At 37.8% G+C, this 72089-nt stretch overlaps 1 long non-coding RNA gene across 3 annotated transcripts; it reads left to right on the forward strand.

The window, feature by feature from the left end:
* Positions 1-2316: 2316 nt before the first annotated feature.
* Positions 2317-56952, forward strand: LOC135406991 (uncharacterized). 3 transcript variants are annotated; one of them, XR_010426619.1, is made up of 7 exons: positions 2317-2877; positions 8842-10386; positions 12971-13038; positions 51133-51301; positions 54642-54719; positions 54995-55201; positions 56363-56952. It is a non-coding gene; the product is annotated as an uncharacterized LOC135406991 (long non-coding RNA). The 3 variants fall into 3 exon arrangements; XR_010426618.1 differs by having other exon boundaries at positions 2317-2460; positions 2817-2877; positions 54995-56952; XR_010426617.1 differs by having other exon boundaries at positions 54995-56952.
* The last annotated feature ends 15137 nt before the right edge of the window (positions 56953-72089 follow it).

Below are 72089 nucleotides of genomic sequence, written 5' to 3' on the forward strand. Positions count from 1 at the left end.
CCCATGGCTGCCAAACCTGAATCATTACCCTCATTTTTCATGATATAATCAGTATGAAAGTGGTGACTACCTGGATATTTTCCTGGACATGAGGTGTTCAAACTAAGTACAGCTAGATCACCATTATTGCATCATTGACTGATTATCGTTCTGACTAATGTCTCTTCTTTATTTTCGTTCCCTGTACTGAAACAATACATATGTCATTGAGTAATTATGTCTAGTGCCTGGTTCTGAACTCTATACTTGACACAGGTACTTTTGTCACTGCTACTCTAGCTTCACCCTGTTCATTGAACCTTTTCCCCTCAGAAACAAATAAATTGACACTTGGTTATATTTAACCAAACTCAGAGTCAAAAATTGAGAATATTCCCCTTATTCTGTTATGTGCAGTTCCCTTACCATTAGTGCTTTCCATGACCATTGCATTCTTCTCTCAAAGAATATGCCCAGGAGGCTTGTGTATTGTGTTCTGTTTGGGTATATTCAAAATCTGCTTCTTTCAGCTTGAATGATAGGAGCACTGATGTGAAAGTTTGCTACATACTTTTAGGCTGACTAAATAGGCAATTCATATGGTCAACCTCTCTGCTCATGAGTTTGCCACCATTTTGAAGGTCTGAGGACAGCTTTTCCCATAGCAGCAAGTTCCACATCTAAATGAATAGCCATAAATGGCGCAAAGGATCCGATTTTCATTTGAATCTAAATCTAAACCATTCCTGCAAATTTTAATATTATAGAGCATCCAAACCCGTTATTAAGAAGTCACATCTGCAGTTTAATGAAGCAAACGTTTTAATAGCACAGTGCTAGACCCCTACAGCATCTATCCTCCCATTGTGTCATTTGCCAATATCTCCACTGATTATGCCAGCATACATCTGTTGTCAGTCTGACCAACTAATCTCTCATAAATCACCAGAGTAGGGGAAATTAGCAAATTCTTTTGCTAGGAAGTATAAAATACATAAATACTGCTCCCATTACATAATACCTTACTGAAAAACATCCAGGCTGGCAGAGTGACTCAGGAGACCATGAAGTTCTCCACTGTCATTCCACCCTAATCATGACAATTTTGTTTTGATCCAAAATCATGCAATTTCTACTCACTATATTGAAAAGATGACATTTCGCTGTTCAGTTAAATAACTCCAACAAAATTTGATCTACAGTTCAAATATTTCCATTTCAGAAATGTTGGTCATAAATGTGATCTTCTTGGCAAAATAGCAAAAAGCTATTATGAGTTTTATCTGTTAGATGCTAAATTTCATTTACCATTTATAATCAGAGACATCCTTCCCTCTGGTTTTGTTTTAAAGGGAAGATCAGTGTTGCAATAAACAACTCATGGGCATAGTCCATTGCTGGAAGTTGCTTAAAAAGGTGGAGTAACCCAAAGGTACAGTCCTGGGTATCACTGTACACCTGCTTCAATAACTTAATTAAAAGAGACTGACAAGATGAAGCAAGTGGCCTGGCAGAGTCAAGTTAAAACCTCTTCTGAAATGAATGCCACCTGAAGCTAACTCATGGAGAAATTATAAGTAACAGGCAAGGCAATGGGTGATTATTTAGCAAAGTATTAAACAAGGAGATCCACTTTTTGTATTTTGCAAGCTCTTTTGTACGAAGGGAAAAACAAGGAGTTCCAAAAGAGGGGTAAGAAAACAGCAACAAGAAAAAAGGATAAGAGAGAGAGAGAGTCAGAGAAAATAAGTATTGCCCTGAGATCGTGTCCTATTTTTAATTAAAAAAAAAAAAGTTAAAATTCTGAAGTGATAAATATTCTTCACTGGAAAAAGACCTTCATAAAGATCAAGTCAATTCCAGGGGTTTACTGGAAGTGATTATCTCTTGCTAAAGCTAAAATACAGTGCTTTTGTCTTTAATATGCTCTCCTGGATGTTACCATAGAGAAGCTAATGGAGGTCCTGTCTGGGCCATCTAGGGATGGAAAGATTTCTGATAAATGCATCGTGCTTTCTTCGAATTATGTACAGGCAGTAATAGTGGCTCCTAGGTGACATTTTGCTGATAAACCTGTGATTTCTCCCTGTATTGGGTTTGCATGGTAAGATTTTGGTAGCAAGGGAACTTCAGGAGTGTTTTTTCTGAGAAGCTGCTGGAAACTTCCCCTATATCTAAAGGAGCCAATTCCAGCTGGCTCCAGGATGGACCCACCACTGATCAAGGCTGAGCCCCACATCTCTGCAATAAGGTATATAAGAAGGGGAAAAATAACCAGAAACTGCCCAACAGCAGCCAGCTGAGCGATGAGACTGTGTGAGATCACCAGCCCTGCAGACACCCAGGTCAGTGCAGAAGGAGGGGCAGGAGGAGCTCCAGGTGCTGGAGCTGAGATTCCCCTGCAGCCCGAGGTGGGGCAGCTGTGCCCCTGCAGCCCATGGAAATCTTTGGCAGCCTGTGGAGGAGCCCAGGCTGGAGCAGGTCATTGTCCAAAGGGGGCTGTGACTCTGTGGGAAGACTGTGCTGGAGCAGGCTCTGGGCAGGACCTTGGCCCTGTGGACAGAGGAGCAGGTTTGCGACCTGTGACCCTCTCTGTGACCCAGCCCGGTGCAGCCCCTTCCTGAAGGCCTCCAGCCCTGTCGGAGAGACCCACTCTGGAGCAGTCTGTGAAGAACCCACACTGAAGCAGTTCATGGGGGACTGTCTCTCCTGGGAGGGACCCCATACTGGGGCAGGGGAAGGGTGTGAGGAGTCCAACACCTTTGGAGGAAGGAGCAGCAGAGACAATGTGTGATGAACTGACCACAGCCCCATTCCCCTTCCCTCTGTGTCACTAGACGAGAAGAGGTCAGGAAAATCAAGAGTGAAATCAGGCCCAGGGAAAGGGAGAGGGTGGAGGTAAGATTTTTTTTTTTCTAGATGGTTTTGTTTCTTATTATCTTACTCTGATTTGATTGGCAATAAATTAAGCTAACTTCCCCAAATCAAGTCAGTTTGGCCTGTGACAGTAAATGGTGGGTGATCGCTCCCTCTCCTTACCTTGACCTACAAGTTTTTGTTATATTTTCTTTTCCCCATCCAGCTGAGGAAGGAAGTGACAGAGCAGCTTTGGAGGGCACCTGGCATCCAGCCAGGGTCAACCCACCACACCCCCTTTGTCCCTGGGTCAATTAGACCAACCTCAAGTGATTTAATGGGATCCTGTAGTGTTAGCAACCTCTTCCACAGCTTGGTGCCTCAGCCTGTTATGTCCGGGTAGAGTTAAAAAGCCAGCATGACCCACAAGCAGAGCTAAAGGAGCAGACTTTGCTGTGGCAGTGAGCTTTGCTCTCCGTAAGGATATTGCCTCGTCTCCCATAAAAGAAGACATGCATTGCAAATGCATGCCCTAAGAAATATTGAAACCAATACTGAATGCACTTCTGGAAACTTGATATTTTCATCACATGCCATCTAAGCTAATACACTGCACTGTTTACAGTCCTCCACTACAATATATTTTGAAATGATTACCTTGCTCTGAGTCATTTGTGTCATAATGCTCTCCATAGGTACCCATAAAATGAAAATGTAAGCCTCTTTTATTGGTGGCACTGCATCTTAATTGAAAATATTAAAGGCTATTGCTCTCCTACTGGCTTTTTTTCCTTTCTTTTTTTTTTTTTTTTCCCTTCTCTCTCTCTGTTTAATTGGCTAATCATATGATTTTTTTAATGAAATAATCATGAAAGAAAATATGAAGCTAATTTAAATTCAAACTGGATTTGGCGATATTTAAGTGATTATCCCAAAGTAGCAGAGGGTGTAAGAGGCAATAAACATCTGCTACGTTCATGACCATTGGCCTCACTGTTTATGAGCTTGGGAGATATTTATTTTCAAGAGACATGCTTCTCTTTGGGTTAGATTGTATTTTTTCCCCTTGCTTTGTAGTTATTTTACCCCTTATAAAGTTTGAAAGCAGGGGGTTTTTTGGAGCTTTTTTGATCCTTCCCTTCCCTCTGCCCCCATCTCCTTTCAAATTAACAGCAGAGTGAATTTCAGGCAAATGAAAAACTTTTTCCAAGAAATCTTTCAGCCAACAGGGCTGAATTTTAGGTGTTTCTACTCTTATGAAATGTGTAGACTACTCCAGATTTATGGGCTGAAGAAGTTAATAGGAATTCTGTATTGTAGTTGGTCCATTGTCCAGCTGCCATTCAATTGTATGTGTTGTATGTAATTGCCAAGTAAGGCTGTAACCTTTTCCTTTTCTCTTTCCCTCACATGCAATAAGGACTAAGGGCAAAGTTGAGGAACAAGTTGTAATTGAAAGTTACAGGCAGCTTTCTGGTTTTGTCTTTTTAGAGAAGGTAATAGAAGAAAAAAATAAAGCAGGCTGTGTTTTGAGATGTTTAGAAGAGAATTTAGCTATTTAGCTAAGGAGACAACAAGACAGCTGCAAGTAGAAATAACCTTCAGCAGCTGAAGCAAAACAGTGCTTGTAGGAATAGGTAGTATATAGTATTTGATCACCATGTTTACTACATGTTACTATGAATATATGAATACTTCTTCAACTCTCAAACATTATAAGACATTTTACATGTCAATGTCCTTAGAAATGATAAAATTTACTTCAGGTGCTTCTTAGGTATTCTCCATTTGAATTAAATCTATATTACTTTTAATCAGTTTTCTATAATGGTACTGAGATGCCAATGTGGCAGCAAGCTGCCAGTTAGCATACAGTGACACAGGGTGTGCTAGGATTGCAATAATTTCCAGTAATCACCTACTGGAAGTAAATATCAACAGTTTTATAATTTTAAGTGCAAGGGGTCCAAATAAACAACAGATTCAGTCTTCTACTTTCTACATATAAACACTATGGAGGATGCTGTGGTTCCTTTCTGTCAAACTCTGAAATGGTATCAGCCTGGTATCCTTTAGTTAGCTCTGCATAGAATCTCAGTCAATAATCAGTAATGATTCCATGCTTTAACTCTTTTTACATTTTGTATGAAAGTTATAGTCAGGGGTACACACTGTATTAAATATACAAAATTCAGATTTCTTAATATTTTATCCCTGAGAAGGCATTGTAACTACCTGTGCTGCAGCATAAATTTATCATGCAAAGAAAGAATCTGGAAGTGTCCAAGAAGAAGTCAATTTTCCTTTTTCTGTAGGTATGAAAATGGATGCAAAAAAGCTCTATTATGGCTTATAGTAAATTTAGCTGGGTCAATATGGATCCTATAGTAAATATTACAAACTTCTAGTCACTTGGAACAAATTTGGTGAACATTTCTGGGTCAAGACCCAGGATTTCAGGTTTCCATGATTCATGAGTTCTGTAACTTGTTGGTAACTAAAGAGGAGTTGGATACCAAGATCATAGCAGTCGAAATTTCGGTCACTGTAGAGAGCTGCATGAAGCAAGAATTTCTGAAGCAACGTGAAGTCTTTGAGATTCAGGTTTATGGTTTCAGATAACTTTAAAAAAATATTCTTTTTAAATTTTTATGTTTAACTTTTTCTGTTTGCTTTTATTTTCTTTAGAAATGAGCATAAGCATAGGGAAAAAGCTAAAAAATATTCTTAAGGTGACTGCCATACTTTCTATGAAAATTTTACTGTTTCTACACTCAAATTCTATTGAGTCTGAAAAACTGAAAAGCTGCTTGGTGCTGTAAATGGGAAAACCTAGAAATGAGAGTTTCATTCATTGACAGTATTGAGGATGGACCAAGCAAAAAGGAAGGAGAATTGTCACAATGTGTTTCGTGTTTTGCATGGAAATTTTATGGTCAAATTCCTATGTGAAAAAAAAAATATTGAAATGCATATAATTGCTCCAGGTGAAGGAAGTGTTATTATTTGTAATTTACAGACTGGGAGAATAAAGGTAGATATCTCATTCTTTGAAGTGACAAGAGGCACTGTGGGATCCCTGCTTAAGTGTCCTGAACACAGTACAAAGTGATTTGAACTGTTCACTGAAGATTTTACTGCAGGAATGAATTCTTCTATTTATCCTCTCCAAAAATAATGTTGGAGCATGTATTGGTGTAATTTCATTTTTCAAAGAAAGAGAAATCTAAATTGCAAAATTCACCTCCAGATTAGGTTTGTGAAGTTTTCTAGCACGTCGAGAATTTAGGAAGTCAGAGTGCTAATATTCTTCCCCTCTTTTGCTGACTTTCTTCCACTTTCTGTCTGTAACACTTATTCAAAAGAATGTCAGTGCAAAGAAAATGGCATTAGATAATAACACGATAGGTTTAATAAACATCCTCACATTACAGAACACTGAGTGACAGGCTGACATTGTGAGCTGCATTTCTTAGGGAATCTGCTTATTTTCGTTGTTCTTGAACTGGTTTTTTTCTTTGTTTATTTGTATGTTATTATATTTTTGTGGTACAAACTTCTCAGGGCAGAATATCTTTGCATATAAGCTGAAGAGCAATTACTTTGCCCCACAAATTTCCAACAGATTGAAATAGAATGTACATGTGCAAAAGGAAAAAGAAAGATAGGAAAAAAAAAAAAAAGACACATTTTACTTCCACTTACATGTAGCTCATGCAAACCTGAACTGCAGCTCCAGGGCACAACTCGAGATTTGATATTAAAGTGTTTCATTTGCAACCAATTATGCTCGGGATTAGATTCCACTGCTGCCTCGCTTAGCAGTACAGTACCTTGATTTCAAACAACCAGATACAGGTTTGTTGGTTTTTTTTTCCTCTCTCCTCTCTCTTTTTCTCCCCTTTTCCTGCCCCTCAGAACCATCTCCGCCTTCATCAAAACAATTCCATTTGTACTTATGAAAGCATTACAGCCGGTAAGCAGAGAGTACAGAATAAGCTTAACCATTGTAGCCTTTTTCCCATCTGAATATCACGAATCTTGTATCTCACCATGGTGTAAGGTCTCTGATTACATCAACCTCTCCAAATTATGCTGAAATGGAGGCCATTCAATTTGCTACAATCAGTAACTTTCGAAAGAGCCCTGCATAATTGATTTCACAGTAATATAGGCATAGGTGAATGAGTTCCTCAGCCTCGTTTATACAATGTTTTCTTTCATTCCAAAGTGCACTATTCAATAGAAATCACATTTTTTTCCCAACAGTTGGCAGGTAAAGCTTTTGGCTTATACAAAGTTGTGAGAGAGAAAGAGAGAGCAGGGGGGAAAAATAGTATAGAAACATGAAAATTGAAATTAATGCCTCGGGTGAAATACCAAATGCAGACAAGCCTTGGGTGAAATGACTACTCTTTTCTGTGTATCTGACCAAGGTGGGAAATGAAGGACTCATACAGGATACAAAAACCTTTGGAAATTTAAATGCGGTCCAGAAGTATAGTTTGTCAGGGGTGGTGGAGAGTGGGGTGTGTACAGGACTTCAAAGATGAAGATTTATTCAAGGTGGAAAACATCCGGGTTTATGAGCTAAAGAGACTACTGATGCCTTGTTGGTGTTGGAGTTAGGGAAACAATGTTGGAAGCTGGGCAAATACTGTAGCCATGAACAATTAAAAGGGGCAATTGCCTTATCACCAGCACATGGCACCATCTCTGCCCTTCTCTCCCCTTGCATGGAGCCAGTCACACTGGCTATTTCTCACTGGACCAAATTCCTCAGCTCCAAAGATCCTGCTTTATAGACCTACAGTGGAAACTTCATGAATGATGCGCCACAGTGCTTGTGGGCTTTCTTGAGTGCTTCCCACTGGGAACGAAATCAGGACAACAGCAAAGAACAAACAAATAAATAAATAAACAAACACATCAATAAATGGCTGGATGGATGGATAAAGAAGTAGGTAAACCCAGGTAGCAAATGTGAGGCATTAAAGTATTGCAACATGGCCAAGAATTTAAGCTATTGAAAGGAAAAAAAAAAAAGTACTCTTGAACATTTGCAATATAGAGAAAAGGTAGAAAAATTAGATAGGAGTATGAAAATTAAGAAAAAAAAAAAGAGGTCATTTAAGTTGAGAGGAAAAAAGGAGATATCTCTAAAACCAATCAATCCTATCTACCACAATGCTCATTTCAGATGGACCAAATCACTGTTTTGAGGTGTTTGCCATTCTACACTGTCTCCAGAAGAAACCTAACTAACCGTGTCAGACATGAGTTTCATATATCTAAATTTAAGCAAGTTTTCATGAGGTTTCATCAGTTTGATGTGTATTATACAGAAGGAAATGTGGAAGTGGTAATGTCAAAGACAAACCAATGGATTAGATTACCTTTCACCTGCATCTGTTTTATTCTTATTCTCCCAGAGTTCAGAAATCAGCTGCAGGATTTATTGTTCTCATTAAAAGGATCTATGTAACTGGATATAGCTTTGTGTGTGTGTGTATGTGCATATGTACAAATTCCCTGCAAAACTATAGAGCTGATCGTGAGAAGTCCCTGTTTAGAAAGAATGCAGCTGCCCCTGTATATGAGTACTCCCTTTTCTGAAGAGTTAGAGGGTTTATGTGGTTTGTGCTACATTTTGATTATAAAACACTGTAGAAACATGTTCATTCTATTCAAATCTAAGAAGCACTAAAGTTTATGCTGCTTAAATCACTTCTAAATCTGAACTATTTGGATCTCTGAATTTTATGATAATATTAACAGAGCTTCTGGTGAAGCCCATTAATTTTTTTTTGTATTGTTTAATTTTACATGAGTAAATATAATTACTCCTTTTGTCAGAAGTTCTAATACCAATTTATAATTCATGGAGTTAATTATGTTAACGAGGAGGTAATCATTTCTCAACTCTCTCCCCTGTAATTTTAAAGGATTTTGATTTTTTCCCTCTCTCTCTCATTCTCACCTCTTCTTTTACAATTTCTCTTCCAGCCATGAAGTGGGAGCATACACAATTCATCTGTGATATAATTATTTACCATGGCAACAGTTTGTGAATGGGATTGTGAAGTTGCGAATAACTAAAAAGAGGCTTAAGTAGAACAGACTGAAAAAATTATCCTTTTCTAAACAAGTGAAGAGTCCTTTGAGGTCGGGAAAGCTTTTGTCACTCCAATATGTTAAAACAGGAGGAGTTGAAAAGGATAGTTTTGGGGCTTATTTTTCCTCCTTTGCTAAAACCCTTGCTAAAATCTGATGAGCAAATGAAGATAAATACTTTGAATGTGTTTGTGTATGTGCAAATTTGTTTTGGTGTGTGTATGTGTGACTGACAATGAAGAACATTTGAATAGACTTGAAATCACAAGCACTAAATCTGACATTGCCCAGCAAGAACGAGAAAAGCTTTGGAAGATCAAATATTGAAAAATGATGAAAAAAAATAGTCATACTTGTGGTGGTTGGTTTTTTTCTTGTTATAGTCCTGAGATAAGCAGATGGTTCAAATTGACACTGGTATGCAAGACCTCTAAATTTTAGAGTCAGAGGTAGATAGAAAAAAAATCTATTGAAAACTAGTAGTATAATCTTTGTATTTTGCTGAAGGCTGCTACTGGCAAATCTCTCCCTACAACGTATCCTATTCAATCATGTATTGAGTATTTTAGCACTGCTGCTCTAAAATCAAAGAAATCTATTGATGTTCTTCAAAGGCACACTGAGCTGCATATGAAAAGAATAACGACAACAACAAAAACTCATCCAGATGCACCATGTTTTACAGTTTACCCACCTGGGAGTTAAATTAGGTGCCATATTTACCCTAACTCACACACATAATGATTTAAGAATCAGAATATTTCAGAGGAATAGATAAAAAGCCATCAATACATTTCATTGAATGTTAATTAGTCCAGGAACACTTTGAAAAGTCTCCTGCCTGGTTGGTGGCATAAAGGGGGATTTTTTAATATGTTTCTCCAGCTTCTTTTAAAAGTCAGTCTTGATATGCCTCCACCCTGCAGAAATGTCCCACTTTAAGTGGCAGCTAAGGTGAGCCCCAAACAATAGAGGTCTTTTCACTGACACCAGTGGAATCAGGATCACAGCCAGTGAATGAACATGGAAAGCAGCTGCATAGAAAAACATTTATTTCCCCTGGCAATCATGAACGATGATTTTATTTTTTTTTTTAATGCTGAGTAAGTATGTTATCTTAAATGATACTACTTAAAAGGATCCTTACAGAACCTTCTTGAGTTACAGAACCTTCTTGAGTTACAGAATAGAAGAAAAGGAAAAAGCGCATTGATTCCAACTGTCCTGTCTGCTCTGAAAACATCTGGAAACAATCCTGAACAACCTGAAGCAGACGAAAAGCATATCTTCCCCTGGTGATGGAGCATGTGATGCTTGGTTTCCTGCAGTTTTGTGGCATGCTGTTGGGCTTTCTGACAAGAGATGAGTTCTGACTGAAGATTTTTCTGAATGTGGGACATTAATAAAATTTGAATTGATTTTCTCATGTCTCAAGAGGTGAGTTTGCATGGCTGCTTCTCCATCAGAGGGGTAAAAAAATGCATTCTCACTTCCTTTATTATCCAACTATTTTATAAAAGTTGAATATTTTCTCCTAACTACATCAGGTAGTTCAAAAGACGTTATAAAGAGGCGGATGAGTAGACAGATATGCATTTAAAAAATATTATCACTTAACCTTGCTGAAATTTTTGTTGTTGTATGGGGTTTTTTTGTTTTGTTTGTTGGATTTTTTCCTACCAACAGAATTCCTTATTTTCTCTTAAAGTGTCCCCCAAGTCTGAAATACAGTTCAGGATTTGTTTAATCTATGTAAGTGACAAATTCAGGGACCTGTGTTTCCTCCTTCATGGATTGGAATTAAAGTAATTATAAAATGGAAGAGGCAGTTTTCCAACTTTCTCAAAGTAGGGCTTGATGGTCAGATTTACAACTGCATTTAGGTTCCAAAGGTGCAGGGAGGCACCTAATAGGATTTGCAAAAATACATAACCACTTTCGGAGAGAAAATGGAATTAGAAACCTAACTCTTCTAACTGCATTTCTAGATCAACTTCAGATGGTTATTTTCATGTTTTGATACATTTTTAAAAGCTACCATCTATTTCTGTCAGTGAAATATTCTCACTTTTCAGGCAATAATTCTGAGCAGGATGGACTACATTTTTTCTCTGTGTGTGTAAGAAGCACCTTTTTCATGAAACCAAAAGGTGTGTGTGTACTGTTGGGCATATAAACTTATAAGCAAGTCCTGATATTCACTTATACTCATAGAACAGACATTAAAGACACAAAAAATCAGTTACCACTTAAGAGTTTTCATGTTAAAAAAAACAAAAAACAAAAAACAAACCTGTTGAGGCTGAAGAAAATGTCCCACTAACTTATTGCTTTATGCCTCAGATTATGTTGATTTTGGTAACTCACTGTTCTGTGAGTGGGAAAACTAGCTTCATTACAAAAGAAAAATGTGCACGTGTGTTCATGTTCATGAGTCCTGCACACTCAGCATCAAAAAAAAGATTAGAAATTTTACAAAGCTTTCAGCAGTTTGCTGCAAAACTATCCATGGGAAGAACTGACAGCACAGTTCCAGCTGAGGAAAAGAGATACACCATTCAAATGTCATTATCAATACTGGTTTAATTGCTGTATGTATATGAGAAAAAAAAAAAATCCTCTAACAGCAATGAAAACCTTTCTTTGAAAGGCCACCTCACTGGCATTTTCAAAAACAAAAATGGAAAAACATTTGTCCATGTCTTGAGATTTCTTTCCAGTAACCAGAATATCAGACATGTTTCTTTCAAGTACCTGAAGAGTGTTTTTTCATTTCAGTTCCTAAACACATAGATTTATATTGCAAAGCAGTGAAGATTTTAGGATGGGAAGAAAAGGGGAGGTTGGTTCTTTATTTTGAAGTCAAAAAGAAAAGTAATAAGAAAGCAAATTACTGCAAGGGCACAAGACACAAGGGAATGTCTTGAGAACTATTTATGTGACGTGTGTTTCTTGCTCAGTTATGACAACTGAAATTCTGAGCTTCATCTTTTGTTCATGGACCTCAGGAAAAGAAGGAGATTTTGGTACTCATGGTGTTTAAGAAATAGTTACAGCCTTAATGGGCCTTTACAGCAATTTGAGTTTCTTTATTTTTCTTTCTTTGGATTCTTAGAAATATTGAGGCTAAGAGAAAAGTTTTCCAATATCCCTTCTTCTTAATTATTTGGAAATTCTATATATTGGGGTTAATTCTTTTATAAGCTCCTTGTGTGTATTTTATACTAAAGTAGATTTCTTTGCATGGCGGCTTCTTTATGGAGTAATTTCTCCTCTCTTTATTTCTCATTTAACTCACTTGAGTGTTATAAAGGGATCAAACCTACCTCTATGGATGTCTCTGGGACTTCAGGCTGTTCTTTTAAGACCAGAATTTCCTGCTCTTCAGTGTATATTGCCCATCATTGCAAGCTTCAAAAGATACTCCACTGGAGTGCTGCCTTTACCAGCGCATTTGGAAAGCTCTAGTCAAGAAACAACGTTCATTATTTAACGCTTAAACAGGCATGGATTTCATTTTCATAGGTGTTCTGTCCAGATACTAATACTAAGTCAAATACAGTATGAGAATCAACACCAAAATGCATTAGTTTCTATCATCCTTTCCAACTCAGTTTAAGATTCAGATACTCAGGTCCCTAATCATTTGAACAACCTTGTGTTGTGATGCAGAAAATCTAAAGGATATCTCCTAAACTGTCCCAGTAATTATTAGAAGTGGCTTGGGCCAAAGGTCTTCCTTTTTGAAACCATGCAAAGATGCATAACATGTGGCACCTAAGGAGTTAATCAGACATGTCTTCCTTGTGAAAAATTTTATTTTATATCATATAAGTTTAGTACATATATATAGAGAAAAAGAGAGATGCAGAACCCATCACCAAGTGGTAATGACATGAAATTAATTACCAGGTCTTAAAGTAAAGTTTAAATCCATTTCTTTGCCTTGGTTGTTTGTTGTAAGTGAATTTGACCTTCCCTTCTGTTGTCTAAAATCTTCCTGTTACTTGTGTTGTTATAGATTGTGGCATCTGTATAGCATTTTCCTCTTCCTTATATCATGGCAACAAGCAAGTTAACAATTGATTGGTAAGTCAAAAATGTCTTTTCTTCAGTCACAGTGGATTTTGAAAAGTCTGTTGACACAAGATTTCTTCCTTCTCATCTTTAGAGATTACTTTTGGTAAAAACGAAACAAAAAGAAAGCAGAGATTTATTTGACTCTGTTACATTAATCATTAAAGATAAAAAAAAAAGTTTACCCTCCTTTAATTTGCAATCAGTGATGAACAATAAATCCAAGTAACCTTTCTCTTCAATAGGAAAAAAAAAATAATTCAGAACTGTAGCCTGTAAATAATTATCAGGAGTTTGGCTGTATCTGGCAGGGTGCAATGTACAAGATTCAATTTTAACTAGAGATTACAGCCCAGCAACCTTGTAGCCCTGAATGGTCAAACAGTCATGTCACCTTCTCCTGTCAGGAAGTGTGTCAGGACTCACATAGGCAGGGTGAACTTTCACCAGAGGTAATGTGTCTTATACTCAAAAGAGTTGGGAAAAAAAATGTCAGATGTTCGCTGGCCCACTCCTCCTCCCCCTCCTCTTTCAAATTGAAAACAGGCAAAGCCACTTCCCAACAGGAAGTGTTGCAACCCTTCTCCTCCAGGCCACCATAGCCACAGGTAGCACTATGACAAGTGGGACTCACTCTGCACTTCATACCAGGATGTGATGAACTAAACATTCTAGGTGATATTTTGTGGTGCCTGAATCTCATGGGTCATCTCTCCTTGTTCTCGAGTAAAATGCAAAAGCAGAGGAGAGGTGAGGGGAAGAAAAAAGACCTAAAAATTAAGAAAAAAAGGAAGGGGAAGGGGAAGGGGAAGGGGAAGGGGAAGGAGAAGGGGAAGGGAAGGGGAAGGGGAAGGGCAAGGGGAAGGGGAAGGGGAAGGTTTGGGAAGGTTTGGGAAGGTTTGGGAAGGGAAGGTTTGGGAAGGTTTGGGAAGGGAAGGTTTGGGAAGGTTTGGGAAGGTTTGGGAAGGTTTGGGAAGGTTTGGGAAGGTTTGGGAAGGGAAGGTTTGGGAAGGTTTGGGAAGGTTTGGGAAGGTTTGGGAAGGGAAGGAAGGTTTGGGAAGGGAAGGGAAGGGAAGGTTTGGGAAGGGAAGGGAAGGTTTGGAAGGGAAGGAGGGAAGGGAAGGGAAGGTTTGGGAAGGGAAGGGAAGGTTTGGGAAGGTTTGGGAAGGGAAGGGAAGGTTTGGAAGGTTTGGGAAGGTTTGGGAAGGTTTGGGAAGTTTGGGAAGGTTTGGGAAGGTTTGGGGAAGGTTTGGGAAGGTTTGGGAAGGTTTGGAGGAAGGGAAGGGAAGGGAAGGGGGAAGGGAAGGGAAGGGAAGGGAAGGGAAGGGAAGGGAAGGGAAGGGAAGGGAAGGGAAGAAGGAAGGGAAGGGAAGGGAAGGGAAGGAAGGAAGGGAAGGGAAGAGGGAAGGGAAGGAAGGGAAGGGAAGGGAAGAAGGAAGGGAAGGGAAGGGGAAGGAAGGGAAGGGAAGGGAAGGGAAGGGAAGGGAAGGGAGGGAAGGGAAGGGAAGGGAAGGGAAGGGAAGGGAAGGAAGGGAAGGAAGGGAAGGGAAGGGAGGGAAGGGAAGGGAAGGGGAGGAAGGGAAGGGAAGGGAAGGAAGGAAAGTGGAAAGGAAAGGAAAGGAAAGGGAATGAAGGAAAGGAAAGGAAAGGAAAGGAAAGGAAAGGAAAGGAAAGGAAAGGAAAGGAAAGGAAAGGAAAGGAAAGGAAAAGGAAAAGGAAAGAAGGAAAGGAAAGGAAAGGAAAGGAAAGGAAAGGAAAGGAAAGGAAGGAAAGGAAAGGAAAGGAAAGGAAAAGGAAAGGAAAGGAAAGGAAAGGAAAAGGAAAGGAAAGGAAAGGAAAGGAAAGGAAAGGAAAGGAGAAAAGAAGAAAAGACAGAAAGGAAAAGAAAGAAAGAAAAGAAAAAGTGAAGGCTTCTATGAAAGGATTGAAGTTTGCTTTGGCTTTTTTTTTATTTTTATTTTATTTTATTTTATTCATTCTTAATTCTTAGCATGATTAGAAGTAGCTAATTGTTTTACATCTTAAGATATTGCTCTTCCAAGAGCTAGTTCACCGTATGCAACTGTTTAAAAACATTTGAATATGCTTTCTGTGTGCACGGTTTTCTGCTTCAGTGTCCTCCCTTGGCTGTCTTTTCCTAGCCTCATTCTTTAATGCAAAGGACATTTGCAATGAAAATGGGATCTCTGCTTCTTAACAGTTCATCTGCTCCTGCTGCTCATTTCCCCACCTGAAGTCACAATCCTCCACTTGTGACCTCACCGCAGGTTTCTGTGGTGAGAGGATTATGTTGTTGCAAATAGAGGTTTATAACTTCAGGAAGAGAATGAGCAGCCCGAGCAGATGGACTCCTTTGAAATGAAGATCCTGTCTTCATGCAAATGCTGTGAATGATAAGAGGACGAGAGGGAGAAGTGGCAGAAGCAGGATTGTTTCTAAATACAGAGCACAATTACTCGTTGTCCCATTCCATGTCTGGAACAGGGTTAATAGGAGAGACCCTGTAAGTCCTGGAGTGTTTCAGAGAAGTGATCAGCATTAGCACAAATTTTAAAGTAACCTTCAGACAGCTCTGATACGTCCCTTAGTACTGCTGGTGTCTGCCTGCTATTTTGGGTGATACCAGATTTAAATCAGGATGGTCTATTGAAAGGAAAAATAGCACAAGTCTTTATTGCTTGAAATAAGAGCCAATTACCACAATCAGGAACTGTAACTAACTCACATACTTTGTGGTTCAGGCTCACAGAGGGACGCTTAGCAGTGAGTCGCGCTGGCAGTGAGGGCCATTCCAGGAGAACTGTAGGGCAAGTTTCTCATAACTGGGTAGATTTTCTGGTGAAGCAGCTTTTTAAGCCATGTTTCTATCATGCCATGGGTATTTTGCTGTAAAAGTATGCAGCCTCATTCAGCTTGATGCAAGTGCCTGATGCAGTGCAACTCCTGCCTGTGTAGTGGTGTCCAGAAGTTGCGTTAGCACAACCCTGAACCCGATTTATAAACTCCATCTCTTCAGTAGCTGAAGCAGCAAAGATTGCTTTCAGTTGCAGTCAACTCTGGTGCCTATATTTGCATCCCCTGTGCCATGTTCATTGTGTGAATATGCCTAGAGACATACCTTTAACCTCATTATGTATTTGAGAATGAAATGACCTTTATCTGTATAACAAACCATTAGACCCAGAATATCCTGCCTTGCTGGGGGCAGTGATCATCAAACTCAGGAGTTGCTTATTACTACAGACCTGCAACCATCAATTCTTCTGAACTATCTAAGGAACACAAAAACACTGTTATTGACACTAGGAACAAAAATCTTAGCTTTCTTGTCTCCCAGCATGTGAGACCCAACAGGTTATCAGTGAAGAGGCATGAAATTATTCTGCAGCTGGAGATTGAGCATACCACAGGTTTCTCCTCTTGGACACAGATCCACAGGCTTTCCCTGTGATCCGTGGCTCCACAGAAACCAGAGCTCAGTGGCAGGTTGCCTGGCTGTGGACAGGCACATGGGAACATGGAGCACACACTGCAGACCTCATTGCTGTGACATGTGAGACATGAGCCAGACATAGTCTTTTTGACATGTTTGTCTGAGCATATCTCATTTTTCATCTGGTTAAAGCTCACAAGAGGGAGCTGCTAGTAAGTTTTGGAGATGATGAGATAGTTATGAGCTCTACAGCCACCTAAGAAATCAGTTGAGCATAAGTCACGTAACAGAACTCCAGTTTTAGTCGATCACTGCTTCACTATCCCTTTTACTTCTCTTTTATTGCTTTTACATCTGATTTTCTGCAGAAAGTTGTTCAAAAAATATGAAACACTCATTGATAAAACAAAAATAATAGTGAAATGAGATCCCTAGTTGCAGAAGCTCCCAATGCAGCAGTAATTTGACAAAGAGATAACTGTCACGTATACATCATCCATACTGAATAATTTTATATGTGTGTGCATTCTGATTCCTAGGAGAACATTTTTTTTTTAAAATTCTTGATTTCACCTCTTTGACTGAGGTATTTACATAACTTGTATTACCTGCATGATTTTGCAGATCCTCAGAAGGATCTTGGGAAAGGAAACACACATCTTAGATTTATAGAGAGACTGTACACTAAGTCCATTGTTTATAACAGGCACTGGCTGTTCAACACCTTTAAATTTAGTCTCTAAACATCTATTCTTCCTCATCTTGTAAGTCAGTTTCTTGGACAGGGATAGGCTTCTGGGAGGAAGCCAGGCTATGAGTGAGCCACAGGAGAACCTTTCTCATCTGTCCATATCAAGTTAATATATAAATAAATAAATCTATACTGAATGCAACCCTGTTGGGAAAAATTGAAAGAAAAATTCTGGAAGTGGCACTGAAAGGGAGAATGTCAAAAAGCTTTGGACAAAACTTTCAGACAGAGGTAGCTTCCACTGCTGAGTGGTACGATGTGTCAGTATGCATGACACTATCATTGGATACATCAAAGAGTGTGTTAGAAACATTTCCGCTACAAAAGGGAACACTGGTTGTGCATCCCTGAAAAGCAATGGCATTGACACAAAAGAGCTTGTCAGAGATAGCAAAGGGAAATGCCAGCAACAGTTTTGCAAATATAATGATTCCATCAGTACATTGGCGAGACGGGCAATAAAAATGATCAGGGTAGTGCTGGTCACATCATTTTATGTAGATAACATTTGCTATGAATTTAGGCTCTTCTATTCCTTAAAAATCCCTTACAAACTGGTGCTGATTGATAGGAAGCAATCATTATTCATTGAGCTGATGACTCAGAAGGTCCATGAGGTCAACCAACCTGACCTCAAAAGAGTAATGGATTATTATAACAGCATCTAGTTGCATTATCCAAGTTCAGAGTCTTGTTGGAGTTTCTATGTACGGATGAACAGTTGTTGGGCCAATGAATTTATAATCAAACTGGATAAAATGTAGGAGATGGAACAGAATCATGGTGTCAGAGTAGATCAGCAATAGCTGATCAGTCTAACCAAGAAGTCAAGTTTTCTGGCTTGAAGACTAATGTATAAGTCTCTGGAGTCTTTTATCCTTTTGAAGATATCCATCAGTGAGTACTGCATAATGTTTCTGCTGCTTATTCAAGAGATCTTTGACAGATGTTTGGGTTTGGTTTGGAGGGGGGTTTTTGTTGCTGTTTTTTGTGGGTTTAGACAATTATTTTTTGTGTTCTCCTAGAAGACTGAAATAAGATTTTAAAAGGGGGGTGTGTGTTCTAGCAGATGCTTAGGAACAAAGAAGTAGGATTCTTTCCACAAATATATTTCTGCTTCTTAAAGCATAGCTTTTAAATCTATGCTGTTCAAATAAAAACGGAAAAGGAATAGAAGGTTGTATTTGTGCAAAATGACTCAGTGAAAAGTAAGGATTTCTTCCCAACACATTGCCTCAAACAATTCTTCCTTCTCAGGATCTGTTTATAGATGAAATGACAATTTTAAAGATTTTGGATTAAACCCAAAAAAACTGCTGGGTAATTTAGACCAACTTAATACAGCTGTGTGCATAATTAATTAATAGTTATGCATTTTTTAGCAATAGAAGATAAATATTTTGCAAAATATTCTCTCAGGGAATTTGTGAAAGCCCCCTAATTTGAGGCTCTTGGTGAGAATATAAACTATGATTTAAAGCAGTATCCCATAATATACTGTGCCGTCTATTAAACAGATGGAAACACCTCTTAAAAAAGGAAATTGTGAGGTTTCATGGGATGTATAGCCTACACAAAACCCAAAAATATGCAAGAAATATGAAAATGAAGTAAATAAATTAAGGGATCCATAAAGTTAAAAAGTGTTCTTAGTTAATTTAAAAAATATATATTTTACAAGGGCAACTGTATAACTAATTTTTGGATTCTAACAAGTTTAATCCCTTTCTTCTTCAATTTATGTAAGATGAAACTTTTTCCAAGATCAAGATGACTTTTTACTTGTAAACATAGTGTCCCAATAGCTTAAAACGTGCTAGTTTACCCTTCTGTGCAGAGAAATTGGGGTGATGTTTATGCCTATTGCTGTAAGTGTACCAAAGACCCATGAAATAATCAAAGTAGCTTGTTGGTACACCTAAATTTATTGCATCTCTCTGTCAAAACTTCGTCACAGTACCATAGGACAAAATGCTTGATGAGCAGCGAAGTGTTACTCATCACAAGTAGCAAGATGATACATTTCAGTTGCCCAAGACTCCTAAATTTGCTCTTGAAACAGCATCAAATTTTATTTCAGAAATTACCCCTGCTAAAAAGATTACAGGAATAACCCATCCTGGGCTGAATCCAAGGCAGTATGGCCAGCAGATTAAGGGAGGTGATTGTGTCCCCCTACTCTACTCTAATGACACCTCACCTGCAGTGCTGGGGTCCCCAGAACAGGAAGGACATCAACCTGAGTACAGAGGAGGCCACCATGACTATTAGGAATGACTGAGAGAAATGAGATTGTTAAGCCTGGAAAAGAGAAGTTTTCGGGATGACCCAATTGCAGCCTTCCAGTGCCTGAAGGGTGTCTACAGGAAAGATGGAGAGGGACTTTTTATAAGGGCATGTAGTGACAGGACAAGGGGGAATGGCTTCAAGATGAAAAACAACAGGTCTTTAGATTAGATTACATATTAGGAAAAAATTCTTTACTCTGAGGGTGGCACTGAAACAGGTTAACAGAGAAGTTGTGATTTCCTTGTCCCTGGAAGTGTTCAAAACCGGGCTGGACAGAGCTCAGAGCAACCTGGTCTAGTGAAAGGTGTCCCTGCCCATGGCAGGGGATTTGAATGAGATGATCTTTAAGGTTCCCTCCAACCCAAACCATTCTATGATTCTAGGATTCTATGAACAACAGGTTAGTTGATCTTCCATTTTTACAAAGGGGAAGCTGTCAGTCTGTAAAAAATTTTAACCTTGAAAATAAAATAGAAACTTCTTTAGGAGATAAAAGTTACATTTGTTTGCACCATTTTAGTTCAAAATTTCTTCACATTATTTTATTTTGATTAGTACAATATGAAGCATTTACTTCCACATGTGGTAGGTACTTGAAAATGATGCAGAAAGGAGACGGAGTGAAAATGGCTACTTACCCATGCAATCTACATTCACTTTAAATCAGATCTGTTGAGTTGTGCCTGGAATGATGCAGACATGTGCAAGAAAAAGCTGAAAAACACATATAGCAAAATAATTGCAAAGATTTGGGATATACTGCTACCTCTAACAGGTACTGCGGTATTTTTCAAGTAATACAGCATTTCTTTTGACATCTGACTGACCGTCTTTCGTGTTTGGTTTGGTTGGGGTTTTTGTAGTGTCTTTTGTTTGTTTTTTTTTTACACTAATAGTATCATGGTTGGGCTTCGCGGACGAAGATTTGGGAAAGTTCTCTACCCACGTTTGACACAAGTGCGCTGGCGGCTAGAAAGGTCAATACGAGACAGGCATGTCTGGTTGCAAAAGGCACAGCAGAAAGACTCCTTAGGTGGTATATTCCGCTAGGCACGGTTCTTTCTGCGTTGTCTTTTCTCCTCAAGGATGATCTTGCGTGCGTTCTCAAAAGAAGCAGCAGTGTTATAGATGGTGTGTCTCCAGGTCTCCTGGTTGGAGGCCAGAGTAGACCAGTTATGATGATCAATATGGCCAAGGCTGAGATGCTGTTTCAGGGAGTCCTTGTATCTCCTCTTTGGGGCTCCTCTCTTGCGGCAGCCGGCGGCAAGTTCACCATAAAGCAGGATCTTAGGTAGGCGGTGGTCCTTCATCCTGGAGACGTGCCCTGCCCATCACAGCTGTGTTCTCAGTAACTTGGCCTCAATACTTGTGACTGCTGCTTGTTCAAGAACAGATGTATTGGTCACATAATCTGACCAGTGGATGTTTAGGATTGTACGGAGACAGCGTTGCAGAAAGGAGCGAGAGAGGGGGAGCTTCGCTGGTGCAGACTGTGCCATCGTGGGAGACAAATCGTATATTATATTACTTACCCACTCAGCCTACTGAGACTTCCCAAGGTGTCTTTTCAAGACCAGATTCCACAAAGATATTTAAGCATTACACCTATATCTTGATCCTGTCAAATTCAATGACATTGAAACTGATGTATCAATAGGCATTGGTTTCTTCAGTGGATCAAGAAGGATAGCACTCAATTTCTGCTAATGTTTTGGTATTTTTTATCAAACCTTTAAATCCTCTTCTGTGCTCAGCTAGGAGTCCTTGTCCCATAAGTATCTCCTTCCTAAGTATCCATCAGGCGAGGATATCCAGCAATGCACTGATGCCATATTAGCACAAAATTTGACTCCTTTATTTTTCAAGTTTTATTTTTTAAAGGAAACTTCCAGACATAGTATTTCTCTCTATTATAAGTTAGATTTTTCTTATTGGAGTAATGAAAGTTCAGTATTGAGAACTTCTATCTGTAATAGAATTTGGGAGAGTCAGAGGATTATTTAAAAAGGATCTCTTACTTAGTTGACAGGAAAAACAAGTTCCTTGTTATGAAGTTTGATTTCTTGACACTTGGAGCTATAGCCCTCCTGGAAAAGAAAAAATTAAAAGCTAGCAAATAGAACAGATTGTTGGAAGCTGGTGTTTGGGTACCAGCCATAATGACTGAAGTGAGCTTCAGATTGTACTGATGCAGAGCCGAGGGGAAGTTATGGTGCTTGAACTGAAGAACTTCATTTCCCATCTATAAAATACCGAATAAAGCCCCATTCTCATCTTCTTTCTCATCCCCTAAACCTGAGACACACTCCAATATTGAAAAGCATCATCACAGAGGAAAAAAAATCCCACCTCATCTTCTGTTGGAGCTGATACTTCAGACCATTTCTGCCTAACCTCAATTCCATTTTTTATCACAGTAGAAAATGGAGCCAGATGGGAATGATAAAACTGCCTCTACATTCACTTCATTCAAAGCTGCAAGTTGCACTGAAAAAGATGCATATTTCTCTGTGCTCTGAGACATAACGTAGGTAGGAAAAAGCTCAGAAAACAATATGTGGCAATGTAATATTGTCCAGGTACTGCACAAGACTGAGAAATCTAATATATGTGAGCATGAGTGTTTGTATTGTGTGGGAGGGAGAGCATAAGGATAGACAAATTAAGTATTTTCTTCATCACTTCTATGATAGGAGTTTTGTCTGGAAGAAATGTCATAAAATGTGAGTGAAAATAAAGGAAACAAAACCCAGCAGGTTAGATTATTTTTTCCCTTCTTTATTGACTCTATTTCCTTGATTTCAAACCTGGCTGAACTTTACCTTAGCACTGGCACATGATTTGAGAAGCTCATTTTTTTGCCCTTCTAGAGTTGTTTTCTGTCCTGTCCTCTGAGGGTGCTGGGACAAACTGGCTTCAGGGGACCTACCTCCAGCCACCCGGCCAGAGATAAGACAGGGAAGGGGCTGCTCATTTAGCATTTAAAAAACCAAAGGCTATACTTACTTCTTCAGCAAAAAATTGATCACCAATAGTGAGAAAACATTGTTTAGCCACAGCACACAGACCTTGAGGGATTTATGAGCAGCTACAAGCTCACCTCTTGACTTCAGCTGGAGACTGGGCTGCGTGTCTGAGTGCCAGACTCTGACCAGTAATGTCCTGTGCAAATGAATTTAGAGATTTTCTCAGCTTGTATTCGTATTCTACAAAAGGTAAATATCCCCCAATTGCACCTACTTGGAGCTGAATTATCGACTTCAGCTTTGAAGTGCAAATGAGCTGAATGAAAACATAGACTGCAACATAGGAGCTATTCCTACTTGCTGATTTATAGTGCATTAACAGTCTAGCAAGGAAAGCCTTCTATTGCTATGGATTTGTAATCCTTCTGTCCAATTATCCTGAAGATGAAGGCAAAATGCCATCCACTGTATGAGGCAATCAATAGTGGTCATTTCTTAAAATTCTTTACTTCCCTTTCTTTCCAGCAATCCAGGTTACAGGATCTTCCATAAATTGCTCTTTCATGGTTTATCAGCCCTGCTGTTTCTAAGAGCCAGACTTAGGGACTACAGTTATGAAATAAACTGCTATAAACAACCTTTCAGTAGGTTAAAACTATCAGTATTTATGGTGAAGGAAAGCTCTTTTAGAAATTTCTAATCACCATAGTCTGTCCATCTAAAACTGACTAAATAAATATGTCAGGAAGTGGGGGGTGGGTGGGAAAGTCTACCTAATCATTAAAGGCCCATATATTTTTATGACTTTTTCCTTAAATAAATACATACATACATACATACCTACATACCTACATACATACATACATACATACATACATGAAGTCACACTCTATGAAAAATTTAAGCCCTCAATTCTCAGATTACTGTTTGCTAAAGGCCATTATATCTTCATATAATACAATTTCCAGACTCTGATCTGAAATAGAATACAAGTCCTCTCATTTGCCAAAGCATCACATCCCCTTGTTTGATCTTCTATTGTCAGGCATTTATCTTTCTCTATGGAAAAGTTCTTGCTATCACCAGTTCTGAAATACAATATAAATTTTTTGGATGTTTCCTAGCACTTCCAACATGAACACAGAGTTAAGTTTACTTAAAATATCATGTTTAGACTAAGAAAATACTGAATAGAGCACGTTCAGTTTATCCGTTATGTTTGTGCTCATGTGTTTCTACCTATCTATACCTGATAAACAAAACATTTCTCTCACTTCAAACAAAACTAAATAAAGATACAACAATTGAGGTTCATGCCATAGGTGTAACTGGGGGAAACAGCCCTCAGCACTTATAACCAATGGAAACCTAGTTATTACAGTCATTGCAGCCCAGGATGAGAACAGAGTATCATAAAATGGTTTGGGCTGGAAGGGACCTTAAAGATCACCTAGATCCAACTTCCCCCTCCTTCCCCTACACCCCACAGACAAGGAATATCTTTCTTATCCTCAAGTAAATGTATAGATTTTGGCAAATACTTATACTATGCCCTCCCTAAATTACCAGTTTAATGTTAAGAATAAAGACAATGAGGAACAGCTGCCTGTAATGGTGGTATCCAGCCTGTACCTGTCTCAAATAAGGTAAAAATTAATTCCAGCCCTTCCATCAAAAGGAAGACAACAAGGAACTAAAGAGTTACAATGAACCTAAGGAGTTTTTTAGGGGCCAGTGGAATACCATTTTTAGGAATACCAATGTCATGACTGGACAGTGAGCTTCCAAAGAGTTTCAGCCTCTTGAAAATATCTAATCTGTTTTCTAGAGTGATTTGAGATCTTAAAATGGTTCATAACCTTCATTATTTAAATTCAAATACATAAGATCACTGTGGTATCTGGAAACAGAAAGGTTCTACGCAATTTTAGGCTGCAAAGACAGTTGCTATGATATTTTCCAATAAGGTAAATGGTCTGTGTTTGGTGGAACATAGATAAATCATTGTTCAGAGTTTGTTAAGTTATGGTTGTTCTATATGGGTTTCTCTAACGACATTGTAGACTATGAAGTAAAAGGATGTCCTAATTTATGGAATAACACTTTCTATTACTGGGGTTTTGTTATTCTAGCAATTAAATCACATGCGTAATTCTGTCTACAATATTGAAGATTTTCAAATTTATTAACAGTTTTTATTGAAAAAGTTATTTACTAGGGAAGGATCAGCTCATTGATTAAAACCCATGACTCCAAGAAACTGTTGCCATTTAGCCAAGGTCAGCCAGGAGATCTGTATGTGTTCAAGGAGTCACATTCTGCTGTCAGACTCCTTCTTATGGGCACTGATTTCATAACACTATCCAAAATTCAATTTTGTATAAGTGATCCCTGCATTTTCTTGGGAAATATACCATTCTGTTTGGGCTCAGTCCAGAACAAATTATGTAGGTACAATGGAAACATGGTTATCCCATTTCCAAGAGAATTTTTATCTGCACTACTCTATAAAGCTTTTGCCTCACTTCAAAGTTCAGATGTTACTTTGTAAAGGCAGAATTAATTTTCTTGATTGCTAATCCATCACCACTAAGTATGATGCATATGGTATCAAACATAGGTATTTCTGCTATCATTAATTGTGGCACATTGTCACAACCGATAAGGAAATGCAATGTGAGAACAAGAAAACAGTCACTGGATTTGGCAGCTTACCCTTGTTTTCCTAGTCACCATGGCAGGTACCAACTGAAACCCTTAACTCAGGAGGGTGACTGTGTGAATAAACGAGGAAGAGAAACTCAGGACTTGGAGAGCATCAATCATTCAGCTATGTCGTCTCACACTCAGTTTGCAGTGCTGTTGTTCAGTGAGAGATAAAGATGAATAGGTCTGGAGAAGGAGGGGTGTCTGTAAAATATCCCAATGCTTGGGAGAAAAGGCATAACTTTTGGCCCTGAGAATTTTTTCTAGAGAAAAGATGAGACAGTTACACAGAGGGAGGGAGAAGGAAATTAAAACGCGCTTGATAAAAGAGAAATCAAGAAAAGAACTGTGGTTTAAATGGTAGGTAAAGTACAGCTGAAGTGATAAGTATCATATGATAGGCAGGAAAGGAAATTAACAAAACATAAGTTATCAGTGTAGAAAACATCTAGGTCCAAGCCCAACAGCAGGTAGAAATGTTCGGGTCAGGAGGAAGAGAATGAGCTGTTTTCATTTTTGAGAAAGAAAGTCCTAATGTAAAGTGCTAGGGAGGTATTTTGAAAAAAAAAATTATATATTTTTCTGTTTCAGTTTGGTTTATGGAGAGAGAATAGAGTCACTGAAATAGCTGTGAATTACAGATTAAATCATTTTATTATTAAATATAAAAAAAGTCAATGGAGATAGATCCTTTTGAGATTGTACAGATGTTCCCCAGAGTATCTCCATAATATGGCAAGCTTATAAAAACAGGGAGATAAGGAGGTGAATCTTGTATTTTAAAACTTGAAGAAGCTATTATGATTATCTTTGCTGACCCCCAAAGTAATGCAGATCTAGAACAGCACAATCATTTCTGCATTAGATGAAGAACTAGTGTTAAAAATTTTTGGACGGTGTTGCAGCCCACATTGCCCCATAGGGAGGGTCCCATTAATTCATCTAGGCATCACAAAATGCTGTCGAAATCTTTTCCAGCCACTGGTTGGGAGGGGGAAAAAAAAAAAAACAAAACAAAACAAAACAACAAACCTGCCTAACTCTGCTCATTTATTGCAAACCTGCGAGTTGAACATTGCATCACTCAGTAGCACAACGTATATTTTTTTATGATTTTGCATTACTATTACCTTTACTATTAAGGGAAGCCTAATCTCAAGAAGCAGACTCTAGATTAGGTTACTTTCTTTTCTCCTGAATTTACGAGATGTTAGGTCTCCAAAGATTATATTACAATTTAGAACTGAGACAAGGGACTGGCCTGGCTCTCCCAACTTGCTGTGATTGTAGGTATTTTTTGCCTCTGTTTAGCTTTCCTCTTTATTTTTTTCTTTCTAAACGTAGTCTTCTTATTAAGTGAATTCCTGACTTTTCAATAAAAACCGGGAATAGACCAGAAAAATACTTGTTCCCATTCCACACTGAGCTCTGTTCTTCAGTTCTGCACTTCTCAGCTCTATATGTTGAAGGGGCGACTTGCAGCTCTCTGCATTGGTGGCTTCCACAATCTATTTCCCACTCTCCTCATAGGACCTCTGCTTCTTATTTCTCTGTTGGTTAACGCTAAACTATTTTGCTATTGCAAATCATTCATGCTCATCCTTCTGTAACTTTATGAATCTTCGGCTGCTTCATATATCTTAATTTAAGTGAGATAAAAATAGGTGTTCTGGGATCAGGAAGTAAAATAGATGCTATAACAGTGCCGTAATAATAATAATATAATAATAAAACAACCATCAGAATAACAACAAACAGTGGTAAGATTGGTAAGTGATTACTATCTTTTTCACTATTTAAATGACACTAAATAGATACTAAACGACATAATGAACATAAGATACATTATATAATGCATTGCATACTTTTTTTCTGGCATATTCTTAATTCAAGCATTCTAAATTATAAACTTATTGTAAAATGCGTTTATATATTTGCATACATATATATATAAATATATATATACACAGTCACAAACACCTTCATAGAATCATAGAATAGTTTGGTTAGGAAGGGGCCTTAAAGATCATCTAGTTCCAGTTTTAACTAGGCTAGTTTTAATCTACTTCAGAAACAAAACAAAACATTTAAGTAGGATTAAATTTATTCAAATCACTTCTTAAAATCCAGCCTTATTTTCTGGGTCTTTCATACACATTCAGAAGCAGATAAATATCTTTAGAGCCTTTAGTAAGATCAGAAAGATACCCAACATAGGTATGTCCTGTCTCCTTGCGATGCATTCTGCTCCATGGAGGAATTTGTTACTGAGGGTACCAATGCAGTACACGTTTCAACTGGTTTTAAATAGGAATAGTTTGCAAAGTCTGACATTAAGAGTAATATTAAAAAGCAATCAGGAAATCCTAAGCAAAGTGCATTTTCTTTAGTACAATATTTTGCTTAAAGTTGGGCTAAAAGATGACCACAAAGAAGAAGAAGGAGCCAGTAAAGAGTTTCTGTGCTGCATTGAGCAGCCAAATTAATGTTGCTACACGTGGCATGATGTAAGGGTGCTTTCATATACATTTAAATTTAGAGAGCAGAGGGGCTGTGGTGTCTTTAATCTGAATAAATTGCCGAGTATGTGAAAGATTCAGCAAAGTGATAAACCCAGAGCAAGACAGGGAAGCTGCTTCTGGGGTGAAATGACCAACAGCAATTTGAGGTCCTGGTCCTTTTTTGAAATAGTTGTGAGTCTTTTCATTCATTGACGTCTGCAGGTTTGGATCAAGCTAACAGCAGGGAAGCATAATTTAGCTGGCTGAACGTGTAGAAAGAAATTCAGGAGGAAGGAATTCACTGAGCCTTACTGGCATGTGGCCATGGACTCTGGAAGTGACCTCCCACCCCCCACTCTGCCCTGGCTCTCACAGAAAGATGAATAGAAATGATCACAGGAGGCCAAGGCCACAATTTTTGAATGACCCTCTAAAGCAACCCTTCCACCAGCCTCGTGTGTCATGCACATGCAGAGGTAAAAACAATGCAGACACTCACCAAAAAAGGCTTTTGTGTAAATTCAGCATTATTGTAGTGTACAAAAAAAGGTAATATGGAGCAAAGTACCATTTTTAATGCATACTAATTAAAGTGGGAAATTACCAAACACGAATTCACTTACCACTTCATTTACCATGTTACATTATAGATCTGGTAACCTTTATATTCAATAATAAAATCTGTGACTAATTCCTAAAATAAACTCTAAAAACAAAGCAGTTATTTGCTGAAATCTAGCATATGCCAGGGAATCGAATTAATAGAAACAGTTTCCAAATTATTTTGGAACATATTAAATCCTGTGAGCCTGATCCACATCTGGTGTAAATTGGCATCTTCCTTGTGACTTTAAGTGAATTAATACCACTAGGGATTTGGCTTTATGCATTTTTCCCCTTAATTCTATGCCTTTTTGTTCATTTTTTTTTTATTGTTTGTTGGGTTTTCTGTTGGTTTCTTTTTTCTTTCTTCTTTTTTGGAGTTTTTATTTGTTTTGTTTTTTTGTTTATTTTTTTTTTTGGTCAGGCAGAACACTGCTTCAAAACAAATATATTTAAATCTCTCAGAAAGCCCACACGTAGCTGAATGTTAAGGTATTAAAATAGAGAATTTTTGGCCTTCTCTTATATGCTACATCCACGGTAGAGCAAGGGCCTGTAACACGTTCTTCCTAATTCTGTGCAAGTCCACATTAGATTATTGTCAAAGTTATGAGTGCATGAAGGGGGATTTTATAATTCTTCATATCCTGAGTGAATTTGTCCCTTGCCTGTTTTACAAGGATTAAACTTCTTGCAAGGATTAAATGCTTTCCTCTTACTGCAACTGAAGGACAAGGGGGATATTTTGATTCTACCCTACCTGTTGTCTCACTTCTCTCACCTCTGCTGTGCACGGAAGTCCCTTCCTTTCCCTTTGGGGTACCCATCAAAAACTGTCCCACTTCATCAGCAATACATTTCTTGAATTGCAAATAAATTCCAAGTGTGTTTGGCATAGGATAGAAAGCACAAAGAAAATGACAAAATAAGACAAATTGTAAACAAATGTGACAAGCTGAATAGAAAATGAGAAAAACAGGTGCAAAGCTGGCATGGCCTTGCATGAATATTACTCACAGCAGAGCTGAGAAAATGTCTGATTCACCTCCTTCCTTTCCACCCCCCTCTTTTTTCATTCTTTTTTTTTTTTTCCACTAGACCTGAAAGCTGTCTAGCTCGCTTGTCAGTTAAGGTTGTGTCCAGTGTTTGTATGCTGCATAAACTTTGTTTTTCCAGAAGAAAACCAGGTTTTTAGATCCCACACATCAACAAAGCTGAGCGAAGATTTGCTGGGAGAAAAAACACGTGGTTTGCGGTGTTCTCCCAGCATAGTTCCGAACTATGTGCAGTTCCCTTAGTTTTCAAAGCCTGATATTATCAATGTGATAGGACAATCCTAGGAGGAGAGCACTGGAAACTTAAAAATGTCATTGGATATTCTCCTGCCTTATTGGGGTAAAATGTTCCTTGATGGTTCTAGACTCTAACTCACCTCCTCTAGAGTTAAACATGGGGATGTGTGGATGTTTTCCATTTTAGGGGGATTTTTTTCCCCAGTAAGTACTTTCTTCCCCTTAAAGGAAGGTCATCTCATGCCTGAATTTTAATTGCATAGTTACTGCTGGTGGTGGCATTTACATTTATATATTTCATTCTTCTACTGTCATCACTTCATGGAGTATTTGGTGGTCTTCCACAATGCTGTATTAGTCTCCTGTTATCAGTGTCTACAACAATGAGGCAAATACCTGCTTCAAATACATACTTCTAATAATAACAATTTCAGAAATTGAGTACAGTTAAAAATGGACTATGGAAAAGAAAAAGCTGAAGTAATATTTTGGCTGATTGACTCATTGTGCAAGGGTTATCTTCAGTCATTACAGAGTTGCACGTAGATGGAAAAGGGGAATGAATGAGATTTGGGCCTAAACATCTCTATAAAAAGTAAATAAAAACGTTTTATAGACAAATTGCTACTCAAACTTTCACTGTGTAAAGTCTCCAAAAATTTATTTTGGAATCTTTTGGTCTTATGAACATGTGCTTTATGTATATTTTTAGAGTGCCAATGGAGAAAGACTTCCACTCACAATCTGTAAAGAATTCACCTGGCAGCTGTATTTTATGTGAAAACAAAAATCATTGACTAAAAATATTCCCATTTCAAAGGCCACTTTGAATAAGTGTATCATTCCATGGTATGCTCATACCATGCCTTGCACAATGATCAAGGATTGTAATGGCAGCATTGCTATTATTAAATCATATTATTTTTTTAACAAATTTCACACATTTATGTTCAAGCGTCAGTATTTCTTGTGCTGAACACTCCTAATTGCAAGAGCTTTTGTGTGGAGACTAATCTTAGGAGTTAATATATCTCATTTCTGGAGTCCAACAAGCACTGTAAAAAATCCTATGTGAATTTCTACTTGGATTAATTCTCTGACACTCAATTTTCTATGAACGTTCAAGACACTGAATTTTCCTGCCAGGAATGTGTTTATCAAACACTTATTACTTCTGGCAGTGGTAGTTTTAAAGACGCAAATATTTTTAGTGAGATATGCTTGCTTTTTTACTTAGTCAAGAAGAATGTATTAAGATTATGAAATTTCTCTGACCAATTGCAAATAAGCTCCCTGTTTAAACAGCAGGAAAAAAAAAAAAAGTCACAGTATGTCCACAGACTCAATAATAATAATAATAATAATAAAAAGAAAAGGCAGAAAAGTCTGTCAGATAGCAAATAAATCTGAGAAGGCTGTGATCTGCTGGGAAGTAGAAGGAAGCTAATTTGTCAGATAAATGATTTGTTGTGAATTGTACTGTTATCTCTGTTCAAGGGGAATGAGCCTTGATTCTGGAAGGTGCCCAACCAATCCTGCCAGTTTCTAAACAGTCTCAGGGCCCATTGTGGGAGAATATCCATTTCTTTCACATGCAGGCTGTTTTTTTATGAAATGTAGTACAATGTCCAGGAAAAGAAACCTACAGTCCATTCCCACCTCTACCATGGGTCTGCTTCACGACCTTGGGCAAAGCACTTATCCTCTCTGGACAGCAATTCCTCCATCTGAAAATTGGGCATGATACTATATTTTTAAAGCTCTTTTGGACCCAGGATGAAAAATGCTAGACGTTGTGATTATTATTATATTTCATTGCTGACATCTATTACTGAGTATGTATTTCACAATGACAGCTATCACAGTATGTATATTTCTATAATGACAACTATCACAGCACGTATATTTCTGGGATGACAACTGCCATATTAGAGTGTGTATATTTTTGGAATTAAAGCTATAACAGCACACACTGTTCTAAAACTATAGTACTAATTGCCATATTCTTTTCACAAATACACAGTGTGTTATTATATGTCATCAAGTTGCACTTCTTGTTTCATTTTAGATATATATAATATAGGTGTACACAAGGTGTAATACGTATTCAATGTTGTTTGACATCCACCAAATTGCCCTATCCTAACTAAGCATCTTGTACAGCAATCTCTGGTAACAATGTGTAGAAAAGCTATGAAAGACTTTTAATGGCTAAAAAGTCAGTATGGCAGTATCAATGAAATCTTTCACAGCATATATTAGAGAGTTAAACATTGCAATCTGTTCTTCATACTGATATCCAATATGTAAAGGAAATGCCAAGAGCAGTCAAAATCTAAGAGGGTTTCTTTTCTTGTTTTCTTGCCACAATTTATATATATGCTTAAAAAATATTTATTATTTAATCAGAAGAAGAAATCACATCCCTGTAAAATAAAAAAAGGAATTGTTCTCTCCTAGCAGTGCAGTCCATGGGAGGATTATATACAGCTGACTGCTTAATAGAATGCTTGTCATTTTTCAAATTAAAAATTACTCGTAATCTTTTATGTACTTTGAGTAATTTTTAAATACAACAATGGAAATGTTTATTTAAAATTCTTAAAATTGTAAGTTACATATTTCAACATCAGTCAATTCATTTGATAGCATTTCATGTTTAGGAAAGACTAAACTGCAATACAGGAGTATGCCTTTGCATCATGGAAAAGCTCAGAGTTGAAGCTCATTTTGGACCCTCGTTTAACAGAGCTTAATGTACATCTACAGTGTCCAAAATGCAGGTGGGAAAACTTTCCAATTTAACTAGAAATATTTAGTAAAGTTAGGCTGAAGCTCCGGTTTCCTTGAGTCCCTAAAATGAGATTAAGGAGTCAGGGGAAAAAAACAAACAAACCAAACAACCAACCAACCCACCAACTAAATTCATAACTTGTTCTTTTTTATTTTGAAAATTTTTAGTTGTCTAAAAGTATGGGGGAAAGAATGTAAATTTTAAGCTTCAGTTATTTCACTCAGTTCAAACATTGATTCTTTGGCCTTTCAGTTCTGCAGAACAAACTAATTTAATGTCAAGGACTTTCAAAAGAGAGTATCTTCCAATCACTTAAGCTACTAATGTAAGTTTCTTTAGCCTTAGTAAGTCTAAAATCTCCTTGCAAACTATGATATTAATTACTAGTCACCTGATAGTTATTTTTTTCCCGTGACCTCCATTGTCTGAGACAACAACACTTCAATGCAATTTGACCTCGTGTCCAAGTGAGTGCTGTGGCAGGACGGAGGCTTTGCAGCCTGTCCCCTGAAGGAGTCTCCACACAGCTATGGTTTCCACCTCTTTGTGAACCTACAAAGAAGCTTACTACCTCTAGTAAACCTCTTTGATAGCTTTGTGAGACTAGGTTATCTCTTCACACTTGTGCCTGTTGGTACCCTGCTGGTCATACGGCAGGACTGCTGTTTGGGGTTGTGTTTGTTTGGGTGCTGCACCAGTGCTCACAATGATATGCTCCCAACTCTGCCTCTTTAATGTGAAAACCAATATAATTAACCAAATGACTGCCTTCTGCTTGCAGATGTGGAAAAAAAAAAAAAAAAAGAAAAAAGAAAAAAGTGAAAATTGGCTGAATTGTGAAGAATAGTATTACCCTCTGTTGTACCCATAAGAAAAAACATGTTTCACCCAAGGCACAGCCTTGTACTTATTAGTATTAGTTCCAGAACCACTGCTAAGTCAAGTATTTTGAGATGCTATTCCATGAATAATAATGCCAGAGAAGTACAATAATTAATAGAACATGAGGATATTCCCTAAAGAGCATGAGTAGCATTGCAAGAGGTATGCATGCCTGTCCTTTGAAATTTGTCTGCTACGGCCTCTTGAACTTTGATTTTGAAAGGTGGGGAAGAGGTAAAATGAATTACACTTCATTAGCAACGTTGAGTAAGATGGAGCCCCCTCTTCTCTGGAGAAACAGCCTTTAATTGTTAAGTTCCCAGAATTCCCCCGTGCACATCAAGCTGGATTCACTCTCATGCTCTGACTGAGTGCAGGTGATGGTTTTCATTAGCCATTCTTTCTCTTGACCCTGATGTCATCATTGTTATTGTTATTTATTAATTTAAGGGGCCTCATTCTCCCCTGGATTGCAGGCGTTTCACACAAAACTCATAACCGCTAAGCAAATATTAGCATAAGGGTAGCAAAACAAACTTTTCAAGAATATTTTGTATCAATTTATCACTGATGGACTGACATCCCTGGAGGCTCAGGTCTGCTTAGTCTGGTAGCAATTACAATAGAAACAAGTTCCCATTGCACACGCCTCTTACCATTCTGACTCTAACCTTGACCTGGAAGGGGCATTTTCTAGGGGTGAGAGTATGTCTTAGCCTATTCATTACTTTTCATGCCTTTTTAGACAGGTGGAGGAAAATCATTCAGTCAGTGATGATCTTAGCAAGCGATAGTGTATTAGCCAAAATGAAGAGTAATTTAGGATAGCAGGACAAAGAAGCACAGGCACCAAAGTAATGAATGTCATGCTCTCCTTCATCCACTGGGGTGAGGAGTTTGGAGATGCTCAATCACTCATCCGATTTAAGAGGGGCTTTATTTATAGTTTTTTCCTAGGCTTTTGTATCAGCTTGAGGAGGCAAAGATGAAATGGCACCTCCTGAGGGACTTATTTTGGGGTTTTTTTTGTTTAACTTTTTGTTTGTTTAGTTTTATTTTTTTTTGTTGTTTTGATGGTTTGCTTTTTTTTGGGCAGGGTATGTGTTCTGGGGGTTTTTTTTGTTTGTTTTGGGGGTTTCACTGTTGTTATATTTTTATTTGATTGTTTGTTTGTTTGTTTCCAAAAAAAAGAAGAGAACATAACAGTTTTATATACCTCTCTGTCAATTAATACAGTGGATGGTGCATAGGTGAGGGGTGCATTCCTCGGCCTCTTTTGCTTTCTATTTATTCTGCCTCTTTGAAACAGCTCTGGGAAAGTCTCCATGCAAAACTGAAATAACTCTAAACCACTTAAGGGCAGTTCTAATAATGACCTCTGCAAGCTCTTGCAAGAAAGAAGAAATGGAAGGAATATGTATGTTGTCTCTTGCACTTCTTTCTTTGGTCTATTATTTGTGAGCTGTGTGCCCTAAGATGTGCATGTCCTAATTTTCAGTGTGCAAAGCCACCTGCAAACAGCTCTGTCAAAGAGGCATCTTATGTGTAACCTGAAAGTCCTAGAGAAGCTAACACACCTTTCAAAGGTTCAAGCAGTAGGAAGCAGCACTGCCATTTACTCTCAAATTCTTTTATTCACAATGTACTCTGGAGTCTTTGCATGGTGCAATGGTATGAGAGGCTATTAAGGTTTCCCTTCCAAACAGCTCAGTGGATAATTCACTCTGACTTACCTCTGGCTTTAAACACTATGTCAACAGGTTAGTTTATCCCCAGTGTCACTGCTGCTGTGACCAAGGCTGTGGGGTAAGGACAGGTTCACTAACCCATCTCAGGTACTGTGGAGATATCAGGGTACTCATTTCTTTCCAATCTCTGCTGTACATTTAGTTCAGTTCGGTTTAGCTGAACATTTAGCAGCATATATACATGGCACAGAAAATGTAGAGAGATTGCATCCATAGTGCACCTTCCATGGCACTGTGAATTCTACTGAAATCCTTGCAAAGAACAAAAGGTAAATGTATTAAAATTTTGATGTGGAGCCATCTCTACCTCTCCAGCTGTCTTATTGCCCACATCTAGCTGAGTCCAGGACAATGCTCAGACTTCTATTGTAAACTGTTTTAATTGCTCTGAAAGGACAACATTCAAATCCAAGATAGTTAAGAAATGATTGCTGCTTTTTGTTGTTGTTGTTGTCGTCTGTGTGTGTGTGTGTGTGTGTGTGTGTACGTGCATGTGCAGTGTTTTGGAATACAGATTGCTTAAAACAAAAAAAAAAAAACCCTAATATCTTTCTCTTTTTCATAAGTTTCCTTCAGCTTGGTATGGTACCAAGAAGCATTGAACAATGAGCTGTATGGTTAAAAGAAGCAAAATTCCCATTTTACCCATGTAGGAAATAGAAAACATTAACATTTGGATTTGAATGTGCCCAGGCTGCTCCAGCAGCTTGGCAACCACAAATATCATGCTGCCTAGAGAATCAGAGACCATGGAAAATAATTGTAAAGATAAGTACTTGGTGCAAAGAAGGGTTATGTGGAAGCAAGAGTGAAGAAATCTACATTAGGAGACCAGCTGTGCATTAGGTGTATAATACAATAGAGAATGACATAAATTACCATAGCAAACAAATGGACACTTAAGAAGCAGCACATAGGGGAATATGCATAAAAGAAAGACTGGGATTAGGAGCAGTGTTTGCTTCATCACTTCTTGCTTGTGGAGAGTTCTTATTTTAAAACAAACAAACAAATGAATAAAAAACCCTAAACCAAACCAATCCCTCTACACACACATTTCCTTAAAAAAAAAAAAAGCCGCATCTCAGATTTATTTTTTTTTAAGACCTATATTCTTTACCTCAGATTTTTCTATTATGCAGTAGATTTTTTTTTTGTCAGTACTGGAAAAAGTGTAGTATTGGTGAAGTCAATGTGTGTTAGTGCAAACAGCCCTAGATCCTGACATTTCTGGGGGGAAAAAAATCTCAGTATTTTAATCTGGAGGCATTTGAAAGCCTGGAGGGACTTTTAAATTATTATTAAATTCTATCAAATCCTAAAACACAAAACAGGGATGATTTTGACAAATCTTTCTGGGCCAGATTAAGATAAAGATCAAGGAATTTGTAGAATCAAAGACTGGTAGGTATTTTTTGAGATTTACGGTATCACTTATACACAGCATAAATAGGAATAAATATATTTGAATTTTTAAAAGCAGAGTAGAAATATATTTGTGTACTTAGATAATTAAGAGTTAGCTTTTATCAAGCTTAACACATGTACAATGGTGTCTGCACCTTAGGTAATCTTCCCTTACTGCCAGTGAACAGAATTATGTACTTCACAGCATGTTTTAGAACCTTGCTTTAAAATGAGAGGAATCATACCTTGGATGTGATTACTTCTCTCCATTTACTATAGAGAGAGTGTGCAGTGACTAGCTCAGATGAAAATGTCTGCTCTGTGTATGTCTATTTAAAGTCCAATGAATCACACCTGAAACTCTGAATTCACACTACTCTTAAGTCCTTTGAATTCTTTATATTAAAATACAAACCACTGCCTTGCTGCCAGCTCTACTGTGTATGTTGTGCAAGACCGATTGGTATCCTCCTCCTTATTCACTGGTCTCATATCCTCCCTTTCTTAAGAAAAGAATGAAAAAAGGATGAATGACATCTGTTAGCAATCAATGGTCAGGATGTACCTTGAATGCAAGATGTTAGGACACCCTGTGCTAGCCCAGATTAACATTCGCTGCGAACTGACAACATTATAAACTGTGAAATGTTGCCATTTGCTTGAAAGTTAGATTGCTACTTCTGTGAATATTTGTTTCAGGGGGATTCTGGAAAAACTGTAATAAAATAGGTGGTGATAAAATCTGTTTAAACAACTTTTCAAATTGCGTCATTAGTGTTCCCTTCCATTAAACCTGAATTTTCTGATGGAGAAGAGAACATGATCTGGTGGCTGAGATTCATTTTGAAGAAGGAAAATTATTTGAAAATGCCTAAGAATCCATAACAATTACCTAACATAACATGCAGCACACAAAAGAAAACCAAACCAAAACAAAACCTGAGAGTGTATCAGAGGTAATTTTCACAGCTTGTGGTCTCACTGCAGTTGGGTTTTTTTCTGTTGTGTTTTTTTTTTTTTAAATATAATTCTGTAAAAGGGAATTTTTCTATAGCTAGAAAATGGGTAAAACCACATGTACAACGTCTCATACATGATTTTTTTGAAGCAAACAGGCTGAAACTTCTCATATTTGATTTGTCCATTCTCTCTAGCAGTTTAGCTAATAGTTCATTCCAGTTTCTTTAAAAAAGAAATTTATGGAGTACTAGCTTTAAAATTGCAATATAAATGCAAATAGACTGACATCAAGAATCCCTTGATTAAATACTACAGAAAAGTAGCAATAGAAGAAAAATTCATTTTTTTAAACAATTTTTAACTATAATACTGTCTTAACTAAAAGACATAAACCAAATCCAAATTTAAATTCCAACAATCCTGATAATCCAACTCAAGGCAGAAAAATGAAAAAAACCCAAACCAAACCAAAACAAAAAACTTACTAACCAACCAAAAAACCACAAAACTCAAAACCAAAAAAGTCCAGAAAGCAAACCAACCAACCAACCAACCAACCAACTGAAAAAACAACACCATAACCACGTGGAATACATTTTCTTTAAGCTCCTCAGGGCCAAAAAGAACAATAAGTACAGTGGATAAATAGAGGATGACTGTTTCTCAAGTAGTACAAAATAGTAGTCAATGCTGTAAACTGACCAGGTGAAATGAGAAAAGGAGTTTTCCACAGTGGCTCCTATGCCTATTTAAAGTTAGAACTAAGATCTATGTTTTTAAGATAAAATATTTGAATTTTGCAGGACTTTTTTCTCCTGAAAAATTAAAAAGGTAGAAGACAATGTTATCAAGAGAGATTCTAAAGTTACAGTCGGACCAAAAAGGCAAAGTTCCTAAATCTCTACTGTGTATCATACTGGTAAGGATTTATAACTTTGGACGGACATATTGTAGGCTATCAAAAAGAAAGGAATAAATGGAACCAAAGCCAAGTTTGTGCAAGGAAGAGGGAGGGAGTGAGGAACATTATTAAAGCAGACAGTAATGGAAACCTATGAGAAATCTGGGCAGTGTTACAGGTAAAATGATTAAGTGCCTTCCAGACCGAAACATTGTTCTCTTTCCTTCTCATTCAAACCGAAATGCCTAGTAGGTGGGACACGGGTGTTAGAGTTTTATCTCTCTTAGACAGAAGAAGCTAAAGACTTGAGAGAGCACCTAAAAAACAGTGTCCTGTGAGAACTGGAGGACAGGTCAATCTGGGATGCTCTTAGGGGAAGCTTTCCCCTCACTGATAGTGGCAGTTAGGAGTTCCAGCTTCCAGAATGTGCAGTGGTCTAAAAGTACTAGCTCTCAACCCTAGCAAAATTATTCATTGCTGCTTTGCTTAGTGACAGCCTCAAGCCAATCAATCATCCATCAACATGTAGCTCTCCATATGTCTTTCTGCACATCTATTCCTATATAAAAACTTGTTGAGATGGAAGAGTAGGCAGATATCTGTGTGGAAGCAAGGGTCAGCAGCTGGGATGTTTTCATATGTTTATGCAGATGTCCCCCTATTCTTTCATCTCTACGAGCATCTCTCTGACTCTTTGATTGACCTTTGTGGTCACTGAATATTCATTTTCCTAGAACTTCATTGATATTTTAGACAGCTCAAGATATCCAGAATACAACACCCTACAGTCAACTTGTTATATTTTGAAGATGCAGCTGAATCCTTATGGTCTAAAAAATAGCACTGTAAGACACAAGATAAGGTAGAGTCCTTTTTTCAGTTCTTCCCTTTCCCCCCACCCTCCACCCCGTAACTTTCAAAATCCTTCTCTCTAAGGAGATATATTCATAGACTACTTCTTTTGAGAGTGATCATGATTTACATGACCTCCAGATCCATTAGTTGGGAAGGGCATTTACCTGTAAGAAGATAATAAGCAAGTTTATTTGCAGCTGCGCATTTGGGAATCAGCGTCTATTTTACCTATTGTACTGCTTTGGGATAGTCACTTTTCTACATAGCTGCTTGTGTGAGGTTATGCTTTGTATTTCTGATGGAAACTGTTGTTAACAGAGGTGTTTTATTTATTGCTGGACAGAGACAACATCAAGGTCTTTTCTAATTAGGCTGCACAAGAACCTGGGAGGTGGCACAGGTGGGACAGGATAGTGTGACAAATGTTTGAACCATTCATTTTTAGCCTGCCAAATTGCAAATGCTCAACAAGTGTCAGCAGACTACAATTTAATAACAAATGTATGTTTTTCTGGCATGGTGCTCACACATCTGACACTGGAGATCCAACAGGATTGCTATGACTGAAACCTGCCTGAGCAATATGTCTACAAGCAGTACCCAAAGCTGAGCACCAGATGCCTCTGTCAGCTTTAGAAACCCCTGCATCATATCCCTTTTAACCTCACTACCCTATGGAATAACTACTTAGTGTACTAAATCTGCTAAGCAAGGACTTTGCAATTCCAATCCAATATAAATGAATAAATATCTGACTGCTAAATGAATAATCTCTCATACATTAAACCAGTAAGCCAAAAAAGTCATTATAATGTATGCATTTAAATTATAATATACAAATATACAAAAGGGAAGATAGACATCCATTGAGACCAGAGAATTGATTACATGGCTAACAAGTGGAATATTTATAGGTCATTATTCATATTAATACTAATAGTTCTTTTGTGCTGCTTTCCTCCATTCTATTGTAAGACACAATGAAGTCAGTGGCTTCATTTCCCTTCAATAACTCACCCCCTACCTCAAATTTACCCTTGAATCCACCATTCTACTTTCTCCTGAATAACCTTGCCTAATATAGTTTCAATTTAAAAAGTAAGTGTTAAGCTGGGAAATGGATAAAAGAGGAAACCAGTACATATAAGCATGAAAGTTCACTGTGCATTATTAACAGTCATAATAGTACTTTGCATTTAATTCCCTTCCTGTAAGGGGATTAAAACATTTCTAATTATTAATCAGTATTAAACAGTTTATAATTACCTCTGCAAGAAGGTAATTATTAATACACCCATTTTGCAGATAATCTAAACCACAAAATAACTGTATAAGTTTGCCAAAATGGCTCAAAAAAAAAGGACATAAGAAGTAAAAGAAGAAAGGTTGTGTGTCCTGTTCCTTGCTCTTGTTCTAACTCATGTAGTAACTCTGTTTTTGGGAAGAGAGGTTCTGCCTAGAAGCTGCCAAACACTAAAAAAGAGGAAACTGTTGTGAAAGTCATGTCAGTTTAAGCATGAAAATATGATCTTACATAGTGCAAAAACAAAGAAACAATAAAAATAATATCAAACCACCGCACACATCATACCCTTTACTAGGCATTTCTGCTTAGCTGTTATGTCTATCGAAAAAGTAATTTAAAAAAAAAAAAAAAGATTATTTTAAGCTAAGGATTTGTCATTTCCAGAGTTCAATATGGAGGGTTCTTTACATATTTTATTTAATGTAACATATTATATATCTCAGTGATGTACAGATCTGCACCTAGCAGTAAATTCCTCCACCGAAGATTCTTCCTGCTGAATATTAGTTTAGAAATGTCAACTCTAACACTTTCTGTATACATATTGGTGCTACACTGATAATTTCTACTGATGAACATTCATCTCAGGACTGCATAATTCACCCCTATCTCATGGAAAACATGCATTACAGGACCTTTCTTCAACCCAACTCTTTATTTGGCATTTATTTTGAATTACACTTACTCTTTTTCTCTGCCATAACTGACAGTTTGATCCATTAATTCATTGCATTCTTAAAAACAATAAATCAGTTTATCTATCTATCTAAATATTTATATATATATATTTATATACATATCTAGGACCATGTTTTTGCTTCTCTTAAGATCCATTCTTACAGAATTAAAAAGTCTATATAGGTAAAAAGGCTGTTGTGAAGGATTGTTTGTTTTTTGTTTTCTCTGGTAGTACAGGATAATGTGTAGACTGATTCAACAACAACAAGGCAGTGAAAATACAGAAATTAAAAGAGAGACTGTAATGTGGGGTTAAATATGCTTTATTTAGCTCCCTAACAGGGACTGAAATTTTTAGCACCTAACAAAGCAGTCCTCTTAAAATGAGAATGGTCATTACCCAGACAAACAAAAAGATGTCTTTGTAGAGATCCATTTTGCAATGGAATTTAGGGAAATACCTATTCACAAGTGAATCCTTTGGTTATTTTATCAAAATTACGGTGTAGCAATAAATTAAAAAAAATATTTTTAATTAATTTTTATTCACTTATCAGCTGACAATATCACTGGCACAACATAAATAGTGGTCTGAAGACACTGCTTGATCTTCTATTGGACTGGGCTGTGCTGTTATCTCTTAAACAGACCAAATAAACTTGAGAAGAAGGACAGCAAGGTCTATTATCAGGTAGCTACTTCTCAAAAATTCATAGAGAAGGATGAATACAGGATTAATCTTAGACAATTTGGAATCTCAGTGAATTACCAAGCTACACTCTGGTCTCTATAACACTTCTCTTGTCTTAAATAGCAATAATTTGAAGAGTTCCATGCAGCCTTTATCTCAGATAAAGCATTTGGGATTTTTTTTTTTTTTTAGATTATACTCTCTCCTCCCAGTTATGAATAAATGAAAGGAAACCACTAAATATCTTGATTTTTTTCATAACACAGGTTATGTATCTACAGCCAAAAAATAATTTTAAAATCTACTCTTTAAATCTCTAAATCCTAACACGTGTAATGAAGGTTTCCCATTTCTGATCTAGGAGTGAAAATTGCAAAAGTGGCAGCTGTAAGATGGTTTGCATTTCCCTTCCTCCATTAAAAGAAAAAACATTAATATCTTTCTCAAATGGATAGGTGCATTTAGTACAGGGGTCATAACTTCACTGAAATCAGCAGAGCTTCTCTGATTTATACATGAAGTATATCCCAGACATCAAGTGTGCAACATTTCAGGCAAATTAGCTTAAAAACTTTGGACTTCATCTTATGTGAGTCTTTTTCCATTTAGTGTCTCATAGATGGGGGAACTAAGGGCAACTCCAGTCCATTACCTTAATACAACCATAATTCTATTAATTTCAGAGAGCACACCAAGTAATGAAAAATAAAAATAAAAGTTACAGTGAAAATAAAAAGGAAAAGAGCAAAAGTAAGACAAAGAAAGAAAGAAAGAAAATAAAAAAGGAAAGAGAAAGGAAAAGAAAAAAAGAGAAAGGTAAAAAAATGAAAAAGAAAATCTACATTACAAGAGGAAAGATAATATTCATTAATAAATTGTACCTCTGTCTACAGGAATTCTACAGATCAGTCCTTATTGACGTCTAGTTATGATGTGGATAACTCACTTTTCCAAGCCTAATTCTTCCTGTGTAATGTGAGAAGTGACACCACATCCCTTCACCTGGGTCTTATGAGCCTTAAATCCTAACTTTTGCAAGGACACTGGAGATTAGCTGAAACAAAATACCAAGTCCTATGAGGAGTGGCTTTGTAGAGCACAGAGGTCTCAAAAAAAAAAAAAAAGAAAAAAAAAAAAAAGACTGAGGTTCCTTAGCCTGGAGAAAAGAAGGCTCGGGGGAGACCTTCTTGCTGTCTACAACTGCCTGAAAGGAGGCCTCAGCCGAGTAGGGTTGGTGTTTTCTCCCAGGTAACAAATGATAGGAAGAGAGGAAATGTCCTTGAAGTGCAGTTTTGAGTCAAATATGAAGTAAAAATTCTTCACTGAAAGGGTGGGCATTGGAACAGACTGGCCAGGGAAGTGGTGGAGTCACCATCCCTGGAGCTGTATATGTAGCACTTGGGGACATGGTTTAGTATTGGGCTTGGCAATGGTGGATTAATGATTGGACTCAATCTTAAAGGTCTTTTCTGACAGAAATGATTCTATGTTTCTATGGAAATCGCTTAAATCTACACATTGTCCTGATGCTAAGTAACTACAGTGTGTGTTGCTTTGAAACTCACGAATCACTCTGCAGTTATTTATTCTCTTTGTTACTGAGTCTGAGTATTCTGTCAGTAAAATCACAGTGTCTACAAAGCTGAAATGTGGATAGATAGAAACCTAAATGCCCAGGAAAGAGCAAAAGGACACTTTGCAGCATTCCTGGTGAGCAAGGTTAATGCTGTCTTCAAAAAGTTAGGGGAAGTAATATAATTTTTTTTAGTGGAGTCTCTCATATCTCATTAGCAATATCTTATCCAATTAGCACATTAGCAACATTCCTTTGTATTGCATTAGCATTCATATCATATCAGAATATATTGTTGCTAATACTATGTTACAGTCGTATCATATTAGTGACTTTCATATCAGATTACTGAGAGAGGATACTAATAAGACATTCCGATTCAATTAGTAAGGTAACAGAATTCCCTTCTTTCCAAGTCACTTCCAGCTTTGCTCCTAAATATAAGCTGATGATATGCATCAGTGGAGTAATCCTTTTACCATCTCAAAAGAACTTCGTCCTTCAGAAACCATGTCTGTAAAAAGAAAGAATTGGAAATCGACTCCTGTATTCCTACCTTACTAAACTCTGTGATCTTTCCAGTTCCAGGGATGCCAAAGGGAAGAGAAAACTCTCTCATTAGGCACACAGCCCTATTGCCTTGGCTGACAGATAGTGCTGTTTCCTGGGGTATGTGTTGCAGGGGATAGATCAGCACTTTGCAGGATGAAGCGTTCAGGTGGTGTGTTAAAACTAGCTTAGAAATATAGGTTTGTTCATTTTAGACTTCCTTCCTACTTGAAAAATTCCATTTAGTAAATTTTTACTGAATAATACGAGGAGTTTCATTAATCTAAATCCTGAGAATTTGAAAATACTTTGCCTTTATAAGTACTGATAGATTCTCAGAACAGCAATTTATACCAAAACCTGTTCAGGAATGCAGTTTGAAGAGGAGGAATGTGCTTTGGTAAAAAACATGTACCTAGGATTCAAGCAGATGAATGGAATCCAAGATGTAAAATTGCTAACTTTGTTATTACCTTCAATTTATCTGTGTTCACCACAGGCATTAATTTACTGTAAGCAAAGTGGGAGTTTGGAAAAAGCTTCTTCTCCATCTTTCCGCATTAGTTGGCCATTATAGGAAGTGATTCCAACATTATGATACTGGAATATTTGTGTTCCTACATAGCCCTCTTCACCTTTTACCATGACAGTTGCACCTATGTGAGAATTTGCTAATCCTTCCGAAAAGGTGCCAACTTTCCTCCAGAGGAGGATTTCCACCTACTGAGATTAGGGTGATATATTCAAATAAAAGTATTCCCCAGATGTTTTTTCATCTCCAGGGACATATCTACTGTTCTTGCTAACTGAAAGTCATGGCCATGTACCTTTGAAGGCTTTCCATCAAGGGCTCAAGTCCGTGAGCATCATCTATGATATGTCTGACAGTCAGTAAGAAGATACTATAAACCAAATATACCTTTTACATCATCTATGAAATAGATTATGGTTTACAACACCTCCCTGTCTCAAAGCAATAGTGAAATGTATGAATGAAATTTTAGCTAACTTTCTTTCAGTGTAAATATACTGCCCATGCTGATTATTAACCTTATGAAGTGAATTACACAGACAATGTACCAAGTTGAGTAGTATCTCTGCTTAACTCTTCTCAAATTAAAGTGATATTCATTAAAAGACTCTCAGGCCTCTTCCTGATGTAATATGGCATCATCATTGTTCCAGTGATAAGCTCTTGCCAAAGACATTGTAAGTCATCAGTGGAAGTTATCTGATTTTTATCTGTTGTGAGCTGGATAATGCAGTCAGGAGCTGAACGTGCACTGGATTTGATCATACAAGAATAATACATTTGGACTCTACCTTTTATTAATATTGGTAGTATTAAGTATCAAGTAATATAGACTTGGAAATTTCAACTTAAAGTAAAATTGCTATGGTTCTTGTTAATTACAGTGTTGTTACAACTATTTAATCTATGGTTTCTTCATCCATCTTCGCTGTATCCAAGGTTCCTCAGGTTGTTTGGGTATTCCATCAGACAATTGGCCAAATTCATGCAAAGCAAACATCTTGGAGATCCATCTTCTTTCAGATGAGATCTTTAATCATAGGGCCACAGCCATCTCTTCTTTGCTTCTTTCCTTTCCACCTACTGAATACTGAATTATTTTTTTGCATAGTGCTCAACTTTTACAGAAATACTGTGTCATAATTTAAAATGTCCAGTAATCCATTGCTTAAGTCAACTCCTTAGAGTGTTATTAGTTGAATTATCTCAACATGAAGAATACCCAAATTTTTTTTTTTTTAATAAAATGAATGCTTAATTACTAAAAGTACAGCACAGAGGTCTCAGAAAAAAAAAAAAAAAAAAAAGAGAAAATAGTTTAATTTGCTTTTACCTTTCTGATTTGCAGACTCTTGCCCACAGCCAGTGCACTGCAACATCCTACATTTTCTCCAGCATTAGGGACACTCATTTGAGGTCATAGAGCTCAGTTTAGTTGCCTATATTTAGGTGTTCAAAGCCAGCCTATCCAAAGATATCAGTGTTGACCTGGAAGAAGACCCCTAAGCCAAACTGGAGTAACATCTGCAGAAAAAATGCATGAGCTGTGGGCCTGTGAGATAGGCCTGAACAGGTACCTAAGTCAAGCCCCAGTATTTTTTTCACCTAAATATCCTTCTAGAATGTGCATTTACTGGACCTCCATTGACTTAGATACTGATTTCCTTTACAGTATATTTTACTTAAATTTGGGCTTCTATATATGTCAGCAGAAGTTTTCAGAAAGGATGAAATGAAAAGGACTTATATATGCGTTTCCATTTGGTGGACATAATCAATGGGAAATAGATTTTTTTAATTATTTTTTTTTTAAATCAGAAATTGTAGTAATACCCATCATTACAGTATATCTGCAAAATATTGTAAATTGCAAATCATCTGTAACATCAAAGTTTTAACCTAAAAATAGAGTAGCAGTGTTACGAGTTTATTGAGCACTTGAGAACTGAATGTGAGGCCTGACTACTGACATAATTATACAGTGATGAATAGAAAAATAACATGCTAGTCCAATAAATGAACTCTCCACAATACATTTCCAGTTTTGAAAGTGCTAATGTCAGCAAAAGCAGAACTCATGACTGTTTGTCACAGAAGATCACAAAATAATCACAGAGATTGCTCTCTATTTGAATGAATATTCATGAAAAAATTCCATTATTTGCATAGCCATATTAATTATACTCTTCTAAAGTTAAATTTTCCCCCAAAGTCTTATTGGAGAGTGGAGGATAATTTCCTTACAGTATAAAATGTTATAGACTTAGGTTGGATAACTGCCCTAATTTCAGCTATCCATTGGTGACTATAATTCCATGGAGAACTTGATAATGAGTAAATTTGTTAATTCCTCCTACAAAACAGACTCCGTTTGCATTAAGAACTGATGTCCAAAATCCTTTTGCACTGGAAGTATTATATCAATGTCCTTATTAGCTGCTAAGAGATGTAACCAACCAAATAAGCTAAAAGTAATGTTTAGAATATATTTCAAAAGGTAAAAAGAATATATTACTGTCTCTGCCATATGAGATTTGGAACTTCTGGGAAGCACGTCCTTAAAAAAATATATATATAAAAGAATAGCTGAGGAAAAAAAAAATGTCTCAATCAACTGTTAGTATTTTAATTTAGGAAAAAAAAACACACAATAATAAAAAGGTCCATACTTTAGTTTAAATTCCCCTGAGAAAACCATTTGTCTTTTATTTTTCATTTCATTTTTAACTGCAGCTCATGCTTAATAGCAGATGCTGTTTTCAATGTGAGGCCAGGAAAAAAAAAAAGAATTTTGAAAATTCATCCTCAATAAAATAAAATAAAATTAAATTAAAAATTCATTACTTGTTTGTTTGATGCAGCTTCATTACAACCTTTACTAGGATGTCCACAAAGCTGTTTGCAATACAAATATAATGTAGAAATTCAATGGCTATTTTCAGTATTTTTGCATAAAAATAAAGCATGACTGCCTGCAATATGCATGTTGTATATACAAGACTTCATTATTTTCCCTTTATGTCAATATTAAAACTATGAAAATACTTTGAAAAGGGGAGAGACCAGCAAGAAAACTGTTGTTAGCGTTCTTAGTGTCAGAATTTCTTACTGCAATTTTCAAAAACTCATTTGCTCCACAAGAATCACTAATAAAGTTTCTATGTGAATTCACTATATTTTTCTTTTAAATCATTCTGCTAAATACCACCTTCACATACTCTGAAGTTTTATAAATTCATTGTACAAACTATTGGCAGACCTACCTCGCCCTGGAAGGTATGAAATCAGCATTTGGCACAAAGCTCTCGTCGTTCTGAGGTCACCTCTGCCTTCTTTTTGCAAATCATGTGACCATATTACTTTCTTCCCTTGCTCTGTTCTGTACTGGTGAATGTTCAGCTCTGTATTGCTGTATTGATCTATGTCAAGGAAAAAAAGCTTGCTCCTGGGTAATCTGGAACTGGTTTGTGTCTACATTATTCCTAAAATCCAGACTGAAGAATCATCACCAAAGAAAACAGTTGGATTAGTAAGGTTTGGAGACACCACATGCTCAGTAGGGACAACCAAGGAATAGAGTGGAGAAAAGTAAACTAGTGAAGTGGGGACTAGAAAGTCTAAAATGTTTTTTGAAAATGCTGCAAGTTGATGTTTCAATGTCATATTTCACTACATTCTTGTGAATTCACATCCTCCTCTTTTTAGAGGCAGACTTTTTTTGTCAATAAAATTCTTGATGCTTTAGCCTTTTGAGCTCTGAAACTAAGAAGTTTTGAATTCCTTATTTTAAATCTGATGACAATTTTCTGAAAAACTGCGGTAACTAATGAGTTTTTAGGGTGAAAAACTAATTTGACTTATTTATTTATAAATACAGGGCTTTATTAATATTATTTGCCTTATCTGTTGATTTTGAAGTAGCTTTTCTGTGGTATTGAAATTATTCAGGATAAAAGAATTCTAAAACATCTAAGTTATATAAATATGTATGGAAGGATACAAGCTGTTTGTATACACAATAGGATGACAATAAAAGCAATCTGTAAGCTTCTTCCAAAAGTGATCTTTTATAACCACCCACTGTTTAGTCATTTTGTAATAATGTGATGGATGAAAATGTTTTGAAACTGAAATACCAAAGAGATCTGCTCAAATTGCATCTGTAGATGACAAAATAATGCTGGAAATATATAGCCAATAAGGTGTCCATTCAATATCTCTAAATACCGATACCCTGAAAAAGCAGGTCTTATAAACATGATGGTAGCAAGATCCTATAGTATGATGTTGGTGTATCCCACAGCTGGTGATAGTTTTGTTTAAATTAGACTAAAGATCTAGACCTAAGTTCCTGGACCAGTTACAAGAAAAACTGGGAATTTCTGGTACTTTCTTCACTGCTAAATTCTGAAACAGATTCTCTAGTCTTAGCTATACACCCAGAGATCATAGAACAAATCACAAAATGGCTTAGATAGGAAGGACCTTAAAGATCACCTACTTCCCATCTCCCTGCCATGGACAGGGGCAACTGCCTCTACACTGGGTTGCTTTCAGCCCCATCCAGCCTGGCCTTGAACGCTTCCAGGGTTGAGGCAACAACAGCTTCACTGAATAACCTCTGTCAGTGTCTCGCCATCTTCACACTAAAGAATTTCTTCCTAACTCCTCATCTAAACACAACTTCTTTTAGTTTAAAACCACCATCCCTCCTTGCTCTATCACCATCTGCCAGCATAAAAGGTCCCTCTCCTTCCTTTCTGTAAGCCCTCTTTAGGTGCTAGAAGGTGCTCTAAGGTCTTCCCAGAGCCTTCTCTTCTGCAGGACGATCAACCCCAACTCCCTCCGCTTTTCTCCGTAGGTGAGGTGCTCCAGCCCTCTGATCTGAAATGTGGTATATGGAGCATCTGTGAGTTTTGTCAGACTAGATACTTGCTTTTTGCAGCTTTGTGTAATCACTTTTCCTGAGAGGTAATGTGGAATGATACCAAAAACTACCATTTTGAGTTGATCATTTGTTGAAGCCACCTTGCATTCACTTTAAAGAGTGGCCCCAAATGTCTCCAGGTGAGAGCTATTAACTCAAGGAGGCTTAACCTGACTGTAAGCACCACGGAAAGAAATATAATTAATATATTAATGTAGGAGGATGGAATGATTCAGATTCCCAAAGTTAAACTTCTGAACTGGATTGTTACAACTGTAATCAAAAATTTTCATTAGGTCTCTTATATTACTTAAAGGAGCTAAAGACACTGAGGAGAATTCACAGGAATATAGTCTGTTCTTGATGAACTTTGTAAAATCTAGAAGCCTAAAATGGAATTCTTTTCTCACCCTGCTGTAAATCCCATATTGTGAGAACACCAGAATTGCATCGGAACAAGTCAGATGTTTGTAAGAAGCAAATAATTTCCTGCATAGTCAGTCATTTCTGACTGTAGAAAACTCCATATGGCTTTTCAGAGTAACAGTAATTTCAAAATTTATCAGTGGAAGAAAATATATCTTGAAACTGAAAACAAACAAACAAACAAACAAAACCCCAAAACCAAACAAATAAACAAAAAAAAACCCCTAACCCAAATGAATTAACCATGCAAAAAAAAACCAACAAAAAACTTGAGAACCCCCAAGAAAACTCTGAAAATCAAAACTACAGAAGACTTTAAAAATTGAGCTGACTTCTTTTACGTATTCAGATACTCTGGAGAGGATGTAATCAGTGTTACATCTTTTTAGTGGGCAGCTACTGTGACCCCGTATACCTCATGGTACATGAGCTCAGCTCGTATACCATAGTATCAGAAAATGCCTGCATTTTCTATAAGAACTTTGGCCTATGGGATGTAAAAACTTTTAGTCAGAGTTTAAAGGTATAAAATAAACACTGTTTTAAGTTCTACAGTACACAACCATGGCTAAAATGTAATTAGTAAAAAATGCTAGGCAAGAGCGTTGTGTGACCAGAACTATTCAATCAGAAAGTGCTGATTGAACATATATAATCACAATCAAAGCCTTTATTTAAATAGGGGTTACAGTCCTAATAAAACACAAAGGGAAATAGGGGCAGAGGGCTTCTAGACAGGTAATGAAAGAAAAAATTAAACTCATCCAATTACATCTGGGGAAAAATCCATTACCTATAACAGTGAGAGGACAGCCCCAGGAAAATTCAGATGCAAAACTAATAATGAAGGCGCAGTGTCCTTTCAACAGATTCTAAATGAGCTCTAATTTTCTTACATCCACCATTCCCAAACTATATAAATTTCAACTAAGCAGAAAAAAAGTGACATGCTAGCACAATTGTTATTCCAAACAGGCACAGCTGCTTGCTCACCTTAATTAGACCTAATCCCAAAAGGGAACCAATCTTTCCCTATTTTCTTCGATGAGCTCACCTGATTTACCTCAACTTTTCTTTTCTAATAGGTTTTGCCCTAACCTTTCAGCTATTGTCGTTTCAGAAATTCTAATGGGAACTGAAGAGCTGCAGCTCCCTTGTGCCAAGCTGTTTTATCCTTTTTTTTTTTTTTTTTAAAGCAAGTTTTTCCCAAATGTCAAAATCTTACTGAGGTGAAGAGGCATTTTGAGACGTGATGGGATGGGGGGGAGAAGCTGAGAATAAAGAGGGGAGAAAAAGTTGAACATGGTGTGTGATTTTTTAAATTTTATTTTCTAAGATTCTGGGTCAAATCGGGAGCTTGCCTCCAACAAAACCTCTAGGAATGTGTGGATTGTAGAAAAGACTAAGGCTTGCATGATCTGACCCCTGGGTGCTGTGGCAGTACACAATATCTTGGCGTCTGTGTCGGTGATAGTTATGGGAACAGAGTTTCAATACCCACAGAGGTGAGTATAATATAGGGATCTGCTTATGTCCTATTTTTGTTGACCTCTACAGCAAGTTGGGTAATCATATCAGAAGAATATAACTTTCTCATTAGTGCTTCAAGTGAGAGAGGGTGTTCAGAAGAACAGAGCAAGATTCTGAAGGTCTTTCATTGTCAGCGTGTTCCTTTCCCAGCTTCATCTAATCCCAAGGTTTTCCATCAAAAGTGGCAACAAAGACACACTCATTTTTCACAAGAGATGTCAGAGTTTATACTGTGGGAACATTGATAAAGAATTGCACTACAAAGAGTTTTTAAAACCACAACACAACTCGGAGAAAAAAGTTTCCTTGTAACACAAATCAGTCTGTTACAATTATTATCAGGGTAGTTTTCAACCCTCTGCATTTTGGTCTTTCAAATGAAAGCTACATTAGTGGCTATAAATCCACTTGTAAATATAGTCTCTTCTCTAGCTATCAAAATACATGCTCAAAATATATTTCAAAAAACATCTTCACATTTTAGTACTGCTCATATGCCACACCATCACCCCCACCATGCTGAGTTTAAGCTTGAATTTGCTTTATCTAGATTTGGGCATGTGAGGTCAGCTCATTTGGAACTGATGAAGGTAGTCATGAATAAGAAATTAAAGGACCTAAAAGTATTTCTAGGGGCCAGGTCTATGTATATACACAGTCTCACACCAGCCAAGAGATCACTTCAGTGTTCCTGAGTCCCCATTAACTCATTGCATTTTGATTTCAGAGCAAGTGCTTTAACTTAAAACAGTTATTGTAATTGAGAGATGAGAAAAATAACAGCATCTGAATAGCACCCAGGAGGGATGGACATGCTTCAAGAAGGAAGTCTTGCAATCACAGGAGCAGGCTGCCCCTCTCTGCCAAAAGGTGAGCGGGCATGGAAGATGACCAGTCTGGCTGAACAGGGAGATTTTGAAGAAAATCAGGGTAAAAAAAAGAGCCTACTGATTATGGAAAAAAGGGCTGGCTACTCAGGAAGAGTTTAGCAATATAATTAGGTCATGTAGAAAGAAAATTAGAGAGACAAAGGCACAACTTGAACTTAATCTCACCACTTCTGAGAAGGATAACAAAAAGTCCTTCTACAGATACATAAATAGTAAAAGGAAGGGCAAGGAACACCTCCATTATTTATTGGACATGGGGGGGAATATAGTCATCAAAGATGAGGAAAAGGCTGAGGTATTTAACTCCTTCTTTACCTCAGTTTTCAACAGTAAGACAGATTGTCCTGAGGACAGCTGGCCTGTAGAGTTTGTAGACAGAGATAAGAATCTGAATAGCCCCCCTGTAATCCAGGAGGAAACAGTGACCTGCTGAGCCACTTGGATCCCCACAGGTCTATGGGACTAGATGGGATCCACCCAAGGGTGATGAGGGAGCTGGCAGAAGAGCTCACCAAGCCACTCTCCATCGTTTACCAACAGTCCTGGCTCATCAGGGAGGTCCCAGATGATTGGAAGTTGGCGAATGTCACACCCATCCACAAAAAGGACTGCAAGGAGGACCCAGGAAATTACAGGCCCATCAGCCTGACCTCAGTGCCTGGCAAGATTATGGAGCAGATCATCCTAAGTGAAATCACACAGCACCTACAGGATGGATAAGGGATCAGACCCAGCCAGCATGGGTTTAGGAAGGGCAGGTCCTGTCTCACCAACCTGATCTCCTTTTATAATCGGGGGATCCGCCTGGTGGAGGAGGGGAAGGCTGTGGATGTGTCTACCCGGACTTCAGCAAAGCCTATGACACCGTCTCCCGTGGCACACTCCTGGAAAAGCTGCAGCCCACGACTTGGACAGGGGGACTCTGTGCTGGGTTAGGAACTGGCTGGAGGGCCGGACCCAGAGAGTGGTGGTGAATGGAGCTGCATCCAGTTGGGATCCAGTCACTAGTGGTGTCCCCCAGGGATCACTGTTGGGCCCAGTCCTGTTTATTATCTTTATTGATGATTTAGATGAGGGAGATGAGTCCACCATCAGCAAATTTGCAAATGACACTAAGTTGGGGGGGAGTGTCGATCAGCTGGAAGGCAGGAGGACTCTGCAGAGGGACCTGGACAGGCTGGAGAGTTGGGCTGATTCCAACGGGATGAGGTTCAACAAGGCCAAGTGCCGGGTCCTGCACTTTGGCCACAACAACCCCCTACAGTGCTACAGGCTGGGGACAGAGTGACTGGAGAGCAGCCAGGCAGAAAGGGACCTGGGAGTTTGGATTGACAGGAAACTGAACATGAGCCAGAGTGTGCCCAGGTGGCCAAGAAGGCAAATGGATCCTGGTCTGGATCAGGAACAGTGTGGCCAGCAGGTCCAGGGAAGTGATTCTTCCCCTGTACTCAGCAGTGGTGAGGCCACCCCTGGAGTGCTGTGTCCAGTTCTGGGCCCCTCAGTTCAGGAAGGACATTGAGGGGCTGGAGCAGGTCCAGAGAAGAGCAACAAAGCTGGGAAAGGGACTCAAACACAAGTCCTATGAGGAGAGGCTGAGGGAGCTGGGGTTGTTCAGCCTGGAGAAGAGGAGGCTCAGGGGACACCTCATCACTCTCTACAACTCCCTGAAAGGAGGTTGTAGCCAGGTGGGGGTTGATCTCTTTTCCCAGGCAACTATCAGTAAGACAAGAGGGCATGGTCTTAAGCTCTGTCAGGGGAAATTTAGGTTAGATATTAGGAAGAAATTCTTCACAGAGAGGGTGCTCAGCCATTGGAATGGGCTGCCCAGGGAAGTGGTGGATTTTCTGTCCTTGGAGGTTTAAAAGATGAGACTGGATGTAGCACCAGTACCATGGTCTAGCAACCGCAGTGGTAGTGGATCAAAGGTTGGACTTGATGATCTCAGAGGTCCCTTCCAATCCGGCTAATTCTATGATTCTATGATTCTATGATTCTATGATTCTATGATTCTATGATTCCTTCTCCTTTGAATTTACATGTAAGCAATTAAATATACCTACCTGTTCAACATACCTACTGAAATATATTTTAACTGTTCAATGTACCTCCAAGTTGATTACAAATAAGAAAACACTGAAGTTTCCTTTTAAAAGATTTTCATTATGTAGTTTTTGCACAAATAATTCAATGTAATAAACTTAAACAACACAGAAAACTTTTTGTAAGGCAAAAATACATTAATTTTTGGCTTTTAATATACCAGGTACCTTTCTAGATATGCATTTATTTTCTTTCTGAGTGATAAAGGGGAAAGTAGTCAATGAAGAATAAAAGGGAAGAGTAAATAGGGAAAAAACATGATTATTTGAGTTTAAAAATTAGTTCACTCCTAAGGACTGAAACAATTCTCATGTTCTATTTCCAGTGTTCTTCAAAACCTCTGAAAGAAGAAAAAAACCTACTGGTATGTCTGTTGGGAGGATCTTTGGTGCTCACTGTAGAGGTAAAGATTTGGTACCTTACTTTCTTTTTCTTGTCACAGTTCTATAAGATGAAATCTGTATATGATTTCCCAAAATATTGGGGTTTATTTTTTTCAAAAATTATGTCATGAAAACAAAATGCCCAAGAGAAAAATAAGGACTTTTTTCCTGGTGTTTTGTTTGTTTGTTTGTTTGTTTGTTTGTTTGTTTTTTATTTTTTTGTTGTTTGTTTGTTTCCTTTTACCCCTGAGATATCAGGTATTCAATCATCTACATCTCTTGACTATTCCCAAAGGGACATTAAGACCACAACCTTCGAAAAAAAGTGACAAAAGGAAACACTCCAGAAGAGAGTCAGCAGAAGCAACAAAAATTCACTTGTGAATTGTAACTTTAGTGATGTACTGACTCTTCAAATAACATATTTTTACCTGAATATTCACATTGTCTAAATTTCACATTATCTTCTTTGATGGTCCAGTCCCTTCGATTGATTGCTGTGGTATGGCCTGGTTCTTTCAATTCTTTAAATCCTTTTCTGAGTGCAGAAGCAGAGCAAAAGAACTCTCTTTTCTGCAAGGGGGGAGGTGAAGTTCAGCCTTTAAAAAATATCTGAGGAGTAAAGTTGTATAAATAGCTACTGACTTGTAAGGGAAAAAATCCTTCTTGACAAGAAAAGGCTGAGATAAGAAGTCATGCTTACAGCCTAATGACTGATACGAGGAGAATATTATCATTACAATAATTAATTATTGATTTACTGCATGGAAAACTGAAAACAGGGGACGGGAGTAGAAAGCGGGATCCACAAGTGCAGTCACAATGATTCTCAGGAGTTGATTCTGGAGATGAAATTACTACACCCACTTTATCAAGGTGCACCAGCATGGTAGCACGGCCAGTTAATCAGAAGGTGCTCAGCTGTGCAGCCACTACACCTTTGGTGATCTGAAACTGTATCTCTGCTCCACTTTGTACTGCACTGTGGACATATCTGCTCACTCACTACTGTGTTGGGTTACAGAATGCTACCACTGTCCAACGCCACACATCACCCCTGGCAGGCATTTATTTTTTTATTTTTTAGTAGGAGCAGTATTCATACAACTGTGCTTTCCATGTCCCGAGTACAGGAGGTTCTGGCAGACCAGAAAGCATATTTAGGTTTTGCAAATCTAGTTTTCCATTCCCCAGTCCTCCTTTAGATGGGGCTTCCACAAGACAGAGAGGTAAAGTAAAGAATAAGCAAATAAAATGTCAAAGAATAAGACTCAATATAAATTTCTGCTATCAGTGTTAGGACATTTAGTTGGAAGAAGGGTAAACTTGAGCTCTAGGCAATGTATGACTTCTACATGAAATAATCTTTACAAGAGGGAAGAGAAGCCAAGAAAGTGCCAAGAGTTTGCCACTGAACAAGGAATTGCAGCTTGAGGTTTTGGAGCTTTTCTAAATCTTTCTCTTTTGTCAATCCAACAAAACTTAATTCTGTTATGTTCAGAAGAATAAGAACCATGCTATCCCCTTATTAAATAGCCATCACCATAGTGATTAAAGTGCTTTACTTAGGGGTGAGAAATGTAGGCTTGAATCTACTCCAAAGGATGAAGGAAGTGCACACATTCTATTAAAGAATAACTAAATCTTCATCTTCTCTGTCCAGGATCTATCCAGTCTAACTTTGAGAAGAGACATTTTGATTGACATTTTTATTGTGAAAATCATACTACTGGATACTGCCCCTGCTCCCGACAGCCAAGCATGCATCTTCATCCATTGCCCTGTGATATGCCACAGACTGGGAGAGGAAAAGCTGTAATGATGGGACAATAGTAATGGCTGTTTTAACACCTTTGGGATGCCATCTGTCTGTGGCTTCAGTGCAAGTGTTCCTGGGGATGACAGCGCACACCTGAATAAAGTACCTATTGATTTAACACAGCAATTTCCTACCTAACAGAAAATTAGGACACCTTCCTATGTAGGAAAGTATTTAAACACAAGCTTCATTTTAATTTAATTTTAAGCATGTTTAATACATTCCTGAATCAGGGCCACTTAGGTAATTGTGTGGCATAATTGCAACAGCCTACTTTAAAAGTGCTGTGTAGCACCACAGAAATGTAATTCCCAGTGTCTGTTTAAGGAGGTGATCTATAGCTTAATGTTAGTATAATCGTCATTTGATTCAGCAGTTGCTTAGATTGTAACATTGTAACAGTGTTAAAAAAGATAAATAAATACATAAAATAGCATAGTGTAAATTCCTCTTAAATTACCACTCCCCCCCTCTATGCATAATGCATCAAATGTACTTAGCACCAGTGAACCGGATAACACTTTTTTAGATGACTCACTATCTTCATGTTGGAGTCACATTCCATTGCAGAGAATAAAATGTGTTACCCTTGGGAGCAAAGAGATTTGAAGGGAAAAAAATCTGAGGGAATAGCTTCACATCCATTATTTGAGATGTTTCTTGTGCTGGGTTTGCATGGCCAGGTTTCAGTAGCAGGGGGGGCTACTGGGGTTGCTTCTGTGAGAAGCTGCCAGAAACTTCCCTATGTCCAGTGGGGTCAACGTTAGACAGCTCCAAAACGACCAAGGTAGTACTGCCTCTGGGATGATGTATTTAACAAGGCAAAAAAGTTACTGCCCAGAAGTCTTTGCAACTCGACAGCCCTGCAGACACCCAGGTCAGTGCAGAAGGAGGGGTAGGAGGAACTCCAGGTGCTGGAGCAGAGATTTCCCTGCAGCCCAAGGTGCAGCCCATGGTGGGGCAGCTGTGCCCCTGCAGCCCATGGAGGTCCATGGGGGAGCAGAGATCCACCTGCACCCATGGAGGAGACCACACTGGAGCAGGTGAATAACTAAAAGAGGCACTGATCCCATGAGAAACCCATGCTGGAGGAGGCTCCTGGTAGAACCTGTGGCTCTGTGGACAAAGGAGCCCATGCTGGGGCAGGACTTGTGATCTTGTGGGGTATCCATGCTGGAGCAGCTTGTGAACAGCAACCTGTGGGAAGGACTCACTTTGGAGTACTTTGTGAAGGACTGTCCCCTAAGAGAAAAACCCTACAGTGAAGAAGGGGAGGGGTGTGAGGAATCCAACCCCTGCGATGTCAGGAACAGTGGAGATAACCTGCACAGAACTGAACCCAGTCCCCTTCTCCCTTCCTCTGGGTTGCTGTGGGGGAGCAGGTGGAGTGACAGGACCTGAGGGAATGATCTGAAGTTGTGTCAGGGGAAGTTTAGGTTGGGTATTAGAAAGAGGTTCTTCACCCAGAGGATAGTTGGGCACTGGAACACGCTCCCCAGGGAAGTGGTCACAGCACCAAACCTGACAGTTCAAGAAGCATTTGGATGATTCTCTCAGGCATGTGGTGTGACTCTTGGGGATGGTTCTGTTCAGGGCCAGGAGTTGGACTCGATGATCCTTGTGGGTCCTTTCTAACTCAGGATATTCTGTGATTCTGTGAATTCAGGAGTAAAATTGAGCCCAGGAAAAAGGGAGGGGTGGGGGAAAACATGTTTTTTGATGCGGTTTTATTTCTCATTACTTTCCTCTGCTATAATTGGCAATAAATTAAACTGATTTCTCCAAGTTGAGTGTGTTTTGCACATGACAGTGAGTGATCTCACACTGTCCTTACATTGACACACAGGGCTTTTGTTATATTTTCTCTCCCCTGTTCAGCTGCAGAGAGGAATGACAAGAGCAGCTTTGGTGGGGACCTGGTGTATAGCCAGGGGCAACCCACCACAGTTCTGTAAAATTCAAATAACTTGTGACAAAGACATGGATTATTTTTGCTATTAGTAGTGTTATTTAAGAAAATGGCCTTTAGCCAGCTTAACAAACCATCTTGCAAATTGCATTACTTATAGCATTTTGCACTGTAAATTTCTTTTTGTTTCTAAAATATGTATGTTTTGAGGGCTTATAATTAACCTACTTCCATCATTTATATTTTGATGCATTCATGTGCAACTGAAATAAAAAAAAAACATATTGATGCAACTAATTAAATAAAAGTAAAATCGTATAAAGTTTCATTATAACTGTAATTGATTTGTCAACTGAGTAATATAGCTAGATATATTACTCTGTTGACAAATCAAGTTAAAATGATAATGACACTTAGCCTGATCCTTATTTTTTATTGCATTCCTTCCAGATAATTTCTCATTTCTTACAAAAAAGGAATCCAACTTTTCTTTTTGGTGCCTCATAAGTCTTTGAATTCAAACTAATATATTAAAGTCCTTCACAAATTCTGTTTCTTTTAATTGAAGTAGAATAATTTACAGTAGTTAATTGGCTTTTGCCAAAGTTAATTTGATGGTAGTGATAGAATGCAGTCAAAATACATCTATTGTCCGCAGGTGCAATAACATTTAGATAAGTGGGTAATTAAACCACCTGGAATATAGGGGCCTTCACATTCTCCTTCATCAACACAGAACTTGCTTTGGAGAACAAATGTCCTGGCTTGGGACTAATCAGTACAAGGCAATGTATTTTCCAACAAGAAAAAGGGTGAAGCTCTAGGGAGGTAAGAAAAAGTTGCTCATGGAAACCTACAACCTGTGATGAAAAGAGTTCAGTGATAAGTGAGGAACAGGTCAAAGAGGAACAGTTCTTCAGTGTTTTTCATAATACAGGAACTTGAAGGGGGAAAAAAAAAAGAAAAAAAAAGTAATGATGTTCAGAAACTAAAAGGACATCATGAGGGTTGACCTGGGCTGGCTGTTGGGTGCTGACCAAACCACTCTCTCACTCTTGCTCCTGAGTAGGACAAGGGAGAGAAAGCAGAATTAAAAATCCACAGATTGAGATAAAAGCATTTTAATGAAAGAAATCAAAGGCCACATGTGGAAACAAACAAACAAGCAAGAATGCTTATTCTCTGCTTCCCAACAGCAGAGGATGTCCATCCAATTCCTGAGAAGTAGAGCTTATTATGTGTAGTGTTTGCTTCAGAAGACCCTAATAACGAATGCTTCTCTCACTCACTGTGCCCCGTCCTCCTCCTTTCTCTCAGCTTGTGTTGATGAACACAACAACATAGAGCAGGGAATATCCCTTTGGTCAATTTGGGTCAGCTGTCCCAGCTATGACCCCTCCCAACAACTTTCTCACTGGGGTAGAGGTTAGAGAGACAATTTTGAGGATGTGCACGCCCAATTTAAATGTTGAGATGTGAACCATGCTATAGGCCTCAGCCATTTTGCCTTGTTCTGTTCCAGTTTATTGCAATCACAATTAAAGATTAAGCTTAGATTTAATTTTATAATGTCTTAATTGAAATATTTCATCCCTTTTTTATTTAAAGAAAATATTTCTAGATCTGCATATATTTGTAAGTATAAGTTGCTCCAAATTTTAAGGCATTTTAAAAATGTTCAAATAAAATATTTGGCTTCAGAATTGGGGAATGCCTTTTGCTTTTTCTGTTTGCTTTTTCTTCATCCAAACTCTAAGCATTTCAAAAATCAGTCAAAATTCTCTAAATGTCTTCATTTTACATTTGCTCTTACAATAAAGGTGAGGGAAAAACACTGTCTAGGTCCCAAAGATGTTAGAGTCTGAAGGTATATGTCTCCTGATATTTCCCCAAAAGAGTTTCTATAAACAAACTTTATTCTTGTGAAGCCAAGTGTAACTCAATGATGAGAAATGTGTAGAATGGAACGCAATTGTACAATACAGTTCTTCCCAGTTCGCAGACAACACAGGCGCATTTTAGACCCCAGCTATTTAGTTCTGGCTCCAAAGCACAGAACTGGTCATGCATTTAATTGGAGACCATGATGCTTCACATGCACTGAAGCAGCAGTGCGGTGGCCCTGATGGCAACCATCACACTTACATTCATGCACCGTGCACTGAAAGTTTGAGTAAAACCACAAATAAGGTCTTCTGTAGAAATTGAATGCTTCTCTGTTAAATTTTTTTTTAATCAAAGACAGGTACATTTACTGAACATTTAGATCCTTAAAATTATCCTGTAGAAAAAGGACAAGGAGATGACACCACACTGCTCAGTGGTTTGCAATCCACACAGTCTTGATTACTAGCAATGCTCACCAGCTATTGAAACAGAGCTCAAGTCCTTCTAAATTAAAAACACTGGTTTCTGTTGTTTCAACTAAAATGCCCCTGTTAGCAGATGAATTTTTTAAAGTATTGCAACTTTAAATAGATAAATTTTTGGCTGATGTTTTTACACACTTGGAGAAAAGGAAATTCAGAAGTTTTTGCTATGTTGTTTTTTCCAACAGGTCATGTTGTCTACACGTTCACTCCCAAGATACCTGGATCTTCAAGCTCTCCATGGAGCTCCACAAGTTAATGACACATCATGGTGCAGCAACTTACAAGTAGCTGCTCCAGGGGCTGTTTTCAGACTCTCTCTTTCAGGAACTAGACAAGCACACTCTTGTTCAGTGGAGGGCAAGTGCAGAATACCCTCAAGTATTCTTGTAAAGCCGTAGCTAAAAGCACTTTCCAAGTGCCTGAATCTAGAGACCACGTGGCCTTCCTGTTTGTTTAGTCAATTCCTCATACACCACATAATGGATCCTCCTGTTACATATCATTCTTATACTCTACACCTACCCATTGTTTGCTTTTTAATGGGTTAATTACTCGGTTCATACACTAAAGGGGACTCAAGCCTGGTTGTTGCCAATATAACATTTTTGGTTCAAAGTGTATGTTTTTTAAGTACTGCATTTATATACTTCCATGACTACACAGTGTTCAATATCCAATATCATAGATGACATTCATAGACAATCTTTATTGTTTTGATGGGCTGCAAACATCCTGCTCATTTTTTTTATCATGTAGCTGGATATCAGTCATAATTCTAATATTCATCTTACTTCTGTTTCACAGAAACCATAAGGATTTCCATTTCTTAGGTTTGCATAGCATTCCTTTAACTTACACACAGCACTTAAATCAGTTTGCAGTGATGTGTCTCTTCTTGCCACATACAAGATACAGAAAGCACATTTGAGTCAACAATAAATTACTTCATCTCATTCCATTTCCAGGGCATGATAAAAGAAATAGAGTACAAGTTATTAAGCTTTTCAACATGGTAATACAAGTATTTCTACGTTTTTAGTTCAAACCACCAAGTGCTCTCTCTGCTATATTTTTTTGATGCTAAAACTGAGGTACAACACAGATAAAACACTATTATATGTACCATAGATACGGCAGGTCAGACTCCTATACAAACCACATTAGTGATGAAAGCAAACAAATACAATTTAATTACCTGCAATCAATAGAAAAAATTCTGTAGGCTGAATGCAAGCTGTGAAAAATAGTAAATTAATGCTCTGTCACAGCCTGCAAGCATAAGAGTACAAAGATTCCATAAGTAAAATATGATTGCAAAACAAACAAAGTAACTGCAAAAACCAACCAGATCAGCTCTTCCTTTAGGAGCAATTTTTTTCTGAATTATCTAAGTAACACAGCCTTATACGTCCTATTTTCATAAATCATATAAGCATTTAGGATCCCAGTGGGATCTAGACTCCAAAGTACCTCTGTGATTTATGTGTGTATACAGAAGTCATTTAGGTGCTTTGGAGAAGGATACTTCTAGATTTTTTTTTGTTTTTAACTTAAAAAGACAAGGAAGTGCCTCATATTGCTGAAGGATTTTTCAATACCCAAATAATACTTTTGGATTTTCTGCTATGGGTGTCATTTGATAAGTCATATCGTCACTTGGTAAAGAAAAAAAAATTAAGGTAAGAGGACCACCTAACCTCTTTTTGGAGAATTAAAAAAAAAAAAAAATAGAAAGAAAAAAAAGAGGAAGGAAACAAAGCCAAAAAAACATAGATCATCTTGTGCTAGGCTGTCACAATGATTTTTATATACAATCGATTCACAATGAGGCTAGACTTTGTACTGTTCTTTATTTCATTGATTTGGGGTTGTTTTTTTTCTTTGTGTTGTTTGTATGAATATATGTATTCATGCTTTATATTTTCATTTTAAATCTTTGAAATAATTTCATGACCATCTTTAATCGCTCATGGACAATCAGAGAAAGAGGGGCTACAAACTGAAATGATGTCAAGAAACACAGTATTATGATTTTTTACTCTTTAAATAAAACTCAGCTTATCTTTGCCTTTCAGAAATGTTAGTAGTATACAGAGTATGGTAAAATAGTCAGCTGTTCTAGTGATAGACAATATAACTGCAGGGACATTGACCTTTTTTTTGTATACAAAAAAAAGTTATTACTTCTACTTTGTGAAGTATCTGCAGATAGCCATTCACAGGTTTACTAATGGAGATTTAGGTACCTCGGGGTTTATTCATTCCTACTCTCTGCACTAGAACAAGCATCCAGCCAGGTTCCAACCTGAAAGTTACTATTGTGTTGCTATATTTACAAAAGGAATTAGAAGGGGCTAAAATAGTGAAAACAAGTAAAAAGAATGTAAGCAGGTGCAAATTGTCTTATTGCTATTTTAAAATACATCTTCTAGCAGTGTGGCACAGAAAGCACCATCTTAAACTTCCACTGGCAGGTGTTGAGTCCCTTCCCTTTGCTGTAGATCTGGAATAAACACTTGATATCTTCAGGTTTTTTCTTGTTTTATACCACTGTGCCTGAGGTCAGCACCTGAACCCCTGACTTTCACCGAACCTCCTCTACTCCAAATGTAATTTGCACCACCAGTGAGTTCATTTTTCAGCCTCAGATGTTGAGTTTCCTTCCCTAAAAAGTCAACAACACAATACCAGAAAGTGCCAGTGTCAGAAAACGTATTTTGCTGTATAATAGGGAACATAATTTCCTCCTCCAACAGATTTCCAATCTAAATAGTCTCTTATTTAGAATCCTACATGCACTGGTAAGTGACGTTTTGGTACCCAGCTAGAAATGAGCAATAACATTCAAATGAAAATTGGAAGCTGAAGATCTAATCATTAACAACAGATGGTTCAACTTGAATCTGATAAACAAGTTGTTGGTCCCCATCACCTCCCCCCCTTCTCCTGCCCATTTCTTTTCCTTTCACTTGCATATGTTCTTGTGTATGTGAGATGTTTTACCACAGTCAAATCAACAGGGAAAAAAGTGTTTCCAAACCCAAAAGGTAAGCCTCATGGTAAATCTGGAACACATTCAGATGGAAGTGTGAAATCACTTGAGCACCTATTGGTGAGGTGTTTGAGATTTAATTCAGGCAGTTCAGTTAGCACGGTGACAGTTTTCTTAGGCTCTGGATTGTCTCCCACATTGGTCCATGTCCCAGTACTCTCAATGTACAACCTGCTAAACTAAAAAATCCAAATATGAGAGACTCAACTCCACTTTTGGATGCTTATGTGCAGAACACAGCGAAAGGCAGTTGGAAACCTACAATCACATTTGGCCTATCATGGCTGGATTTCATCCCAGTTTTACAATAGGTCCTTCTTTCTCTTTTCACCAAAAAGGGAGTCCTTGCCTTTGTGCACAATCACACGCTAACACAAAAGGCAACATGGAACACAAAACTGCAATATTATCAAAAGCAATAAGTGAAGCAAACATATGGGTAAGATATGGGCTTTCCTTATTGCTTATGCAATTGTCCTATTTAACATCCTTCTTAATATTTATTGTTGTGTAAGTTCAAAAGCCGCACAAAGGATTTTTGGTCAGATAAACATAGTTATTTTGCTCTGTATGGAAGCACTTTGCTCAAGCCAAAGCTAAGTTAAAGGCAATTTTATTTTGGATACCCCACAAGAACCCTGGTGTCATAATTTTCAAAATGCTACAAGTTTAAAGAATTAGTAGCACGTAGAGCACTGAGCAAATCATACAGTTCCCCATCTCTGGTATTACAGACTTGGAACTGCGCTGTTGAATATATTGGGTGGAATATATCCAGATTAGGACTCAGAAGGGACCTCAGCAGCTCCACTGAGTTTTACCCAGACTGACTTTTGAAGGAGGCTCAGCAGCAGAGTACAAAGTGCAGTGAGTTTAAATCATTAAGAGCTAGGGCTGAGAACGTGAGGGTCTCTAAATTCTGGGTGGCAGGAGGACCACAGTATGCACCAGCTAGGGATCATAACAACACTCGTATTCCACCTAATCAAGGGTCAGCCTGCCCCATTTCCATGAGCAAAAGCGCAGTCTCACAAGTGGTCATCTTGCACAACTCAGAGAAAAGGAGGGAAATGTGGAGTTGCTTAAAGCAGCGCTGTTGCCAAAAAATACAAGCCTCAGACTACAGCCCTGCCTGTGATGAACACCATAAAAGGAATATGTATGTACAGCTTCCAGTAATTATCAATTAAGGGACTTCCTAGAGCATTAAACTAGTGTTGTGAGGGGAAACACGGTGAAAAGGTCTAAGGTCCTTAAACACCATGGCACTGAAGAACTTTGAACCTCTGAGGTTGACAGTAACTTTCTTTTGTTTCTATACTGGGAAATAATTTCTTCAGAAGAAATGATGCAATAAACATGGTTTCCGTCCTGCAGAATGGCCTCACATTCTTTTGAACATGGAAGGAATAATCACACCAAATCAAATGAGTTCTGAGGTTTGATCCAAAATATTTATGTTCAAAGCAATGAATTATTTTCAGTAGTTGCCAACCCATGACAGATTCAATCTACATCTGTAAACACCAGAACATTTTACATTCTGATACAATTTTCCTGAATTTACCATAGAGACAAGATTTTTGTGTGTGTGCATGTTAATCCCAGTGTAAAATATCCCCCAATCAATCAATCAATTGATTAACAAATTAAGTGCTAAATAATGGATGGGACTATGAACATTTCCTGACAAGATGCTGAGAATAAAATATGTGTCTACAATTCTTTTGTCAAATAGTCAGCCAACAAAGCATTGCAGTGTTTTCTTTAGTAGTTTACATAAATGCTTGGAAAACAAATGGAAAAATGTGTTCAAACAATATTTTATCTTTCCTATAAGCCAAGCAGAAATGGTCATTACACTGAAAAATGAATAAAATTCTTTTTCTTTCAAATTAAATTTTAATGTAGCAGAACTTTACATGATCCCAGGAACATAAATAAATACAAGGCGACAACTAAATATTTTCCACAGCTAATTATGCCATTAATACTGAACATAGTGTAAAGTACTCATGAAATAATGCTGCTAAATGCTAAAAAAAAAGAGGAAGACAAAGCAAGAGTTGTGAAAACACTGAAGAATTCATATGGTAAAATTTGTCTTACGCAAGAACTATATTGTATTTATTTTGATTGCTAATTGTTATTTTCTTTTATGCTGGCATAATAATATAAATAACTTGTAGGCTGTTTGGTATTCAAGACTGTTACCATAGTCTTGAATCCTTTTGTATATGTATTTTATAATTAAGGCTTAGTCATTTACAGTTGTTTTCAGGTTGAAGTGTCAATCTATAGGTTTGCACATCGCTAAGTGTCTTACAGTGAATGAAATCTAACAAAAGGGCTTGTTTTCTTTTAATAATGATATGGAAAGGCGACTATCACAGTCATTTTGCAAAAGCAAAGTGAGGCATGAGTGAGTAAACTGTCACATTAGTATATGGATGTTTGTGTGGTTAAATCAGAACTTGAACTCTGCTCTCCCATGGGCCAAGCTAAGGGCTGATTTTCCCCCGACTGTTTTCCCCACTTCATTTATAAGCAAACGTACCATCTATCTACAGCACATGCACATGCCATTCAGACTTGCTGTGATCAACATGTTATGAAACAACAGACTAGTTTGGAGTGTTTAGGGCTGTTAGGATTTTGCATGGCTGCTCCACTTCCCAGTGGAGTTGTATTTTCCTAGATTTACTTTAATGCTTTTTGCAAACAGAGGAGACACTGGAGAGACTTGCAAAAATGCAAGCCCTGTAACAGTTCATTGGGAAGCAAAGAAGTATCCCTTGCTAACCAGACTGACTGTAACTCTTCAGCTGAACGATCTTGTCACTCCTACGGTTGCTCTCAATATTTGATGGCTGGCCATGTATGGCATGCCTCATCACACCATCTCTGGAGGCACTGCATCGGGAAATTTGAAAAGCTGCCACTCTTCTTGAAGGATACTGCTGCTGATTGAATGGTGAGGCTATTTATAGGTTCTCATTACACGTTTCAGGCTTATTAACTTCCTGGATACATTGAAACTTAAAAGCAGACAAAAATATGCGTAGGTTTGTGCCACGCAAGGCCCAAAGGGCCGCTGTATTTTGTGACTGACCTGTGGTCACATATCTACAAATGTAGAACAAAAATCATTAAATGAAAGAGGATGTTATTCCCCCACACCCATGTACATAATTCCACTTGATGGCTGCCCAGACTGGAGTCTTGCTGCAGTCATCAGTGACTCTCCCACACACCTTAGGACCAAAATATATTCTCTATTTCACTTAAGTTTCTAAATTTTTCACAAAATAGAAAGACCATCCCACCACTTTATGGTAGAGGGAGTTAAAATGAGTGTAGATGAGATTAACAACCCTGCTGCTCTGACCTATGGCCAGAAAGCCAAGGGAGTAGAGAAAGAACAGCAGCTGAGTGTGAATATCTGCCAGCTCAGAGCTTTTGCCTCTGGGACACTTCTGAGAAATTTTAAAAGCAAACATAAAGAGAAGGTGCCTGGCATCCATCAAGACATCAAGAAAAACTTGTTTGTTTGTGTTAGGAGTTTGCTAAAATAAATTTGCATAGGAATTTCTGTATCTATGTTTTATTTTAGTTGGAGTAAATTTTAAATCCAGATTAGCAGAAGTCAGGTAAACTTGGTGACATAAGCAGGTAGCTATTGAAGTTGATGGCTTTTGATTTAGGGGTACATTATTAGTGATTTAACAGCTTTTACCACTTTCCATGTTTTCTCTGTACTCTTTAAACAGTGTTGGAATGAAGGAGGAAAAAACAGCTCAGGAAAAAAAAGAAAGGATTTTTTTAGCCTTTGACAGTGAAAGCAATGATTTGTAGTTCTGGGCTCAAAAGCACACAGATAATAGCTCAGACATTTAGACTAATCTGAAGTTAGACATTTCATATAAATGTCCCACCCCTTTGTAATGGATGCTTCTGTATTTTAAATTCTTTTCTTTATTGAATAATGAAAAATCTGGTCTTCAGCTAACCTTGGTAAAAAATTTCTTTTTGAAAGCAATAAATACGTAGTTAAGTTCTAAAATGTTAATAGCTGTGCAAATAGTTACTGCTGTCTAAATGAGTGACCATTTAATGAATCACTTCCACCAAAAAGGTCAATGTAGCAAGTCCCATGTGCATCATGTTATTACAACTTACCAGCAAATGACCACATTAATATTAACTGACAGATTGCAGACCTTTATGTTTATGTACAGTGGGTTTCTGGAAAGTGCACTTCTGGGAGGTGTTAGAAAACTTTCTGCCAGCATATCATCCTGTAAATCGTGCTGTTTTCAGGTCATTACTTGTTAAACGTGTAGACATCTAGTTACAGAGCTTTTTGAATGAGAGGTATGTTAGTGAATAAAGCACACTTGACCTGTCCTATCCTAAGTTTTGTCCTAAAAAAAGACAGTATTCGTAATTCCTCTTGTTTCAGGAGTCTGGGACATGTCACAGATAGGTGTTCTTGTCAGGCAGACCCATGATAGCTCTGAAATGTACACTGAGGTGTGCACTAAGGTCATAGACTCTTTGAGACAGAGGCAATATCAAAGTTTGATAACCCTATGATGCTGATGCTTGTAGTCTCTCTGATATGGGTGAGTGCATGAAGTTGGATTTCTGAATTAAGAATATAGTATCAAGCTTGTACTGGAACCTGTCATACCACCATGGTACTCACTGAGGGTGACATCCCTCACTGAGGGTGGACATTCCCTCATGTTCACCAGCATTCTTAGTTCTTAGTAACATTGAGTCACACAGGAACCTCAACTATCCTAATAAAGACAGGACTAAGGATGTGCCTAAGCAAGGGCCAGGGCACAGGCTTGAGCTCTGTCCTGCAGAGGAAGAGGCAGGAGGATTCTTGACTTTGCAGACTGTAGGAGTCCAAGCACTGCTCCTGTTCATATGCTGTCATGTGGCTGTGAGGATGCCACAGCAGCAGTGCTGCTCGGAGAGAAGAGATGAGGATGAATTCAGCTTATTCCACATGGGAATTTTTCTCCTCATCCAAGGTCTCTACACCCAACCTCTTCTTCAGTCTTTTCATTTTGTCTGCCTTCAATGGTCTACTTAGATCTCTCAACTTTCAGACCTATAAGACACTCAAGCTCGAGACAGGAAAATCAGGCACACAAACACCTTGGGTCAATGTTCTTGCAGATCTCGAAGAAAGGTGATTCACTCCTGATCACCGATAAGTCATTCTTACCTCCTCAGAAATTTACTGAATATCATGAAGATGCTGGGAAAGTGGTTAGGAAGTTAAGCCCTTGTACTCTTTTGAAGAGGAGACCACCACCACCCACCTCACCGCCTTTTCAGAGAGTGTAGAGAGGAAAAGTGCTATTAAAAAAAATGCCTACTTGCTGGTGTCCTTTTAAATTATGTAAAGCCAATTTCTTGTAATATTGTCACTGAACAAATAATCAGTTCGTTGAGGAAGATTTGTGGTTGCAATTATTTATTCATTTTAATGTTTGTTATTAAGCCTTCCTCTTGCTGTTTGCACCCATTATATGATGAAAGATCAATATGAAGAAGATGAGGAAGTGCAGAAATGATGGTTAATTATTGAGGAGTAAGGAGGAGAAGAGAAGACTTGGTACAAATGCCTGCGAGACCTACGACCAGTGCTCTAGTCTTTTTGCTGATATTAGCCTTTGTTTTACAGTGTGGTGTTTTGTTGTTATTGTTGTTGTTTGTTTGTTTGGAGTTTTTTTGTGGTTGTTATTGTTGTTGCTCTTTTTATTTTTCAATCAGAGCAGTGAAGTTAACACTTGAGACAAGTTTTATCATGCTTTTCTAATACACTCAATAGCTGGGATTGAATTAGGAGAAGCAGTGGTTCCAAGTAGACAGAAGGAGCCTGCAGTCAGAAAACAAGGTTTTGGCTTTTTTTTCCCCCCAATTTAAGAAGTTGCTGACTACGTAACTTGTTTCACATCTTCTTTTATTCCTGTAAAACAGGAATAAAGCAGGTGTAAAACAGCAGGACTCACTCTTACCTTCTTCATTAGTATTTTGTAATCTAAAAATGAAAAGTAATGTATCTTTACCATAATCACAGGTATGTATTTACACCCCTGTGTTCATTTCCACATATATATGTATATAGAAAAACATATAGAAAAATATGAATATTTTATAACTTAGATTAAATTGTGTCATTGCTACCCAGGATTAACAGACATAAAAATCTTGGAGATACATTACCATTATTTTCATTTATGCAGCTGTGTAGAGGTAATATGCATTCCAACCACTGCTTTCAAACTAGAACCGTATCTGTTAAATGCGATTTTTCTCCAGTAAAAAATTTTATTTTTTAGCTGATACAATATTTGGTACTTGGTAACAGTTTGTCTTGGGTAATATCTCCTGATATTAGGATCCTCACTTTTATATTTTAGTTGGGGCTGCAGAGAGTGTTTTTTGTGTCTAGTATCAAACCGGTGTCACAGTCTGCAACGCGATAGACTGCTCAGAGAAGTCTTAAATGGACAACGCCAGTATTCAGCTGTGAGCACTCATGTATCATAACAAATCTGGTGTGTGCAAGGGCTACTCAAGTGGGAGAAAGCCTGAAAGTAGGTCTATGTTCAAGATTTTATATAGCTCTCAAGGGTCTCTGTCTAAATGCTTGCAAAATCCATCATATAGCTTCAGGCCAGCCCTGAAACTTGCCTTTAGTGAAAATCTCCCACACCCTAGATATTAGTACATACAGATGACAGGTAACTATGGTAAATATCTCTAAGAGTCACTTTCTGTTAATGCAGAGCCAGTAACTCTATTAAAATGACAAAAATAATCATGCCTCTGAAATCATCCTCTCTCGTGCTACATGTCTGCAAAACTTTTACCAGAGCCGCCTTCTTTTCTAACTGCTTTTCATCTGGCTTCCTGCCACGGTTGAGGAAAAAATAGTTCACAAAATGGCACAAATTCGTTGCCTTTTTTTTTTTTTTACACTTTATGAAGAACATTTAATAGTAATAAAAAAATCCTTAATTGCAGTGTGCCCGTATAGGTTTTCCCGCTCATCCAGATTCTGACCTGAAGAAAGATATTCCCTTCAGTACTACTTCTTTCAGGCACTCACTTCCTTGAGTTACATTAACTTACGGATATGCTGAATTTCACAATGAGAATAAAGCCATTTTTAATAATATCAATTACTTTATAGTGTCATTTGCACTGTGTTCAGCATGATATTTTTGCTGCCTCTGACAACAGTGAGACTGAAAGTACCTACAAATGCATATTTGGAGAAGCAGTTTTCTGTCTAGTCTGTAAAATTGGGTATCATAGAGCAAGACAGCAATTTATGCCTATAGCAATGCACCTAATACTTAGCTATACTGTTTCGTTCTTGTGAGTCATCCTATTTGACTTATATAAGTAAATCTGATACATCAGTGTTTACAATATTAAGGCTTTAACAACAGTAGCAGAAACCCTGGATATTGTCAGAAAAGATAAATCCATCTCATTTGCTTTACTAAATGCTGCCTGGCAAGCAGAATTATAGAATTTAGCGGTATAAGGCACAAAATGGTTGGAAACAAATCTGAAGCTCTGGAGATCACTCACAGAACTGAGTGCATTTCAACATGCAGGTAGTTGTCTGAAGTGCCCCATAAATCTCATTCCGGTGAAAATATTGTGTGATTATTTTTTCCTTGCATACATATTTGAATAAAATAGAAGTCTTCATTTTAAAAAGTTTATGTCTAATTTTAGGTCTTCTGTTTTGTTAGTTTGTTTGTTTTTTTTTTTTCATTCTTCAGTGAATCGAGTTCCTGTAACAAAAACACAAGTTGGAAGAAATACATATCTTGGCAAAGTTAAGAGCTACAGAGAAGAGCAAGACATTGTTCTTCATTTTACTATGCACTTTGCCTTGAAACTTACTGACTGCTTAAATCATCTCAGCTACACAGAAACCTTTAGCAATAAAATAAAAACTGTATTAAGCACTAAATTTTATGCATAACTGGTATTTCTCATTGACAGAGAGTTTATGAAAGTTGTCAACTTCTGAGTCCAATTTATATGAAGGTAATCATAATCTGAGGGCATATGAATTGAACTAGTCAGAAATGGTGCAAATAAAATTAACAAATTTATTAATTTTTCTTCCCCCTCTGAAGCTCCTCTTGCTGTTTTCCACAGTCTTGGCAAGGAATGAATAGAAAGCTGAAC

Source organism: Pseudopipra pipra, chromosome Z, assembly GCF_036250125.1.
Source record: "Pseudopipra pipra isolate bDixPip1 chromosome Z, bDixPip1.hap1, whole genome shotgun sequence".
Taxonomy (NCBI): Eukaryota; Metazoa; Chordata; class Aves; order Passeriformes; family Pipridae; genus Pseudopipra; species Pseudopipra pipra.